Source organism: Anas platyrhynchos, chromosome 2 (genome assembly GCF_047663525.1).
Source record: "Anas platyrhynchos isolate ZD024472 breed Pekin duck chromosome 2, IASCAAS_PekinDuck_T2T, whole genome shotgun sequence".
Taxonomy (NCBI): domain Eukaryota; kingdom Metazoa; phylum Chordata; class Aves; order Anseriformes; family Anatidae; genus Anas; species Anas platyrhynchos.
Genome location: NC_092588.1, coordinates 29,039,886 through 29,105,562, shown reverse-complemented (window position 1 = coordinate 29,105,562; position 65,677 = coordinate 29,039,886). Strand labels below are relative to the sequence as shown.

General features: G+C 35.9%; 1 long non-coding RNA gene across 1 annotated transcript; it reads left to right on the top strand.

Moving 5' to 3' along the window:
• The first annotated feature begins 10,419 nt into the window (after window positions 1-10,419).
• Window positions 10,420-48,021, top strand: LOC140001697 (uncharacterized). Its single transcript, XR_011807188.1, has 3 exons — window positions 10,420-10,678; window positions 47,064-47,252; window positions 47,723-48,021. It is a non-coding gene; the product is annotated as an uncharacterized lncRNA (long non-coding RNA).
• The last annotated feature ends 17,656 nt before the right edge of the window (window positions 48,022-65,677 follow it).

Sequence of the window (65,677 nt, the reverse complement as noted above, 5' to 3'; positions counted from 1 at the left end):
CTCAGTATTATTGTGCAAGTAAGGATTCCTCTCTAGAGCTCATTTAACCCACAGATTATTATTTTTTTTCTCTTAATTTCATCAACAACAGAAATTCCTGTTTGGCATACTAGATTCATCTGTTATTACTGTGCTATTACTGCATAATTGTAGTTTGTGCATGGCAACTCATAATTAGCCTAATTTTTGCCAGTGATTTGTTTGTAAATATCACAGATATTTTATTATTATTATTATTATTATTAAGTTCTCACTGCAATAATAATTAATAGTTTATATGCTGTATAAAACCTAAGACAATCCTGTGCATATGTTAATAGGCTTATATTTGCTATCCTCAGGTAAACATACCTTCAAGATATTCATTATCATATTTTGCGTATTTCAATGTCTTTTCTTTAAAGCAGTATATAAGTCTAGATTTTACCAGAAAAATGCAGCAACCCCCCCTATATGTTAATAATAAGAGTAGTAATAGTAATAGTAATAGTAATAGTAATAGTAATAGTAATAGTAATAGTAATAGTAACGAAGAAATACCAGCAAATATGTTTTCTAGACTTCTGAATGGTTTCTCACTGCTGATTTTGAGAGAATTCTTATGGAGCCCAGGGTCCCTCAAAGGCCTGTTTTCCAGCTACTGTAAACATGATTGCCTTACATAAAGCTACTAATTTTCATCATAAAACATTTCCATACTCCGAGCAATCATAAAGTTACTGTACCTCTTCTGTTTCAGTTTAATTTTTCTTGAACATATGTATCTGATATTAAACACCCAGATACAAATGAAGTCTAACGTCTTTCTTGTACAATGACACTAATTCTTATCTTTGCAAGAAAGCTTTATTTGGTTACATTACTTGTCTTTTTAGAGGTATAAAGTATATTACCACTGCAGTGTGCTGTTGCACAAGATGACTCTCTATTCCATACTAATCAGGACCAGTTTATAGAGAAATGTTTTGTTGTGAATTCCCAAAAGTTTATCTTTCTTTTGAGCATGTTTCATAAAATCATGATAGCAAATCTCATGAGCACACTCCTAACCTTTTGAAAACAGTTCAACAGTTTTTTAACTAGCATTCCACGTTTCCAAGCCTATTCTTTAAGATGTCCACAAAAATAGTGTCCCCATCCTGATGCACGTACCTTTAAAGCTCTGTATCTCCAAATTTCCTCTCATGTGACCTTGTAGTTTCATTTATCTATCTTCTCCAGATTAATGTATATGATTCTCTCACCTGTATATCAAATCTGTGGACTGAAGTCCACAGAGATGAGATACATGCATTTTGTGTGCTTAGAAAATGGTTTATGGAAAAAAAAAACAAAAAAAAAAACAATATAAGCCAATATATAAGTTTGGCATGGTTTATGTTTGCTATAATATTATATTACATGTCATTTTCCTTTAAGGACAACTACAGACATGGAAGGTTTCTTCGAACTAAAACCTCAATTAAGGTCTGTTTTTTAAGATCTGTGACTAATTGTTGCTTATTCCATCCCCTTCTAATATATGAACTTTGCTATTCTTCAGTCTGATTGCATCCTTCATCTCAAAAAATAAAATAAAATAAATAAAATAAAAAAATAAAATATTTAGTTGTGATTATTTCCATTTTTATATCCTTCTTGCTGTTAATCAGTCTTGCCTTTGTCTCACGGTATTGAATCTGAATGGACAAATTAAAGGGCAGTGTTAAGACTATAATTAATCTTATTCTTTCTTCCTAGCAACTGGTTTACTTCTCCCTTGTTTATTTTTTTGTTTGTTTGTTTGTTTGTTTGCTTGTGTTTTTTTTTTCTTTTATATATATATAATATATATATAAATAATATATATATATATATTTATAATAATATATAAATATATATATATATAAATATATATATAAATATATATTATATATATATATACATATTTAAACGAAAAATTTCCAATGATGTTTTTAAATGTTTTTAAATGCTAGGCTAACTCAACTGAACTTCAAGAACTATTGCTCTGTCTCAATGATAATCAACTTTTAAGGCATAATTTTCTTAGTCATTGAAATCAGCAGCTATCAACACTTTCCCATTTCTTAAGCTGGAAAAATGAATACATACATAGATTCTTCTTTAAATGTTACTTTTAAAATACTATACACATAAGACAAAAAAAAAAATTTCAAATATTTAAAACACTACAAAGGCTGGCCTTCAGTCTTCCTTTACACCACATATGGAGATTACTTCTAAGATTTGTTTTGGAGAAGAATAAACAGGTGGAATTTCTTTTGCAGCTGAATAAAATAGTTCTGTTCAGAGCTAGATGTGTCTGTCTGTTTTTCTCATGGGATGCAGTGGTTAGGAAATCAACATCATAGATTCAAGCTAGCTGATAAAATACTGATCGTATGTTGTAAGCAATTTCTAACTAAACAAATCGGAAAGTAATGAAAGATAGTATGATCAAGTCTTTTTTGATGGGCACACAGTTTAGTTTTCTTTCTTCAGCCCAGTAGTAACACTGCTGAGTAACAGTTTAAATTATTGACTTTTTTTTTTATTTAGTTTAAATTAGTGATTAATTTAATTTAAATTAAAAGAAATTAGTTACAAGCCTCCCAGAAAACTGGGACATTATTTAGTGTCTGAAAACAGGCTCTGGTTTCCTAAATATTTGTCCTGTCATGTTTACTGCAAGGCTTTGCTTGTTTTTAAATTTACTACGTATTTTTTTTTGTGCGTGTGGTGTGTTGACATCTGTTAGCTCCTGTTTCCAATTTCACATTTAATTTTTCTCAATATAAATGTTAATTTTAAAATAATTGTTCTGTTCATTTACCTCATGTTACTAATGTATAGTTATGGATTATAAAAACAAACAACAACAACAAAAGCAATAAGAAGTGAAGAAACTGAGAGCCAGTAAGCCACCTGAAACATAGGTATCATGTTCTATTAAAGAAATGTCTAATTAAAGCTGATGGCTCATCGAAGGTGATTTTTTGCTTTTCTTTTTCTATCTTTCTTTCAAGCATCAGAAACTGCTGTCTGGCATAAAAAAAAAAAAAAAACATAAGAAAACTGCTGTATGGCATATGTTGAATATGCCATAGGTCATTTGCCATAGTCCTTAAAAGTGAAAGACTTTTCAGAGTCAGAATCAGAGATTAACCTGAAATGAAAAACAAGGAATGGACAAAAAAGAATAGAAATTATGAACTGCTTTCATGAAAACCTGACTACTGTATGTGCTAAATCATGAGATATGAGGTTAAATATATTAACTGTAATTACACATGTAACACCCTTTCCATCTGCTTTATTATAAAGTGAAAGAGATAAAGGAAGTCCAATGTCTGTTTTAGTGTCTGTTGGGTTTAGTCCAGAAGCTGTCTTGCTCACCCTCCGTTGCTCACTACTTCTTACCTCATGGACATCATTATTAACCTTGGATATTCAATGCTGGAAACCAGTCTGGTCTTATTCATTGCCTCCCATTAATAATATATTTTTGGGGGGGTGTGGTGGGTAGTTCTGATTAAGTTAATTTCTTGCTTGTTTATCCTGTACCATACTGTAATATAACAAACTTATAAACCTATAACAAAATTATCCTGTAATATAACAAACTTCCTAGCCTGGAACTCTGCAATCTGTTCCAGAGCACCTGTGCTCAGATAATGGGTAGTTAGGAATAGAAAGCCAATTTTGTGGCTCTATTTCAATGGATCCTGAGGGAATTAAGAAAGTTTACCCAGTATAGCTCTTGTTCACCCCCAACAGTATCAGTCACAAGAGGAAGCTTGGAAAGATTTGGCTCTAAATGTCATGTATTTTACAGTTTTCCCTGAATATTAATGTGATTCTAAGTTAAGAAAACTGTGGAATAAATTCCACAGTAACCCCACCATTTCAAACTATAGCTTCTGGAATGATCTGGAATTTGTATTTTCCATATTGTGAATTCCTTTCTTTAAATGATGGGTTAATATTATGGATAAGAATGATATGATTCTTATTCCTAATTAAGTCTGGAGTCTTGTGTCCAGCCTTGGCCAAGATAAGATGTTTCTAAGGAAAGTAATCTAGTCATCACTGTGAGTAAGCCTGGGATAATCTGCTCTTGTGAAGAACTTTGACTGTGAAGTTAGGAGGGGACCAGTAAAACTGCTACCTTGGACAGACTTTGAATTGTTCAGGGTACTGCTGGAGGGTTCCTTGGGAGTCAGTTCTGAAGGACAGAGTGGTCCAGGAAGGCTGAATGCTCCTCAAAAAGGAAGAATTAAAGGTGCAGAAGCAGGCAGTCGCTGTGTGCCATAAGATGAGCTGGCAGGGAAGATGACTGGCATGGCTGAACAGGGAACTTTTGCTGAGTCTCCAGGAGAAAAAGGGAGTTTATGTCCAGTGGAAGAAAGGAAAGGCAACCTGTAAAATGTAAAAGGAATTTGTTAGCATATGCAGAGAAAAAATCAGGAAGATCAAAGCCCAGTACGAGCTCAACCTGGCCCCTATGGTTAAGGATAACAAAAAGCGTTTTTATAAATATATTAGCGGCAAGAGAAGGGCCAAGGAGAGTCTCCATTCTTTACTGGACACAGGGAAAACAGGACTACTTAGTATAAGGAAAAGGCTGAGGTTCGTAATGCCTTCTTTACATTTGCATTTACTAACCAGGCCACTTATCCTTGGGGTATTCAACCTCCCAGCCTGGAAGTCTGGGACAGGGAGGAGAAGAACTCCCTGGTAGTTCATGTAGAAACAGTTAGAGACCTGCTGGTCCACCTGGACTGTCACAAGTGCATAGGGCCAGATGGGATCTACCCGAGGGTGCTGAGGGAGCTGGTGGATGTGATTCCTGGGCCACTTTCCATCATGTATCAGTGGTCTTGGTCATCTGGCTAGATCCTGGATGACTGGAGACTTGCTGATGTGATGCCCATCTATAAGAAGGGTCGTAAGGAGGACTTAGGGTATCACAGGCCTGTCAGCCTGACCTCTGTGCCAGGAAAGGTGATGAAACAGGTCATCTTGAATGCTATCATGCAGCATATGTGGGACCACCAGGAGATCAGGCACAGTCAGCATGGGTTCATGAAAGGCAAATCCTGCCTGACACACCTCATCTCCTTCTATGACTGGGTGACCCACCTGCTGGAAGAGGGAAAGGCTGTTGGCATAGTCTGCCTAGACTTCAGCAAGGCTTTTGACACTGTCACCCATAGTATTCTCCTGGAGAAGCTGGCAGCCAATGGCTTGGACAGGTAAACTCTTTGCTAAGTTAAAAACTGGTTGGATAGTTGGGCCTGGACAGAGGTGGTGAACAGAGTGAAATCCGGCTGGTGACTGAGTGCGCACTCAATAAGTTTGCATATGACACCAAGTTGTGGGGAAGTGTCAATCTGCTGGAGGGTATGAAGGCCATGCAGAGGGACCTGGACAGGATGGATTGATGGGTAGAGGCCAATGGGATGAGGTTCAACATGGCTAAATGCTGGATCCTGCACTTTGGCTCCAACAACCCCATGCAGCACTACAGGCTTGGGGTACAGTGGCTGAAAAACTGTGCAGAGGAAAAGGATCTGGGAATGTTGATGGACAGCTGGGAGTTGGCATCTTCTCACAGATAAATAGAGATAGGACTAGAGGGAATGGCCTCAAGGTGCACCAGGGGAGGTTTAGTTTAGAAATTAGGAGACATTTCTTCTCAGAAAGAGTAGTCAGACATTAGCATCCTGTAGTGGGTTTACGTGGCAAGGTTTTGGTAGCAGGGGGCCACAGAGGTGGCTTCTGTGAGAAGAGTCTAGAAGCTGCCCCATATTAGGTAAGGGCCCTACTGCTTACCAGAGCTGAGCCAATAAGTGACATTGTTTGCGCCTCTGTGAGAGCATATTTAAGACAGGGGAAAAAAATGCTGCACCACACAGCAGCTGGGAGGGTGAGAGGAGTGAGGAACAGCCTTGCAGGCACCAAGGTCAGTGAAAAAGGAGGGGGAGCAGTGCTCCAGGCACTGGAGCAGAAGTCCCCTGCAGGCTGTCCCCCTGCAGCCCATGGAGTACCACGGTAGAGCAGGGTTCCATGCTGCAGCCTGTGTAGGAGACCATGGTGGAGAAGGTGGATCTGCACTGACAGAGGCTGTGGCCTGTGGAAAACCCCTGCTGGAGCAGATTCTGGGCCAGACCTATAGCCTGTGGAGAGGAGCCCACGCAGAAGCAGGTGACCTGGCAGGAGCTGCTGCCCGTGGGGGACCCAGGCTGGGTCCCCCACGGGCTGAAGGAAGGACCCCGTGGTATGGACCCATATCTGGAGCAGTTCTTGAAGAGCTGCTGCCTGTGGGAAGCCCACATTGTAAACCCACTACACATCCCCAGGGCAGTGGTGGAATTACTGTCCCTAGGGGCGCTTAAGGAAAGGTTGGACATGGTGCTTAGGGACATGGCTTAGTGGGTGACATTGGTGGTAGGGGAATGATTGGACCAGATGATCTGGGAGGTCTTTTCCAACCTTAATGATTCTATGGTTCTATGAGTCTGTGATTTTCTTTTCCATCTGATCTCTAATCATTCCTGGTCTCCCTTATTTTCTGTTACACTCTCATTGAATCTAATTGAATAATATATGTTAATATATATTTCCTATAATACGTTTTTCTTCATGCCATAATTGATTTTTATTTATTTATTTATTTATTTATTTATTTATTTATTTATTAGGTCCTTTACTAAGTAAGAGGACTGAGAAAAATGGGTTGATAAATGCACCAAGATTTCTATATTCTAGACGGTTCTCTGCTGTCTTCCTTATGTTGTCTTGTGCAAATACAAGCTGGCTGGTATTTGCTGGGGAAATAGGAATGTTTTTGCATGAATATTAATATAAAGGACTTTATACTTGCCCTACATTCTACATGCTCTGTATACAGAAACAAAGTGGAAAAATCCAATGGAATCAGAAATTTTCTCTAGCTACTGTAAAGGACCTTTTGTTTGCTGAGAACACCCTGGCGAAGTAAGAGCTCTTAGGAAAAAGATTGTTGTTGTGGAAGACAACAAGATGATCCTGGAATAGGCATGAATAGCTTGACATGCTGAACTCATGAAAGCTTAAACAGTTTTCTTTGAAGACATATAGTAATTACATGAAAGGACAGGAAGCAAATTACAGTTTCCATAAAGTCTTTGTTGAGCCAAGTTAGTCCAGCTATGTTGAGATCTGCTCATCGTGGACAACAACTCTGTTCATCCTTTTGTGCACAGGAGCACAATGGACACCAAATGTATTACAAATGATCTGTGTGCACAGGAGAGTCTTGATAAGCATCAGCCTTGTTCTGACAATACAAGAAAATAGCTCTCCCTCCTGACAGAGAAGTCAGGAGGTACTAAGTTACTGGGCCTGCTAATGGTCTTTTGCAGGGCTGTAGAACAAAAGTAGGTACTGTGAAGTTGTGCCAGGGCTATAAGAACAGCAGGCAAAGAAAGAATTTATTTATTTATTTATAGACTTTGGGCAGTATTGTTTTTTAGATTTGTTTTTGTCCGGGCTTTAGAAGAAACAAGGAAAGTAGGAAAATTTGTGAACACATATTCAGACTTGTTTCAGGTGTACTTAGGCAGAAGATTCGCTTTGAACTGGAAAAAAATGGGAAATTATGCTTGAAACTATGAAAATAAGAAAAAAAATGCTATGGTGATTGGATCAAAAGATATTATATAAATTTCATTATCAAATTTATTTTGTTTTTGTTAAATATAATATTCATAGACATTGGTGGTGGTGGTTTTTAAGTTATTTAGGAAATATACTTGTCCTTGATCCCTGGAACACATAGTTTTCCACAAACCAAAGGAAAATCATTTAATCAAAAATTTTCTCTAGCAAACCTAGTTGTATGAACAAGGGGATTTCTCTTAGGCTTTACTGTGTCAGTTTGTATTTTTTGGCTAATATCATGTTATCTTTTTCTTATTTCTGCTAATAGTTAAAGAGTCTCAGTTTGCTCAACAATTTTTGTTTGAACTTCTCCATGACCCAATATTTTTCTAAGTTCATTCTTCCACAAGATAGTCCATAGCAAGTTCTTGCCTAGATACATATATCTATTATGAAGATATAAATCTACAACAGTTACTATTTTCTTTTTTTTTTTTTCAATTTATTACAGTATTTTAAAAATATGGGTGAATGAAGCAATCAGTGAAAAGCATTCCTTTGAAATAAATAAATAATATCTTTATTTTAGAAATACTAAGACAGAGAACATTAGATTATATTTTTTTTTAATAAACTTTCCAGATTCACACAAAAATTATAGTTAAAAAAGCAGTAACAATATTTCCATGAGATATCCATGGCTTACCCATACCTAAAACATCTCAGTGTCAACTGATGTCTATCATCCATAAAGAAACTAGGTTTAGGATAGAGTCTACATTTATATTTGAAACCTGTAAGACTCACAGCAGTCATGCTTGTTTTCTGAACTTCTAGATATCCAAAAGAGTGCGGAAAAATATGTCTGTAGAGTCCACAGAAGAATAAATTATTGCCCTATTCAGTGTAGATCCTCTCCTCAGAAATAAATATTTTAATTAGGTGATAGTTAATATTCAGTATTGTTTATATTGTTTCTGGTCTTCATGGGAGTTTCTGCAGCTTCTAAACCTCACTCCACCACTTCAGCTCTCACAAAGTTTCTACCATAGTGATAATACCATTTAGGACTGACTATTTTCTCTGAATTGAATTGGTAGTTTTTTATTTTATTTATTTTTTTCCTACTCTTTAATCCTTTAAAAGAACATATTTTGAGTGGCTAATCTCAGTACTTAATCTCAAAAGCAATTGGAATGAGCAGCTAACCACTGTCTCTTTGGTTACCCCCAGGCTAAATTCAGTATCTTAGAGCACTGCACTAGAAAAGAGTATTTCATACGTTAGCTAATACGGGTAATGCAGCTCCAGGTCATTTTTGCAGTAAGGTTATAATATAAAATATTTGAAAGTTTAAAAATGGAAGTATTGGAAATATCCTCCAAACAACAAATCATTGTTTGTTACTCTATTAAATCTTGACCTGCAGTTTTGACTGCAACAGGAAAACACCCTGTCAGAATAGCACCTGAGGCAGTAAAGGACAACATATCAGATGTCTGTTTATTATGTGCTCCAGTGACTCCTAGAAAAACAGAGCCAGTCTGTAAAGTATGTTGGAAGAAAACAGAAACAAACAAACAAACAACAAGCATAAAAAACGGTGCTTGTCTTGACCTCTTTTCATTAACAAATGACAGTTCTGTTCCTTCATCTGTCTTCTTCTAAAGACCTTCAGAGAAATGTTCTTGCTGGATACTTTGCCTTTCATGGCATAAACAATTCATGCTAAACTATTATATATAAACATATATACAATACTATATTAGATTAATACACGATGGCAAAGGAATGCATATTATGGAGTGTATGAAGGAATACATATTACAAAAGAATACACATTATGGAGTGACGGAGCACTGGAACAGGCTGCCCAGGCTGGTTGTGGAGTCTTCTTCTCTGGAGATATTCAAGGCCCGTCTGGATGCCTAGATTACCTGGATTACCTGGATTACCTGGGCAACCTGCTCTAGGGAACCTGCTTTGGCAGTGGGGCTGGACCTGATGATCTCTCAAGGTCCCTACCAACCCCTACCATTCTGTGATTCTGTGATATTAATAATAACCCTAATCACTGTAGACATGGATTAACTGTACCATATCACAACCTCATAAATCATATTAATTGACGTACATCTGTATAGGCCATAACACACTCCCTTTACTATCCGAAAATGAATACGGGGCCTTTTCTTTTTAGGAGAATAAGGCCTTTCCTGTTAGGAGAGTAAGAGAAATTTGAGTCACTGCTACACATTCCCAATGTGTAGTTTAGGTGAAGGTACCTAGACTATGTCTATATTGGTGAATAAAACAGTGCTAGTTATAGAGACAATTAATTGAGCTACTGATTATCCATGCTGCTTTATATGATACAACTAAATAAAACAAGAACAATCTGTTCCTGGGGCTGAGAAATAGACTGCCTATGATCAATTTGTACTGCACTTCTGCTGGCCTTCTGAGTTACGTATGATGCTTCTGGAACAGTAGGATATAATTTTGTGTGTGTGTGTGTGTGTGTGTTTGCTGTTGTCATTTCAGGATCTGCAGGATGAAGAGATTAAGGGTAAGTGATATTTGTTCATTTTGTGCCCTGGGAATCATTCAAAGTACTTGATATTCTCCTCTGGTGCCTGGACATTTTCTCAAGAATGTTATTTTTGCAAAAGTCATGGAAAGAAACATGCTAATAGTTATATGATGGACTGCAGTTGTCAGCATCCTAGTTCTATTTATCTTAGCGGTATAAATAGAGTCTATCAGTGCAAGTCAGTGTGATGGAGGTTAAACAAATCTAGTCTGCTTTAAATGTGAAGGATAGCATGTGCTCTGTTTTATTGTGTGAGATTTTCCAGGAGAAAACATGAGACCCATATGTACATGTTTCCACTGTACATTTTTTCTCTTCAGCCTCCCAACATGGCAGCCTCCTTTTTCTTTTGGAATCAGGGCAGCATCCAGCCTTCTCTTGGAAGTCTGCAACCTTTTCTCCCTAAAGAAGAGCCTTTTCATCTTCAATGAATTCACTAAGGTAAATATACAGGTATCCGTTAACTCCTGACTTGATGATGATTAAAAACTAGATTTGCTGAGACCTGCGTCAGATTTGAAGTATTTCAGCTGAGGTTTTGTGTTTCCTAAGAATCCTGGGACTTAAAATTCACTGGCTTTCTTCAGAGTGAGATGAAACCAACCATATTATCTATTTAAATATCATTAAAAATACTTAGTATTTGTGGGGTAAAAATAATTATTAAAACAAAACAAAACAAAAACACACTAGGATTTGCCTAAAATAAAGCTCTGCTTAGCACGGCATATTATTTTCAAGTACATACATATATGCAGTAATTTCAGGTAATATGCACCCTGTAATTATGCTCAAACTATTATTGAAACTATGGGGAAGCTAGAGTTAATCTGAAAAAATCCAAACATTTTAAGATATGTAAATGGATGTAAGACTATGTAAACAACATCAACTCCTACACAATGTTAAAATAGATTAAGTACAAGGAAGGGGAGTTAACTGTTCATTCAAAACCCTTTTATTTTTTCTTGATGTGAACCTACAAATGCAAAAAGTCTTGATCACAATATTAGGGTAATCTTCAGTATGCATTCAGACCTTTACTCATCTCTCTGATGCCTAAGTATGTATTTGTGTAGTGCAACTTACTTGGATGTCTTCTAAATTTAACTTTTTTTTTTTTTTTTCTTATTTATTTATTTATTAATACTATATCCAGGGATATAGTATGATGGCAGCATTACCATCATCTGTTTTATATTAAATGGAGTATCCACAATAATTCCATCCTGATATAGGTTTATTTCATAATTTGAAAATGCTTTATTCAGTTTTAAACTCTACCGAATAAATAAATAAATAAATAAATAACGATACTTTTCAAGACCTGATTTATGATGTATTTACAAGTCAAAGAACTGGCACCAGAAGCAAAGCCTAAAAATGCCACTGGTAATAAAAAGGATATGCCTGCATATATGGCAGAACGAGGTATTGCTTGATCTGGATAATACAGAGATTGAAATGGCTGGGAAATAGAAATGGATAGAAAATTTTGAGCAACCTGGTCTAGAGGAAAGCGTCCCTGTCCATGGCACCGGGGATGGAATTAAATGATCTTTAAGGTTCCTTCAAAACCAAACCATCTATGATTCTACAAAACTATGCCTTTAAGGTAAGTCTTATTCTCATATATAAACTAAAGGTTTCTGCTTGAAAATTTCTAGCACAGAGTAGCTCAGAAATCTCATTACAGTTTAACAATTTAAGCTTTACCTATAATAAGAAAGTATAAAAAGTAATAAAAAAACCAAACTTTCCCAACAAAAAGAACAGGGGATAAAGTAGAAATTATCGTCTATACCAATATGAAACACTATTTAAAGTAAAGTGAAATTGTAACTGTTTTCTTGGCTAGGAATTTAATCTGGTTTTAAGAAGTGATTTTTGCAGTGGCCAAAAGAAGTCTGACAATTTGGAAGCAAAAACTGTATTTGATAATGGTTTGGCTAATGAGATCTCTGTTTGGAGAAAAATAGATTAAACATGTTTGGACTATCCAGAGGAAGTTTTACCAATCTTCAACAAAAATGTACTGCTAGTGCACAGTCACAGTTCATGGTTGTGGAAATAACCATTTTTAGACTGTACCTACTAAGCAAAAGTTGGAGTAGAAAAAGAAAATAAATGAAGATGACTAAGTGAAAAGGATGAATAAACGGCTGTGAAGGAGCTCCATTAGCTTCTGGTTCATAGACTGAAGTAAAATAAATAGCAACACTAGATGACTGGTGATCCATCTCATCCCATTCTGTTTACTTCTGTATACTTCAAAATAAAGGAAAGAATTAAAGGGTCGTAAAGATTTTAATATGAGACACAGTGAGCTACAAAGTAGCTCTTAAATGTACTGCACAGTAGAAGAGATATAAACTCCTCTCTTTAATTAAAACAAAATGATAACACCAGGACATTAAAGTATATCTATATATGTATATGTTCAATACATATAACTGTTCTATTAGACTCTTGAGCCAAATACATGTCTGGCATAAATAGACTTGAATTCATTAAAGTCAATAGAGTTGTTCCTGTTAACATTCATGTGAATTTGTCCCTTGGTCTTCTAAATTGTCCATTTCCTCTAATGAGCATCTCTGAACTGAAGACTCAGATCCAATCTGCTTTACCTCTGAACTCAAGAGAGGTTTTAAGGGCTAGGGAAACTGGCTCTAAACTTAAAGACTTATGAGGGGATTTTTCTCTTAAATCTGAACCCTGAGACTGAACAGATTTGGTTTGATGAGAGGAGCAAATATCAGAACAGAAGAAAAATTTTACTTTGTAATTTATGTTGTGCCTCTTTTAAATTTGTATATACAGGCTTCGGATGATGTCTCTAATACTGTATTTATTATCTAGTCTAGTTAACAGCTTTTATGACAGTACATGGACTCATAATTTGCCATTACATATCTTGCAGTTCACATGGGTTGCAGTTCAGTAAAAAAAAATAGACTACCCTTAAATTTATGTTTTCCTTCTTAATCTTGAGTGAAAATATGTAGGTGTTTAAGATTTTCAAGGGCAATGAGTAGAGATTCTACAAGCACTGACAAAAAGAAGACTAGAGAAAGTGTGGGTCCTCATCAGGAGTCTTGGTTACCTGGGACAGTGAAAAGGCTGAGGTACTGAATTCCTTTTTTGTCTCAGTCTTTACCAGCAAGACTGGCCTACAATCTCAGTGTCAGAAGATCCCTATTTATTAGGGCATCATTCACAAGTCTATGAAGGTAAATATACCATTCCCTGTTGTGTAATCAATGGTGAAATCAAATCTTGAATGAACATAAGTTCCTATTTCTGTTGAAAAAACATAACAAAAGACAGTGCTTGACATCAACTGAAACATCAACTGAACATCAACTTTTTTTTTTTTTTTTTTTTTAAGGTGGTTCTCTCTTAACATGATTTTGTGTGTTCATCACCCTTCTAAAATCTGAAAAGCAGAGATGATCTGAAATAATTAGCCACGTTCATATAAGATATTACAGAATTTCAAATCAATCACAAACAAGAAAACTGACTTCTGGTTACTTCATGAATGAAAGGGAAGAGCATTGGGACAGGCTTTAAAAAGGTGATGTGGAATCTGTCTTTCTATGCATGTGTACTATAGATAGAATTATTTCTATTTACAACATGTGTGGTAGGCTAACTTTGGCTAGCTGCCAGGTGCCCCCAAGCCACTCTCTCACTCCCCTTCCCAGCAGGACAAGGGGACAAAATACAGTGAAAAAAGATTGTGGATTAGGATAAGGACAGGGAAGTCGCTCACCAATTGCTATCATGGGCAAAATAGTCTCAGCTTGGGGAAGACTAATTTGGCTTTATTGTCAATGGAAAATACAGTAGGATAGTGAGAAATAAAAACAAAATTGAAAACACCTGCCCCCAGTACTGCTCTTATACCTGGGCTCAACTTTGGTCTTGATTCTTCTACCTCTTTGCTCCCCACGCAGCACAGGGGAATGGGAAATGAGGTTACAGTCAATATATAATCCTTTGTCACTGCTGCTTCTTCTTCCTGACTCTCTTCCCCTGCTACAGCATAGAGTCCCTCCCACAGGACACAGTCCTTCAGGAACTGATCCAACATAGGCTTCAGGAACTGATCCAACATAAGCTTCTCACAGACTGCAGTTTGTCAAGGACTGCTCCAGTGTGGCTCCATAACAGAGGGAACAGTGCTTTGGGAATGAACTGCTGCAGCCTGGGCCCCCCACAGAACACACTTTCTGCCAGACCTCCTGGAGCGTCCTCTTGCATTGACTCTTCATGGGCTGCAGCTTCCTTTAGGTCATATCCACCTGCTTTGGTCTTCATGGGCTGCAGTGTGGATCTCAGGTCCAATATGTTTCTCCATAGCCAACCTGCTCCACCACAGTTGTCTCCGTGGGCCACAGCAAAACTTCTTCAGCACTAGGAGCACCTCCTCCCCCTCTTTCTTCATTGACCTTGTGTCTTCAGGGTTGTTTCTCCCATATTTTCTCACTCTTCTCTTTCATTTGCTGTTGCACAGCATTTTGTTGTAGCAAGAGTACTGTGCCCCATTAAATGGAATGTGACTTCCTAATTTCTTTCTAACGTATTTATAGTTTTTTTTCTTTCTTTTCCATCAAAGTGCTTATTCTGATTGAAACAATAAATGCTTATGCTGGAAGTAGCATGCTAGAAAGTAGCATTTAATACTAATTTTCACATTCATAAATGAATACAAAATATTCAGAACTAGGGAACAAAAAGTTTATGGGAAAATAAGCATATATTTTTAATGTCCATTTAGGAAAAAAAATACATCCAGACAAACTGAAAACTGAAATTTTTCTCTCTGGTATGTTTTTGCTTCAATATTAATGAAAGGTTTCCAAAAGTATTGTTATGATTTCACATCACTGCTTGATAGGTCTGAAAAGCAAATGTTCTCTGCAATTTTTGTATATTTTTTATACTGTTGAGCTGTTTTCCATAAAATATACCTTACATTCACATTTGGAAAATAATCAGATTGAGAACATTAATGATGAAATAATGTATGAAAATATTTTCTTGACCACAGACATTCTTTTGATGAACTTGGAAAATAGGTACTGTAAATGTAGTTTTCTAGCAAAAATGCAGAAAAGAAAACTCTATGTCTGGGTGTTATTTAATGTTGTCCAAATATCTACGTATGTAACTATGGATTTTGAAAATCTGAAATTATTCTAGTGATGTAGAACACATCAGGGTCAAATTGTATTACGTGATCATTATACAAAAGTATATTACAGTGCTGCTTCAATCATATTTTTTTCCTTTTAATTTCATTTTTGGAAATCAAATGACATGATTTCCTTTTTTTTTGTGACAGGGAGTCCTAAAAAAACGTTTTTACAAAATGAGTCACAATAATCGATTTTTTAGTTGAATGAGGGACAGAGTTGTGCTTGTTTCCTATGAAGCTACTTCTCAGAAAGCCCTAGCTGGTGAAGGAAAGGAATACATGTTATTAGATTGTGTGATAGCACACCTATCACTCTTTTTGACCGAAAGTCATTTTCATTTGCAATGAGCAATTTCAGTTACATGGTACTGTTACAGTTGAGTTCCTTTGCTAGTCCAGTGTGCAGCAGCAGTCAATGCTCTCTAGAGATATATGTTATACTGAAAGAGGCGGATTCAGTAAGACATCTTTCCTCTGTAGGATTTGTGATACATAAAAGTCTTGTCACTTTGACATTTGCTACTTTTGCTTTATGATTTTTCCCTATTTTCCTCTTCTGTACGTACGCTATCATTATCATCCAAGTTGAATGGTTCTTACTGCACAGTAAGGTCAGAAGGGAGAGCTATGTGTTGTGATAGTACTCTGCTTTTCACCAGATGACAGCAAAAAATCAGCAGGAGGGGGAGTATTTTTATTGTGTTTTGGTTATTACAATACAGTTAAGACACACTAGTCATCTTCTGGGTACATATAATCTTACATCTAGTCAATGCACGTTTTGAATGTTCATTTCTAAATGTCAATCACCATCATTTATTACCTTGTTATAAACCCTCTTACAATTTAAACAAAGCAAAAACATTTGTTACATCGAATGTTCATTTACTGGTAGCTGGAGTGACCATTAGCAATCTCAAACACTCTATAGCTGAAGGAAAACTATGCAACCTGTCAAAGCAATTGAGCAAAATGCCCATCCCTATCACTAAGGTTCTGATATTAGCCCACAGAATTTGAGCTGTTTGCCTGATACTTAGTATTACTCGATAAATACTTGTTATTTATCACATTGAATGCATTCATAAAATAAATTTTTAAGCAAATTCAGTGTAATTAGAGAATATTTCTAAACCCATCAACATTTTCCAGTGTTGTAGTAAATTCAGTTTTGCAAGAAACGTTGTTTGCTTAATTAAAGAAATTTGCAGGGGAAAAAAAAAAAAAGTTAATATTTGCACTCATTAGAATTAGTCATTTATACAGGCATTTTTACTGAAACGTTTAAGAATATTATTTGTATTACTTAGTCAAAAAGAGCAGAGAAAGCCGTCGTGGGTAAAATTATAGACAAAGGCAGCCAATAAGGTGCCTATTCACCCTCATATACGAAAGTTGTTTTGATTTTGTCTTTGAACTATTTAATCAACACACTTTACATCTGTGTAATGCTTATTTCAAGTAAGTCACACATAAAATATGTCCTAGAGTGCAATCTGAAATAGAAAACTGTACATATATCAAACTGCATTCCATTTAAAGACTTTGACATGGACAAATTTAAACTCAGTCTCCAGTGAGTTCTTGGGACATGTCATTTTAAAACTTTGCAGCCTGTTAAGCTCACAGGATTGGAAATAAACACAGGGGCAAAATGTCAAAAGGATGACAGAACATCAAGTGTAAATAAAAACACTCTCAGCTCTCCCAAAGGCACTAGGAGATGTGAACTTACTAACCATCTGAGTTAATCAAATGTTAAATTTAAGGAGCAGAACAGAAGTGAATACATTTTTCACCTCCATTTAACTAAAATGGTTACACAATTTTAATGAGACAGCTATGTGAATAGACGACAAAAGCATGTGATCTTGTATAGTAATGTGCCAATATCTATAAAATGCCATAGCCTGTTGTAAACAGAATACATTTTAAAAGATTATAACACATAAAAACTTTAGATGTAGTCTAAAATCACTACCCATGGGTTGAAAAATTCTTACCTGATGCCTATAAAAAAGGCAATCTCTTCTGTTCTTTATTTCAATAGTGTTTTTTTTTTGTTTTTTTTTTTTTTCTTTGTACTTCAGCCCTATTCAAATAAATATTGGATATTCGAATCCACCTCAAGAGTTTTTTTGTTTTTTTTTTTTTTTTTTTTTTTTTTTTTTTCTCCGTATTTATTTCATACAGGATGCGTTTTTCATTGGGAACATTGTCAATACAAGGGTTGAGAGACACATTCTATTTTGTACAGGTTTAAATTGTATTTCACTGTGTTGTTCTTTTTCATTTAATCATATCTATGTAAATAATGAGAGAGAAAAGAATTTGTTTATGTTGCTAAGTATATCCTGAAAATACCTACACATCACAAATAACAATATCTTGTGTACTACTCAAGGGACAGTAGCTGTGTGTGATAGCATTTGTTTATCTCACAGGTCTGCACTTACAGATAGTGAAAGACTAAAAGACTTTCCCAAGGATGGTCAGAATTATAGACCATCAAAACAATTTTTCAGCATCTATTTGTGATTATCACAATTTATCTTCCTGCAAGACTCCAGAGTTGAAGGATTGTGTTCAAACTGTTTTTCTGTTATGCACTACCTTTCATAGCTTCAACAGAATAGATCCAAAAGTCCTGGTAATTGTTTGTTCAATTCCAGTGCCACAGCAAATCTTTTCTGTTACTGTTCAAAGCACTAAGATAAAATTGACCTATACTAGATTGACTTTTGTGCCAAACACCATGTGTTTGGGATGCTTGGGCTGAGAGATTTCTGATTCAGATTGCTAAACCACAGCCTGCTTCTTATTAGTGAAGAGTCCATATAGAACCAGAAACTGTGGTAAAATCAGTCGTAGTTAATGGTCTGATCTTACCTATGGGCACAGGTCATCCTCCCCAGAAAGGAGCAGAGGAACTGAAAAAAGCAATGATCTTAAAACTTGTCTCCTAAAGCGCCCAAAGTTTTTTTAATTTTAATGACAGAATTAAGTACTATAATTTTATGTATCTAACCCTGTAAGCTGCAACAACATTAATATTTTAATGGTAGTGTTGGATGATAGTTGTTATATTTGTGTTGACATTTGGTCTTTCCTTCCAACAATGTTGGGGAAAGGAAGTAAAATCTAAGAAATTTATTCATTAAGAGTTTTCATCTTTGGAAGCCACTGACTTCTTCAGTCCACCCTCTACTACCACGATGGCTTGGTATCATTCACTCCTGAGGCCTTCTAGAACATCTTTTATCTCATTTTTAAGTATGAATAGCATGAATTTTTAAGTTATGAAGACTGAATGCAGACCAGTATACGTCTGTAACTGCTCTGAACAGCTCTTATGTAATGGCATATCTGTGACATTGTTAGATTTCATAGTGAAAAGTAAAATTTAAAAATGCTCTAGGGTATATATTAAAAAATAAATCCATAAAAGCACGACTCAATAGCAGCTTTTGAGTTTTCAACATTTGTGCAATTCTTCACTGGAATAAAACATGCAAACTCCCTTGTTAACCTGCTATGTGGTAGGAACTTCTATGCTCATTACTACTGATCAAAGATATGTACCAAAAAGAATATCTTGATCAAAATTTGAAGGGAATGAATGTCCCACCAAAAATATCCACTTGTGAGGAAAATATATTTTAAAGAAAATTCTGAATAATCATATTCAAAACAGTGCATTTAATGCAGAAATATACTTCAATGTTTCATTGATTTTACAAGCTAAACTATTATTCTAAATTGATGTATGGTCTTGGCACATCCCATTGAAACATTAGGTGTTAATGCAATTAACAGACATTTCTGCAGCTCAAGAGAACTGCTCTCTTTTCAGAATTACTAATTTTTTGTTTTCTTATGGATTCCCTGAATCCATGAAATATGAAAAACACACACACAATTATGTAAATCTGTAAATTAAAGAGTCTAAAACTTAGTGAGCTTTTAAAAAAGAAGGATTTGAATTGAAACATTTTTTCTTCAGTCTTCCTGCCTGTATTGATAATGGATCAGTAACAAATTCAATATATGATTTCATTTCATCTGCAGACAAATGATACATGTCAGTTTTAGTATGTGAAGAAAGAAAAGTAAAAGCTTGCAAAATACAATTCAAAAATTACTTCTTAAGTTAAGTCTTATACTGAATTGATATTTGTGACAATAAGGGAAGTTTAGTTGAAAAATGAAGGGTAAACAATGGGTCTTTAAATTGATGGATTTTCTTTTAGTATTCTATCAACAAAATATGCATTGAGGATGCACGCCCATTGTGCCAAAAAAGTCATATACCAGCCGTTCAAGGCTATGGTGTAATTTGTTGCATGGTAAGTGAAAGGTACCGGTTCTTAAATAAAGAAATGAATCTCATAAATATTGCAGAATTGCAAGTGTTTTATAATCTATTATGAAGTAAAAATGTGTTATAAACAAAATCTACTTCCTATGTTCACCATTACACTATTTATTTATTTTTTTTTGCTTCTTACTCTAAACACTATGTCTCATTTCTAATTATATTTTCAGCAATTTATTTATTTTGTCTCTCTCTCTACCAAATTCATCCAATGTCAGTGTTTATTGTGCCACAGTAAACACTGTGATCTTAAATTATTGCATTTATTCACACTTATAGTCCCTGGAAAATGCTGAAGTAGTACATTTAAAACCGTAACTGTCTTTTTTTCAGCAGTTTGGGCTCTTTGTTCTTATGTTATAAATTGCAAGAAGAAAACACAGTGTTCCTTATTTAGCAAAGCCATGAAGAATAGAAACTGCACAAATTATTCATTGCATATTCTTTCATAGAAAGCTGTATCTAACAAGACAGATGGTGTTTCCCCTGATTCAGAAGGTCTAATAAATACTCGTTGTGTCATATTAGCATGTAATAAGCAGGTAAACTGAATCTGTCATAGAGGAAACTCAGAAGTGTCTTACATTTTCTACTCGTGCAAATATCATTTCACCAGTGAAGTTTCTGTACACTTGAGTAAGAAATAAATCTTCATTACTGTCCATAAAACCTATCTAATCACAAGGTGAGGTAGACTTATATTGAAGAAAGATCTGTCCAACAGTAAGTTTCAATTTTAGTCAAGTATTTAAAACCTGTGATTCATAAAAAAAAAAAACAAAAAAAAAAAACCACGCAACAGATATTGTATAAGAAAGTAATGTTAACACTGGTAGCCATGTGCATCATCCTGAAAAGGGAATTAAAATAGCTCTGAGTATTGCCAATAGTATTGCCATGTTTTCTGTTTTGATTGAAGTAGACATAACACTTATTAATTAATCAACTGGGAAATCTCAAAATTGAAACTTAGAAAAGTAACACTCATGGTGGACTTAGGTAGTTTGAAATGTTTTCTGATGAATTATCACCCAAAATGTCTTGTGAATGTAAAAGCCATGGTTTAGCTTTATTTTGAATGGTCTGCTAGATTGCTAGCCTCTGATCTACATAGGTCAGAAAACAGCTAAAACACCAAGAAGATTTGAGCAGGCCAGTTTTGAAAAAGGGATGGTTTGAGAGAGAAATGTTTCAGGTTTTACCTTTGGATGATTCTTCTGTTGGTCTACTACAGTCTAGTGAGCTGTAATCCAGGCACCCTTTTGGATGGAAATTGTCAGTGTATTTCCACTACTATCACCAAGGGTTAGTGTCACCAAATCCTTGGGTCTACACTATTTATTGATAACTTTTCTCCTGAGTTTGATAGTACCATAAAAATATTACTCACAAAATTTCAGGAGGAAGTAAATCATTAAAAGGACAGATCCCACTGACATTTGACTCAGTAAGCTGAAAGCAGGAAAATCATACATTTCTCTTTCCTTGAATAAAGATGAGTTTGTTGAATTAAACTACATCATATATCCAGACAAATATATTTTTAGCACATCAGAGTCCACTGTTATGACTTGTCTTGTTACTGTATTGCTGCCCCATGAGAAAGGATAAAGACACTTTCCAGGTTAAGCATGGTCTATTTTGGTAAGTAATGACTACAAACAAACCTCTGAGGACTGGGTTATGAAGAATAATCATATATGCTAACGAGCAGCACAAAAGTAAGGGTGAGATTTCCTGCAGTGCCTCAAATAGTCCATGCCACTCATCAGCACAGCCCTATCTTCCCCTGCCTAGACTGAACTTACATGCTTGGTAAGATCAAGCACCAAGTGGACACAAAAGAAATACGAAACTACAACTTTAATTTTTTTTTTCTTTCTCTCTTTCTTTCTCTCTCTTTTTCTTTCTTTCTTTCTTTCTTTCTTTCTTTCTTTCTTTCTTTCTTTCTTTCTTTCTTTCTTTCTTTCTTTCTTTCTTTCTTTCTTTCTTTCTTTCTTTCTTTCTTTCTTTCTTTCTTTTCTTTCTTTCTTTTCTTTCTTTCTTTCTTTCTTTCTTTCTTTCTTTCTTTCTTTCTTTCTTTCTTTCTTTCTTTCTTTCTTTCTTTCTTTCTTTCTTTCTTTCTTTCTTTCTTTCTTTCTTTCTTTCTTTCTTTCTTTCTTTCTTTCTTTTCTTTCTTTCTTTCTTTCTTTCTTTCTTTCTTTCTTTCTTTCTTGAAGGGCTAATGCAGCCATGGACAATTTAAACTAAATATTCTTAAATAGCAGAAGGACTATGACCAAGATATTATTTTGTCCAATTAAACTTGAGAAAGAAATATCAGTAACATTGGTGGCAAAGAAAAAATCGTTGGGAATTATTACAGAACAAGGAAACATGATGAATAACCAAGTGAGTTTGGTCTCTTTATTTTCAGTAAAAAGAAGATAAGGTATTACCTGATTGTAGTCTGTATGTATCATAAATCTATACAGATTTGACTTTCCTTGTTTTTGAGTATTTGACTTTGAATCTCAATATTGTCTCAAAGCACAGACTTTTCTGTGTGCATGTAGAATATTTTTAATGATATTAATTTTTATTTTTTTTTCCAACTAGATCACCAGATCCCATCTGTTTGTAATTATTTAACTATTATTTTTTTTTAATTTGTTATATATATGACTAAATTTACATGCAAAATATTTTGATATTGTGAACCCCAAACCAACTTAAACTCTTTTAATCATTTCAGGAGTTAACAGAATTCTAACTCATTAAATGGAATCATGACATGATAATTAAGTAAATAGTTTTCAGTCATATCCAAATAAATGTATCCAAATAAAGATGTTAGAGAAGTAAAAAATAAAAATAAATCACAAAACTGTTTTTTGTTAAATATTCTAAGAGTCTTTCAAATGTTTTCACTTTGAGAAGGAGCTCATTTGTTAGATTTGGTCACTTCAGCCTCCTAACTAACAATAGAGGGGAATTTATTTTCCCAATTAAATCCAAGGAATTTTCATAATGCAATATATGGCTTTTCTTAATCCTCCTGTAGTCCTTCATTCCTCACATATACATGACAAATTACAAAAATTCAGTAACACCCATGTCTTTCAGATTTTCCACAATATCAACCAAAATACAGAATGCTAAACAAGATGGTTTTATAGACTGAGGAAAAAATTCCTGACTATTCAATTACATCTGGGTTTGTAAAGTAAAGTCTAATTCTCTTCTTCAACATTTTCATTGTCTGTCGTTGCACAAAAGATTAAGTACAAGTTAATGAAATTGAACATTTCATTAGGGATGAATGTAACAAAAGATATTATTCCCAGCATCTTATTTAGATATATAATTGTAAGTATTCTTAAAATCCAATAAAGACAACTTTGCAATAACCTTAGGTTCTCTCTGTATATATTACGTTTTTATTTATTTTGCGTGTTGTTTTTTGTTTGTTTTGTTTTGTTTTGTTTTTACAGGAATATTAAGAGGAGAATTACATTATATTGTCCTTTTAAAATAAAATATTGCTGGGAAAGAGAATGAATATATCAGTAGCTGAAAGTAATGAATTGAAAAACTTTCTTTAAGTGTAGGTGGAAGAAATAAAATTGTAAATGAGACCATAAATTGGCGCAATAGCTAAAATGGAGAAAAAGAAAAATAAATTAATTCACCAAAATATAGTGGGAGACAAGTGGAAACAGGCTATTTGCTTATTTGTTTCATTGCCTTTAAAAAATAGAATAGAGACTGAATAACTCAAAATTTTTCTTTGTGGTCTTAAAATGCATTTTAATTCAATGAACTTAACTTCATTAAGAAACATTTTCTAATCAGGGTAACTAATCCAAAATTAGAAATTATGTTGTTTCTGTTCTCCCACGTGCCTGGTGACAGGACGAGGGGGAACGGGCTAAAGTTGTGCCAGGGGAGTTTTAGGTTAGATGTTAGGAAGAGCTTCTTTACTGAAAGGGTTGTGAGGCATTGGAACAGGCTGCCCAGGGAGGTGGTGGAGTCACCATCCCTGGAAGTCTTCAAAAGACGTTTAGATGTAGAGCTTAGGGATATGGTTTAGTGGGGACTGTTAGTGTTAGGTTAGAGGTTGGACTTGATGATCTTGAGGTCTCTTCCAACCTAGAAATTCTGTGATTCTGTGATTCTGTGATTCTGTGAAGATCTTTAACTAACAAAAGTTGTGGGAGCTGTGATTTCACCATCAGCCTAAGGGCTAGTATGGATGATAAGAGAGCTAAGTTTTAAATCCCCACTTGTTAACAACATCCAAGAGACAGAGATGACATGGAAAAAACAACAAAACACTGACAAACCAACCAAACCAACTCAGACCAACACAAGTTATAGTGTGAAAGCTAAAAAAAAAAAAAAAAAAAGAACAACTAGCCAACCAAATAAAAACATTCAGAACATTCAGAACATTCAGAACAGGATTAAATCAAGCAGTTTGGAGCTTCTTCCCTTCCCTTCCCTTCCCTTCCCTTCCCTTCCCTTCCCTTCCCTTCCCTTCCCTTCCCTTCCCTTCCCTTCCCTTCCCTTCCCTTCCCTTCCCTTCCCTTCCCTTCCCTTCCCTTCCCTTCCCTTCCCTTCCCTTCCCTTCCCTTCCCTTCCCTTCCCTTCCCTTCCCTTCCCTTCCCTTCCCTTCCCTTCCCTTCCCTTCCCTTCCCTTCCCTTCCCTTCCCTTCCCTTCCCTTCCCTTCCCTTCCCTTCCCTTCCCTTCCCTTCCCTTCCCTTCCCGACAACTAAATGCAATGATTCTTCTCATGTGTTGTGGGCATGACATTGAATCGGATAATATTTAGTATTAACTGTGTATGATAGGATAGACTTCATAGAACAGATCCTGTATAATACACGTGATATCCTTCCTTTTCTTAACAATGGCATGGGGCAGGGGAAAGAAAAGCAACAGATCTTTATTTCTTTGGATTACACTCTTCATCCTAAAATATCATATACTATGCTTTACACTTCTCCAAGATGTACTCTACTAAGAATAATGCATTTTCAAATATATTTAATAACAAAAACTTGGCTTTATTCTACCAAAAATGTCTCAGGATTGTCGGTTTGTAGATACTCTTAAAACACTGAGGGTACATGACAGAATTAGCTGTTCCCCAAAGTGCAGTTCTGGACAGTACTTTTAGTGTTAAAACATCTCCAGAAAGTGGTGATAGGAACTCCATTTTATTCCATCTAGGCTAGAGCACTCACTTAGGAATTGATTTATAGGATTTTACTTTCCTTTACTTCCTGAGGAAACTCAAACCTGCATCATCCAGCAGCCAACATAATGTTCCTACCATAGGGTCACCTTGGTGTTAAAGCACTCACCTTAAAGGCTCAAGAGACAGAAATCAGAATTTGTGAGCTGTAGTTCCTGTTAGGATGACTATTCCTGTATTAAATTTTCAGCAGTTGCAGATTAAACATGTATAAAAAAAATTAAATTAAACATTCAGAAGTTCACGGAAAGAGGCGATTAAAGATTCATTAGGCCGAGACAGATGGAGAGAACTTTTGCAAGACTAAGCATGACTGTCACCTGGTGTGGGGTCACATTTGTAAGGAGAAAACCCTAACTTCTTTTGTCTCCCAATCTGAGTGTCACAGTACCTAGTCTCTTTTTTAAATGTTGATGCTTTGGAACTGTAGTACTATTTAATGCAGAAAACAAACAGGAAATATTTTCTGAAATAAAATCTCTGTCAGGCAATGGCAGGGATGAGCTGCTTTGCAAAGAGGAAGGTGAGCCAGAAACTGAGGGAAGAGCTTGGCAGTCCAGACACCGTAGATTTGAAACACAGTCCAGTAAAAGGACCAAAGTGAAGGACTGGAACTGAAAGATGTGTTTTGTCTCACCATGTATCTGGATGATTCTAACCTTGTCTTCCTGGGTTCTCTTTCAGTCCTCACCTCAAATATGCTCCATCTCAATGGGACATCCCTGGCCACTTTCACCACCAACAACCCTGTGTGGGTCTCCCTGGTTGGCATGGTCAGACAGTGCCCCACCAGTGTGGTACTACCCTTCCAACCCTACTCTCTGTTCCTGGGTTTTCTGCTCCTCTCAGGAGTAGAATCCTCCTGCTGCTCCCCAGTACTCTGCTCTGGGCATGGATAATATGCAATCCTTACATGTAAAGCCAAATTAACTCCAAGGAAAGGATAATGACATTAAAATTATTTCAGTAATAAATTTTGCTTGTATGGTCATGTATATTAAATATTGAACTGAGCACAGCTGCTTGGATATATGCAGAAAAAATATTCTTGCATTCTCAAGATTGTTTATCAATTGATTTTTGATTGTTTATCAAAAAGATTGTTTTATCAATTTATATGACTTCTTTAATTCATAAAAAAAGTAAAACCTGTTCCTCCTCCCTCACCGCCTCCCCTCCCCAACTGGAAAAAAAAAAAAAATAAATAAAGCATACCATAAATTAAAGTGGAAAGTACAATTATTTATCTAATTAAAATAATGTCTTTAATTGGCAACAATATTACCCCTGCCTGTTACTGCGCTAGGCATACGTGTATAAAGAATATGAAAATACAGGAACAGAACTACTTTAAGGTCAGTTACAGGACAGAAATGGAGAACAATGGTGGACAAAGGCTTATCTCACACTCTCCTGACAAAAGATATGAAGTGGTGAGTGTCTGAATCACAGAATCATAGAATGGTTTGTGTTGGAAAGGACCTTAAAGACCATCTAGTTATAACCCCTCTGCCATGAGCACGCATGCCACCCACTAGAACAGGTTGCCCAGGGCCTCATCCAAAGTAACCCTGAATACCTCCAGAGATGGGGCATCCACAACTTCACTGTGAAACCTGTTCCAGTGCCTCACCACCCTCTGAGTGAAGAATTTCCTCCTAATCTCTAATCTAAATATCCTTCCTTTTAGTTTAAAACCATTTTCCCTTGTCCTATCATTATCTACCTATGTAAAAAGTTATCTGTCTACCCTTGCAATACTTGCCATCTAGGTTTTGCTCATGTTCTTGAAGTAAGTCACGTCATAACTAATAATGGACAAGTTTATAAATTGCAGACTTCTGATTGTTAAAATACAGGAATGTTAGCCAAGAATGAACATAAATGTGAGACCAGGACCTACCAGAGATCTTTGCCATAAATGAAGTTATTAGGCAATAACTAAACCCACCACTTTAGACAAAACAAACAAACAAACAAACAAACAAAAACATAAAAGGCAAGAGTTATCTCTAACTAGTCTCATAAGAGAGCTAAAACTGAACACTTGAAAAATACCCCTCTGCAGACATACATATTTTTAAAGACCATTTAGATTCAAAATTTGGGTAAGTGGACATTTTCTTGCACTGTAAATATGATAATAACATATTAGTAACTCAAAATAGAAAATATTACAACAGGACACAAGTGACTGAAAAAAAAGTTTAGTAATCAACAAAGAACTGAAGATGTATGCAATACTGTGAATTGTACATTAGTTCTACAATAAAATTATGTTTTGTGATGCTCCTTCCTCTTGATTAAAGGTCAAGCTTTCTGTAGCATTAGTGAACATGACAGCTAAGATTATGAAGTGATTATGAAGTTCTGCTGATAGCACTTTCAAAAGCGTTAGAGTAGAAATACATTGCAATAGCAGGACAACTGAGAATATGCCACTCAGAGATATGAATCAATGATCCTCTGTTGTTTTCTTATTCTTCATAATGACTACAGAGGTCAAAGTTTCTTAATTCTTGTGGAGCTCATCAAAATATTCTGAGCAGAAAATACAGTGAAAACTTATACGAAAAAATTGTTTTTTCATTTAATCCACATAGACATTCACACACACACCAGCACTGCTCCTACTTAATAAGATCTGGGTTAACAAAAGAGGGTAGATAAGAGGGTATAATTTGTATTTAGGGTATAATTTGTATTGTATCTCAGCTGGAGTCTTTATGACCTTTTGGAAGATAGCCTTTAGGATAAAAATTACACTTAAAAAGGATACATATAGGATACAAATTACACAGTCTCTCTACTACAGGAGCCATAGCAAGGGGAAGGGGAAGGGGAAGGGGAAGGGGAAGGGGAAGGGGAAGGGGAAGGGGAAGGGGAAGGGGAAGGGGAAGGGGAAGGGGAAGGGGAAGGGAAGGGAAGGGAAGGGAAGGGAAGGGAAGGGAAGGGAAGGGAAAAAGGAAAAGATCTTGGGAAAGATTCCTAGAGCTGAGCATGTATAAAAACTCATAGTTGTACTCAACCTCAGTAAAGCTAAGCACAATCTGCACTTTAGTTTAAAGAAAATTGTTTCTTAAAGAAACAAAATATATGGCAGGTCTACTCCTCATTCTAAGGAAGCCAAACAGAACTGTTCTCTTTTTATTATAGACATATTTCCTCCATAGCTAATCAGGTTCTTCAGTTAATTAGTTATTCTAGTTATCAGGTTTTAGTATCAAAAGTAACATACGTTGCTGATGTTCAGAAGGGCATTGGAGAATTCCCTGAGTCACAGATCTTTTTTCTTTACATAAATTGGACCTTAAATATCTGAACTTAGTTTCATATATTGCTAGTAGATCACTGATGAGCTAAAGCTATTACATTTCATGCTGAAAGACATCTCATTTTTCCTCCGTTATATATAGACATTTTCTGGGATAAGAGATCTTTTTTACTTTTAGTTTGTATGACATCCATCACCTGAGATTTTATCTTTGAACCATCAAATTATAAACATGTTATTTGGAAAGTACATTTGGAATTTCTGTAATCCAACCTCCCTTTTGAAATGAGTTTATTACCAATACTACCTCAGGTAAACCATGTCATTCTCTAGCTAAGTAAGAAAAACTTGGGGTTGTAGATTCCAAAGTTTCTAATCCAGCTTGTCATTAGCTAGCTCCAACCTTTTCTATGGATGTGATAGCCAAGTACCATAGTAACATAAATAGCTAAATACATAATTAAGTGATAGCAAAGTAATTTTAAAGGTGAAGATATGACTTTCCTTCACACATGAAGCAATCAAGGGAAGTAACTAGGATGTATAGCTGTCCTGGTTTCAGTTAGAACAGAGTTAATTTTCTTCCTAGTAGCTGGTAGAATGCTGTTTTGGCTTAGGATGAGAAGAGTGCTGATAACACCCCGATGTTTTAATTGTTGCAGAGCACTGCTTATACTAAGACAAGGACATCTCAGCTTCTTGCTCTGTCCTGCCAACGGGCAGGCTGGGGGTGCAGTAAGAGCTGGGAGGGGACAGACCCAGGACAGTTGACCCAAACTAGCCAAAGGGGTATTCCATACCATCTGACATCATGCTAAACAATATATAGGGGTGGCTAGCCGGGGGAGGGGGGCCAGACTGCTTGGGGTTAGGCTGGGCATCAGTCAGCGGGTGGTGAGCAATTGCATTGTGCATCACTTGTTTGTACACGTTATTATTAGTAGTACTATTATCATCATTTTATTATTATTATTATTGTTGTTGTTGTTGTTGTTGTTGTTGTTGTTGTTATTTTTCCTGTCTTATTAAACTGTCTTTATCTCAACTCACAGGCTTCACTTTCCATTTCTCTCCCCCGTCCCAGAGAGGGAGGGGGGAGGGTGAGCGAACGGCTGTGTGTTGTTTAGCTGCTGGCCGGGTTAAACCACGTCAATAGCACACATTGTGTGATCTCAAAAGATCAAGTCTTCTTACTTGGCATAGTTTCATTTAGGAGTCTTATGAGTTTGTCATTATCAACTGGTGGATAATAACCTCCCATGTGACTGGCATATGAGACATAAATATACACTTATCTATCAATCAGAAGACAGATAGATATCTGTATCTATATATCTGTCATATATCTATATATACACACAGTTGACTTATATGCAACAGTAAGTGCAAAAAGCAGCTTAAAGAGTAAAAAGTCAGCAGTCTATCATTAACTTGATTTTTCTGAGTATAACTTATGATACACATGGATTTGAGAGATTTCTGAATCTCCCATGACCAGTTATTTTGAAGTAGAAGAAGATAATATACAGTCAATTCTTATTCTACTTTGCCATTCTTTGCGTCCTGAATATAAGACTTAGTGGCTCTTCAATCTTTTGTGTTGTGGAAATTATATAGTGTCTAAAGAGTCACTTCAACAGCTTCGTAAGGTGTGTGTTGATTTGTATGAGATAGGTTTACTGATAGCCTTTCGGGATTTACTTTTTCATGACAATATATTTTAAAAGTTCTTATAAGACATTTTATATCTTACTGACTTTTTCATTTCTTACAACAAAAACTGTGTGATTCAGGATGTCCAAGAGGTCTTCCCACTATCTCCCTTCATAAAAGGTATCTTTGCTTAATGCTAGGGACCAGAACACACTATTTCATCCAAATATTATTTATATATTTTTTGAAAATTGCACCAGCTAGTTGAATCTGCATATATGCAGTGTAGTTACAAAGATGCTAAGGTCAGGTTTAGAGAAAAAGAAAAGGAAAACCACATTATATAACTGAGAGGTCACCTTTCTTAGATTTTCTTGTTATTCGATTGCCATGCACAACTGAAGTGTGAATGGATGCTGAACAATTAAAGTAACCATTAGACGGTTCACCTCCCATCTGGTTGTCCAGTGAAAGTGCTACAACCACAGTTTGCCTTCACAGAAAACAATGGAATTTTTGAGACATCTGCGGCCTCCATGACAAACCTTCTGGAGGTTCCATTCAGACAGATACTCTTCTGACAGGAAGGTCTTTTAAGATAGTGTAACAGGATGTTGATTTAACTCTTTTCCCAAAGACTACATTTTAACTTCGTTTAACTTGTAAAAATTTTGCCCATTAAGTATGATTAGAAAAAATCAACTTCTATTCTATTCAAGCATTAAATACAACTTTTAGACAGAATCTGGGGCTTTAGTAACTACAATCACATTAGTAACCTTCTGTAAGAATTCATAAGTCCTTCTTATGATTTCTTAAGCTTCAGCAAAAGATGGATTGAAAGCAGTCTAATGAGAAATACTTGGGGGTGTTGGTCAGAACACCTGTATTGATCAGAAGCTTGACATGAGCCATCAATGAGCACTTGCAGCCCAGAAAGCCAACCACATCCTGGGCTGCATCAAAAGAAGTGTGGTCAGCAGGCTGAGAGAGGTGATTCTCCTCCTCTACTCTGCTTTCATGAGGCCCCACCTGGAGCGCTGTGTTCAGCTCTGGGATCCCCAGCACAAGAACATAGACATATTAGACTGAATCCAGAGGAAGGCCAAAAGGGGCTGTAGTCCTATATAGACAGGCTGAGGGAGTTGGGATTGTTCAGCCTGATGAAGAGAAGGCTCTGGGTAGACCTTACAGCAGCCTTCCAGTAGCTAAAGGGAACCTACGGGAAAGGTGGAGAGGGACTCTTTGTCAGGGGGTGTAGTGATAGGACAAGGGGGAATGGCTTTAAACTGAAAGAGGGTGGGCTTAGATTAGATACAAGGAGGAATTTCTTCACTCAAAGGGTGGTGAGGCACTGGAACAGGTTTCCCGGAGAAGCTGTGGATGCCCCATTTCTGGAAATGTTCAAGGTCACTATGGATGGGGCCCTGGGTAACCTGATCAGGTGTCCCTGCCTACAGTAGGGGTATCGAAATTATATGATCTTTAAGGTCTCTTCAAACTCAAACCATTCTATGATTCTGTGATTCTTCCTTGATTACTATTTTTTCATATGCAAAAGAATTTTATATGCAAAAGAATATATTAATAATCGTGCACAGAAATCACTTATGCAATTCCTTACTGAGATCATGCTTGATAGTGTAGTGAAAATAAAAACCTATAATAATAAGACTTGGGGCAATTGATTTCTCCATCTATCTATCCATCCCTTCTGTCTTTAGGGAACACAGACACATTCTAACTAGAAAAATACTGTCAAGTATTTGTTGTTTGTTTTCTATTTCATTTTCTTTCAACTTTATTAAAAAGTCAAATTGGCCAAAACAGCCAAAAATTATTCACTGGGGAAAAACACAGAGCTGAAATATCTTTGTGTTTAAATACCCTGTAGGCTTTCCTAGAGTTAAAGGTTATTTAACTATTTGGCCTTGCTTTGGAACATTCTTTTAAAAGAGTAGACAGAGTGTTGGTTGGATATATTTGCTTTTGTGGAACAACCATAACTGTGACAGACTAGCACACCATGTTTTGACACTAAACTGTTTTTGGAGATGTGGTAATATGCTTGGAAAAAAGTATGATTCCTCAGTATGGGTGACAAATGAGACTTAATAGATTTCATGACTCAAAACTACTGATACAGGAAGATAACAATTGCCACTGTAAGAAAATATGTAAACATTGAGAAATTTACAGAATAGGAAAAAAGTTAAGTTAATGAGGAAATTGCAATCAGTCTTGTCATCATCAGACAGAAATAATTATCTCAGCATGCTGCCATTCAGCTGTTGATTAAAGGTATTTGCTTAATATATTTGAAATAATTATGCTCACTCATAAGACTCTGTCAGCACTTCTATTAGGAAATATGTCCCTCTGGGATTTGTACCTTTAAGATTTGTTCAGGGATGCATACAAAATTTCATTAACTTGAATTATAATAGCTTTAGTCTGATTTGATCTAAGTCATGTATGAATGCACTATAGTTTGCTTAAAACCCAAAGCTCTTTTCTTGCATCTTTTGCACATTTTTAGTCCCCAGTGGAGCAAAAAAAAAGTATGGAAACACAAGAGAATGCAAGAGTTCTCAGAAAAGACACCTGGGACTGATATATATACAGTATACAAAATACCTAAGTACCTCTGTATACCACTACTAATTATGATTTTTTTTTTTTTTTTTTTCTGCTTGAATGGTTTGGGTTAGAAGGGACCTTAAAGAACATCTAGTTCCAGCCCCACTGGCAGACATGCCACCCACTAGACCAGGTTGCTCAGGGCCACATCCAAAGATTTTTTCTCTTCATGTACTTGCAAATTCCTTGTACTCTTCCTGAGTTTTCTGTCCTTTCTTCCACTAGACATAAACTTTCTTTTTCTCCCAGACACTCAGCAAAAGTTCCCTGTTCAGCCACAATGATGTTTTTCCCCACTGGCTCATTTTACAGCACATGGAGACAGCCTGCTTCTACACCTGCAGATGTCTAGCATCTTTCAATTACTTGACTAATTTTTGGTTACTACATTATTTAAAAAATAAAAGACAGATAGTTGCATTACACCATACTGACAGAAGTGGCTAGCTTGTCTAATCCCTCCTATCTAAAGAGATGATTTAGAAACATTTGAATTCCACCCATGATAAAGAACCAGTTTTAGTCATACTTTGTTTCTGATATTTCCAATAGGTTGGCTCAGACTCACCACAGCTCAGCTCACTGACTGGGGTGAATCTTAGTCATAAATACCTCAGATTCCCTATGAGCTGTATTGCAAATTTAGGAATAATTTACATTGACAGAGGAACCATATACAATTTGTTCTGCTATGACATAGTGTGGTGGTTTTACTTGGGTGGACATCTGAGCTCCACCACAGATATTCTCTCCCTCCCCCTCCTCAAAGAGAAAGGGAGAGAAAATATGATGCAAAGGTCTCAGAGTTTGAAATAAGGATTGAGACATTGCTCAACCATTATTGTGGGCAAAACAGACTCGGAGTAGGGAGACAGTAAAAATCATTGCCTATTGCTACTAAGCTAGAGAAGTGAGAAACAAAGGAAAGAAACCAAAAACACCTTCCACCCATCCACCTCATCCTCCCCCCAGTTGGCACAGGGGAACAGGGTAATGGGTGTTGCGATCAGTCTATAGCACTTTGTCTCTGCCACTCCTTCTTGGTCACTCTGCTCCAACATGGGGATGTCATCCTTCCCGAACAGATCTTAGGTGGACTGTTCCAAATATGGGTCCATACCACAGGGTCCATCTATCAGGAGCAAACTGTTCCAACCTGGGTCCCCAACAGACTGCAGCTCCTGCCAGGTCACCTGTTCATGCGTGGACTCCTCTCCACAGGTCTGGCCCAGAATCTGCTCCAGCGGGGGTTCTCCACAGCCTCCATCAGTGCAGGTCCACCTGCTTTACTGTGGTCTCCTCCATGGGCTGCAGCACAGAAATCTGTTCCACCGTGGTACACCATGGACTGCAGGGAGAAAACCTACTTCACCGTAGTCCTCTCCACAGGCCACAGGGGAACTTCTGTTCTGGCATCTGGAGCACTTCCTTCCCCTCCTTTTTCACTGACCTTGGTGTCTGCAAGGTCTCACTCTTTTCTCTCCCATCTGCTGTTGAGCGACATATTTTTCCTTTTATTAAATATGCTTTCACAGAAGTGCAAAAATCACAAATATCATGGCTCTGGCCAGCAGCAGGGCCCTTATCTAACATGGGGCATCTTCTGGATTCTTCTCACAGAAGCTACCTCTACGGCCTCCCTCAACCAAAACCTTATAACATAAACCCACTACACATAGTAAATATAACTTTTTTGAGCAAGCTGAATAACTCATTTTAATTTTTTGATTTTGTCAAACTTATAAACAATCTCCCATAAATGTTCTTGAATTACCTATGTACCTGAATGCTTCTATTTTTAATAACAATCAAAAGTCAAAAAGTTCTTAGCATAGTGGTAAGTGACAGGACCCGTGGGAACAGGGTTAAGCTGAGGCAGGGGAAATTTAGGCTTGACATCAGGAGGGGGTTCTTCACAGAGAGGGTGGTTGCACACTGGAACAGGCTCCCCAGGGAAGTGGTCACTGCACTGAGCCTGCCTGAATTTAAGAAGAGATTGGACTGTGCACTTAGTCACATGGTCTGAACTTTTGGGTAGACCTGTGCGGTGTCAAGAGTTGGACTTGATGATCCTTAAGGGTCCCTTCCAACTCAGGATATTCTATGATTCTATGATTCTATGATAGTATTAATATTTTATATTGTACAGAAGGATAGTATTTTTATATTTTTATATTGTTTCCATAACAACCTGAGCATAAGGTAATCTTAAATCATTTGTATTTTGCTTCACTCTATATTATGGACACTAACATTACATTAAAGAATAGACTTGAGAAAAGTACTTGCACATTTTATTATTTTGCTTACTAAATGAACTGCATAATCACAAAGATAAGTTATTTTTGTTAAATGGCATGCTTGAGAAATCAATAATTGTCTATTTACTCAAATAGACATCTACATGTTTTTCAGAAGATGTAAGCATCTAAATATCTGTCATCAGGTACACTCATACTGTCACTGTGTTGGCTGAGCAGAGTATTGTGGCCATAAAACAAACAAATTTTAAGTTTGTAACTTTTTTTCGCCTAATGTTCAGGAATTTTCTTTTGTAGAAATTCTTAGTCATTTTGTGTCTGTATATTTTTGAGCAACTCTTTTTGAAAAACTGTGTCATAGTATTGTGTTTATTAGATAGACAGTATTATGCCAGACTGGAATACATATTACTTCTATTTATTTGACAGAAAAATGTTTATGCCTTGACTTCAGGTGAAATCAATTATCTGCAGCCACCTATTCACTAGCAGGCAACCTTTAATTAAAATTAAAAAAAATTTCTAAGACTAAAAAAATATTCTTTGTGTGTGTTTGTGGTGTTGTTTTGTTGGTTGTTTTCATTTGTTTGTTTATGAAATGCAGTAGCTCTTAAATCTGTGTTTGTTTGTTTCTCTTAAATACATATTATTTTATTCTTTCCATTCTATTCTTATAGCTCATTTGGTGTTGGAGTCTGTATAAATATCTTTCACTGAATTGAAGACAAGTCTTCCCCTCTGAGCTGTAATCAAAAAATAAAAATAAAATTGAATTTAAAAAAAAAAAGGTAATTTTTCTACCTTCAGTCTGACATTTCCTCTCACACTGTGTATAATGGGCTTTCAGCAATAAGATTTACTAGGAGGCCAGCTGTGGAGCTATTGTTAACTGTACCTGTACCAGTTTGACTTTACTATCCTGACTCTAACTGACATATGGCATAACAGAAGACTTTTATAACAGTCAAAATTGTCAATCCCACATTTTTAGGCTGATGTCAATGAAGACATTACAGTTGTGCATAGCTGTCATTATAATAGAGATTATATAGTTATAGTTCTTGCTAATGATCAATATTATAATTTTTTCTTTTCTTTTCTTTTTTATTTTATTTATTTATTTATTTAATTATTTCTACGTGGAAGCTTTGAGCTACAAAAATTAGTAACAAAAGCAAATTGAGTGATAGTCCTCACCATGTTAGTGTGTAAGAAAGCTTCTTCGCGTGTTGGCACCAGACTTTCCTGGGTGCACGATATTGTTTATAGAAAAGGCAAATGAATTACCACCTGTGAGCAAGGGTGAAGCAGGAGAGAAATCTTTTCTTGTTTCGCTGTATCTCAAAGCAATTGTTCCAGTAGGGACAAGAACGAGAGACAGTTCCAAAGTAGCTACTCATCATAGCTCTCTCTCTCTCTCTCTCTCTCTCTCTTTTATTATTATTATTATTATTATTATTATTATTATTATTATTATTATTATTATTATTATTATTATTATTATTATTATTATTATTATTATTATTATTATTTTTTGTACGCAACAAAACTGACTAAAAAAAATAATCTTCCTTTTTTCCTTTTACCAAAATACATTTACCAAAATACATTTTCATTTGGAGAGGGACAAATGTAAAGACAATAGACATGCTTAAGACAGCATACGAGTTTTTGAAGTAATAGTTCTATAATTGCGCTGCAATGACCATGAGGAGTTACAAACAGAAACGTAGGCCAGGAACATTTTTTTGTAAATGGAGTATAAGTGGATGTTTTCTCTCTCCACATCACAGGCAGCTGCCATGACATTAAAGAAATGAATAAGTTAATAAAAATGTTCTATTTATTTAGCATTTCCATCTTTGGCTCTCAGAGCACTTTAGGAAACCAAGCTGATTCTCCAACTTGCAACCTTTGTGTTTGATATTGTTTTTTGCATACACTAACAACAAACCCTCCGTGACAGACAATCTCCACTTTGATACGTGTATGAGACAGAAACTGTATTTGTTTACTTAGGTATTTATGGTGAAAGAGTAATTTCAACAGGAGATTGTCAAGTAAACAAATAAAAGATGAAAGGGTTGGAAATAGTGGCATTAATAGTTTGTTGACAAGTGCACTGTAGTGCACATTTTCCAGCTACTCAGCAGACTAATACTAGAGAAACCTAGTTGCTAGACTAGAGAGATGGTATATGGGAAAGTTATGACAAACACTGTCAGTTGCCCAGAATTCATTTTTCTGGAGCTATGCCAGCCATCTCCGTGGCTGACTGACACTCTATTCGAGCATCTGAATGTGAAGTGAGTTTAAGAATTAACAAATAGGACTTTGAAGGTCTTTTCCAACCTTAATGATTCTGTGATTCTATGATCCAGCCTGTGACTGCATTGTTGTTATTCATTTCTTACATTCCTGAAGCATACAGGATTCTCAGTCAGGATCACAGTTGTGTTATTGCAAATGCAGTTGGAAAGTATATATCAACAGACTCTCTTCTGACCTAAAAACCCAAGACAAAGACCATTAAAGTCACCTGAAGTCACTCACTTACTTGATTATCAGTTTGACCTTAGAAATAATTTGTTGGAACAAACTCCCTGTATTAGAGGGTTTGTTTTTTTGTTTATAAAGATGAAGAAGGAAGTAAACGGTGATAATCCCCAGATCAGTAAAGAATTAGGGAATCTGACATATGGGCAGTACATGTTTAAATCTTTCAGATTCGTCCCTAGGGGTATCATTTTTGAAAATGAGCTTTAGGTTATTTTTAGATAACCCTTTTTAAAATTTTGTCATGGATCACTGGTACTTTCACTAAATTTCATTTTTGCATTGGAATAACATATATCAAAAATCGGTATCTCAAAAATCAGTATTTTTCAACAATGATTATGTGATCCAGAAAGGAAGAAGGTTGTTGATAGTCACTAAAATTTTCATGTTTGTTTGTCTGTTCTACTCATTTGACTTTCATGGTGTATGTTATGTCTACAAAGTAAAGATGTATGACTAAGCCCTGAAAACATGCCTTTTTAGCAGTGAAACTAGGGGCAAGAACATGCTGCACTGACTGTATTTGTATGTACATACTACATACTGCTTGTATTTGTATGTAAATACTACATAGTGCTTTGTATGGCTAAGAACTTTAAATACATGTAAGTATAAAACAATGAATTGACCTAACTCTTGTGATTGAATTAAATTATCTTGTTGAGTAAATTTGTCTTAATGGCTAGGAAAACATATGGTTGCTCCACAGGACTGAATCCTTTATAAAGTTTTTGAAGAGAGAAGTCTTTTCTAGAATACCCAAAAAGATATTTCTCCAGGGTGGCTGTATATATTACTGAATGACTCACTGAAACGGAAAAGATTCATCAGCAATTTGTTAGAGTATTGCAAAGGGATTTACAACAAACAACACAGAACCTGTTTGTGCCTGGCCTGCATCAGAAATATTGTGGGCCTCAGAACTGAGGATTCCAGCGATGAAGCACTTCTTGGAAGAAACTTTCATAAGACTATATTTTTTTCTTTAACCTCCAACCACTGCTAGACACCAGGTATTTGATCTCACATTTTATTTTATTTTATTTTATTTTATTTTATTTTATTTTATTTTATTTTATTTTATTTTATTTTAACCAGGTTCTTTTCAGTAATGCCCAGTGTCAGGACTGGAACACAAGATATTTCATTTAAACATCAGAAAGAAATTCTTTACTGTGTGGGTGACTGAGCACTATCAAAATTTGTGGAGCCTCCCTCCTTGAAGATCTTCAAAAGCCACCTGGACATGGTCCTGGTGAAACCTGTTTTAGGTGTTCCTGCTTGAGCAAGGGGGTTGGACCAGAAGACCTGCAGAGATCCCTTCCAACTTCAAACTTTCTCTGATTCTGTGATTCTCTGTGTTATTTGATGGTTGGACTTGATGATCTTACAGGTCTTTTTAAACCTAAATGATTCTTTGTCTTAAATATTACAAGTGTACATGAAACTGGTATTCAGGTGATAGTTCTTTATGCAAAAATTTTCACTAGTTTTACATCAGCAGACAAATTATATAATATTGTGCGGAAACACTATTTCTGAGATACTACAAAGGGCAATACAAATGTAATACAAATGAATGAAAGTGCCAGAGAGAAAACTTAAGATTAGTGTTCAAAGGCAATCATTAAATTAACGGAGAGAAAAGGACAGCAGATGAATCTTAGAAAAGAAAGAAAGATATCCCTTGTGTTTACTTATGAAATATATAGGGATTCAGATATGATGATGCTTTTCATATCAATATCATCAAACCCCAGAAAGAAAGATAAATGCAACATCAATTTAGTCAATCTTGTTTTTAATGAACTATCTTCTGACAAAATTTGTAGTGGAATTAATTGTTTCAAGCTGGGGTTTTGATTAAGATTTATTCTTATGCAACATGAAAAATAGGAAATTCACCTTAGACAGCATGTTTTATGGGCAAGAAATTCATGAATTCTAGATAGTAAGAAATGTAAAGGGCTGATTGCCCTACTAAGCACCAAATTTTATTCAATGCACCTGAAATAGATTTTGATTTAGTTAAGGTGAATGATGAATGGATTTTTCTTTGCCAAAGTCTAGGTCTGCCACAAAGATTTCCAATTTAACAGCTTCCCTCTACAGTTCTATGCTGGTCTTGCACAAGTCGTTACACAGCCTGCTGACTATGATTCATGTACATGTAACAGTGGCAATTAAAAATATGATTTCCACTGTCACCCCAGGGAATAGTATAATAGTATCTGAATTCATGGTGATATTCCCAATGTCAAAGAAATTCTCCTGTTAAAGGTGGTTTAAATTGTTTTCACTATCTGTCAAACATTGGCAAACCCCCAGTCAACTCAAAAGCCAATTCAATTAGATTCCTATGACTTACCATCTTCCAAAAATCATAATGTAGATAAAAGCCCTATTCGTCAGACAGATCAGTTGCAGTTGAGCTACCAAATATCTATGGACCATAAAATCATCTTTCTGAGCAGAACTACTGTGTAATAAGTGTATAAGTTGTTTTAAACAAAAATGGTGCTGAATAGCTTCTTGAAATGATGATAGATGAGTAAAAACTCCTAGGTCTCAGAAATCTCTAATAATTTTCCTCAGGGAAATATATATACATATATACACATATATATATATACATGTGTAAGGAAATTATTCAATGACAAAATAAAAGCTGTATTATTTCCTTTTTCTATTTTGGGAGGATTTTTATTATTATTTATATATATGTATATATATATATATAAAATTTTGTTTTTTTTTTTCATAGACCACCTACTTTTGAGCAATACAGTGATATATACATAGAAAAATTGCTTATGGCTTGTAAGTAATATGAGAACATGACAAGCATGTGCTCAGAACATCTGTGCCTAGCCAACTGTCTCATATATAGTTAGATATATGGACATATTTGACAAAGATGTATTATGAATGGGAAAACGATTAGTTTGAGGGTTATTTTTCCTTCAAAGCTTGATCTCTGCAGTGCTGTTGAGGCTGACTCTTCAAATAGAGAAACAATCTAAAAGGTGTAAATATAATAAAGCATGATGAGCCATGTAATGTGCCACTCATTTTTATTCCCCAAGGGAGATCATGCACAAAATACTCATGTCCATGCCTGATCTGTTGCTCATAATTTATATGATTGGATCTAATTTGTTCTACCATGTCTTGTAGTTTTTTATTGCACCTTTCTTCTGTTTCTTGCCCTAAACCTCCTGTGTTCCAAATGCTGATGGAATTAACAGCCAACTATTATTTGATAAAGTGATGTGGCTGATATTCATTACAATCATTAATTTCTTTATGTTGGATATTAAAACTATGACCAGGCAAGAAAGTGAAGGTATAAATCCCTTAAAAATTGACTTAAATGACTAGAGAATAACAATTTTGAACTGGTTCACTATAACTTCCTGGAAATTATGGTTATGCAAATTCACAGTTTTTGGAAGGAAAAGGGACAAAAAAAAAACAAAAACAAACAAAAACAAACAACAACAACAACAAAAAAAAACATTGCATTGCTAGGAAAGAAAAAGGCAAAGAGACCAAAAGAATGTTACTCACTTTATAAGCTGTTTTTCCTAAGAATAAGACCAAACTTTGAATACACTTAAAATAGTCAGACTTGAAAAGTTTATACTTGTTAAGCCATATGAAACATTTCAGTTTTTATGTGCAAGTAATGAAATGCAGCTCAGCATAAAATCAAAATGGAACTACACTGATAATAAAAGTCTTCATGTACTAAAAAAAATCAATTAGTTATAAATATTCACAAGAAGCTCATATTAATACAAGACATGGCAGACTAGATAAAAAACTCTCAGAGGAGAAAAATTACAATAAACTCAGTATAAACTATCAATATTTTCAGTCCAAAACAATGGCTAATATAGATCAGAGAATGGTGGACAAGTTGAAATGAAGTTCTATGCTCTAATACAAGAAGTAAACAAGTAATACCTAACAATGGTTATAGTCTGGTACATGCACAGTGAAGTAAATCCTAGTAGCAATAGTAAAGATCTTCTCATCTACCAAATCAACTAAGAATTCCAGAATCTATAGATTTGAATAAAATGATAGCGTGACAAATATTTTCTACCTTAGAATCCAAAATAGTTAGTTATCACTAACTAAAGCAGAAAATACCAAATTATTATTCTTACACATTATTATTCTTACACTGAAGTATACAAATAGAGTAGTTTTAGAGAAGAAACATTTTGAAAAAAATATATATTTTTATTCAGGTTTGCAAATGATAAAAAATAAAGTAGAAATCAGTCAAAGCTGTTAAATGTTTATTCACTTATAAATCATTATTTTCACATATAGGATAATGAATATGCTTGAACAAGCTAGACATTAATAAAATCTGTGAACAAGAAAGATATTTATATTTTCAAGGAGTGACATGATTTAATTTTGCTATAATATTTAAACTGTGACAAAAATGTTGTGCTTTCATTAAGAAAGCTTCTTATCATAGATTTTTATTAATATTACATATACAGATAAAAAATAACACATCTCTATAAAGTACATGTCTTCTTATATAGATAAAAATATCCATTTTAATAGTTTTATTTTTATGATCTAACAATGGCAAGTTAGTACATGGGAAATGACAATATCTCTTACCAGGGATCAGAATAAGAATAGTCACATTTGACATCATTTTCTGATCTGATATACCAAGTTGTGGTTCTGATTGGGAAGAATGAGCCATTTTTGTGAAATATCTCTTCATCTCAGTCAATCATTCACATTGTCTGCCTGTATAATGTTTCATAATTTACAGACTGTATAAAGAAAAAGGTTCTTATTTCATTTCTTTAGGTGCATAATGGATGAGAACTAAAATGATTCAGGTGGATGGACACTAGAAAGATGTTATTCTGCTGTAATATATTACAGCTACCCTGCAAGTAATGGAACAGGAACAATGTGCCATTGTCCAAAGTTGGAATTCAAGCTTTAGTAAAATTAATCAAGTATATCAAGTGCTTCCTATAAAAGCAGACAAGAGGTAGTTATCTTCTATCGACCAACATAAATCAGACTGGAAGTGGAGCTTCATGCTGTTTGAATGATATTTTGATTCACAGCATCCGAACATACCTTGATTCTTAAAAGACACTACCTACTTAATCTGTCATTAAAAATATAAAACCCAACAACAAAAACCACTGAAATTTTCTGCAGCATCTAACTCATGATCTTCTTGGCTGCTAAAGAGAACTTTTTCAGAATGTATCTGAACTGTTTCTAATTTATCTTGCCTCTTGTAACTTTCTAGGATGAGATTGATGAAAATTATGAAAACCTTTTACTGTATTCATAGAAGCAGAATCATAGAGGTTGGAAGAAACCTTCAAGATCATCTGGTCCAACCAATGTCACCCACTAAACCATGTCCCTAAGCACCAGGTCCAACTTTTCCTTGAACACCCCCAGGAATGGTGAAGCCACCACTTCCCTGGGCAACCTGGGAATTTTGAATTTATTAAGTTTTGAATATTATTTTCTATTTTTTTTTATTGTTGCAAAGCTCAGTTTCATCCTTCAATTGCTCCATGTTAAAAAAAAGCAAGCCAGTGAGAGAGAAGGCATGAAGACAGATTTGGATATGCTCACTCACACTGAATAGTGTATATTTTCAGCAGGCTCTGTGTTTTCACTGCAATTACTGGATTAAGATTTTACTACACAAGATTACTGCTGCCAAATTCTGCCCTGCAGACACAAAGTGCAAAGCTTTTACTCAGAATATCTAAATTTTAAAAGAAGTAAAGCAGAACAGTGTCTTTTCTTTAAAAGTACTTCACACTTCTAATGTGCTTATGAGTTTCAGATCCCTTATCTATCAGTCTGTCCACCAGAGAACCCTCTGTTTTGCTTGTCAGCTATGCTAGTTTTAACTATCAGTTTTCCTGCCTTACTAACACTTCCCCTCCTTTTCTTTTCCCCCCAATATGCTGTTCCATATATGTGTATTTGTGTTCAAATGAATTCCTCCTCAGAAGCTAGCGTCTCACAATTTGAACTTCCAGCTCCGTGCAGTGTTTACACTTCTGGCAGTAATGAGCCCAACTGCACTGTCAATAATGCATTAAAACTACTCATTTATGCTACATGGTTTTCATGACTTGTCTGTACAGTATCAATTCTGAACTAGATTTTACAGGTGCTCCTGTAATACAGGTAATAGGTTCTCCTAGAGCTACGCAAAGGCAATAGGAACACAGGTCTCAGACAGAAGACTTCATGAAAATAGGCTGAGCCCTAAAGTTTTATATGATTTATACTCTGGAACTGTTGTATTTCCTCTCTTCATAAATGTTAACATAGAAACTCAGTTGTTAACATAGAAAGTCATTTTTCTGTCAGTTCAGGGCAAATTAAAGTGGAGTATAATCATGGAAGGCAAGAAGTCCAAGTGGCAGAAGGAACTAGGAGGGGTCAGAATACTGAGCAATGCTCAACTGCATCATAACTGATTAAAAGGATTTGGGGAGATAATAACAGAAAACTGGATAAAGAGAAATATTATGGTGATGATCTATTTTTGGACCTTAACATGTAGTAAAGAAGCTGCATTGAATACATTAGCAAAATTATTTTTAAAATATATATTTATAATTTTTAGAATTAAGGAAAATCATAGTCTTTTTACATGATCTTAGTAAAGCACTACTTAGAGGGCCAAATTTGCATTTGAACTCAGTAATGAATAGAGGACACTAACTAAAGAAAATCTAAAGACAAAAATTCTCAAAAGGCTACAGAATGTGTTCCACTGGGAAAGAGGGAGAATGACAATGAAGCATTTTGTAGGTAAGCCAGGAAATATGTAATATGGTGTAAAAATAAAAAGCCAAACCAAACCAAACCAAACCAAAACATGTGAGGCAAGTAAAAAAAGGGGATGGGGGGGGGGGAGGGGCATGAATTGGGTAAGTAGCCTAGAGGGAAAAGAAAATAAGAGTAGAGGCAGTAATTAGATACTAAAGAAAGTGAACAATGATCTGAATCAGAAAAGAAAATTTAAAGGGAAAAAAAAAAAAAAAAAAAGGAAATTGTTGAGTCCCTACCTTTAGCTGAATCCAATGGTAATGTACTGAATATGAGGAGAGAATATACCTAAACAAAGATTTAGACAAACTGACCAAATCGTAACAATGAGAGGACTGGAGTCTACCAGAGGTCTGTAGCTTAATTACGGCATGACTTTAATAACCCAGTTTTTGTGGGAACTCTCCGGTAATAAATTGCACAGTGTATATCAAGACAGTTTCCTTAATTGTTTACACATATTAGCAGGTATATTACCAGTTGCCCTTTCTTCTTTATTCCTTGTTCTTATTTATACCATACCTGTCATCTCTTTTACTCATACCCAACATCCTGCTCTTTCTACAGAAATGTTAAAGGAGATGTTACTCCACTCCTGCTACTCCAGACAGCATAATTAAAACTGTTCTGGGGTATCTCTTCATCTCCATCTATTAATCACACATTTAGAGCATGTGTAGAACTGACAAATGCATGGACTTGTGCTTCAAATAAGACCTTCAGATAACATCCAGTACCTGGTACCTCTTTCCATTTCAAATTAACTTTTCAGATACCTTAACAATTTCCTTCCAAATTCAGTCATCCTCATCACTAAATAACCAATATATTGAACATGATATTTTTGGTGAATATCCATTAATCCTCTTGCTCCTAATACATTATCTGGAACTGTCAATTCTAGAGATAACTCACCACAACCTTTGTGAAAAATGTAGCCTCTGGGAACAACTGGCACTAAGAAATATGACCCTGTCCTGTCCTATCTTTTTGTTTGGTTGGTTGTGTTTACCAATCCCTTTAAAAATCTTAATAGCCTTTTAAGCAGCCACCATTTGAGAAATCTGACTTAGTAAATGGAACAGGGTCAACTGCAGGTCTGTCTTGTAGAATCCAAGGACAGATGGAAGCACTGGCTAACTGCACTGTGTAGGGCAGAGCACTGCCCCTTCGCATTCAGCCACCAGCAGGCATAGCTTGTTTTCTTCCTTTGTCCATCACCCCTTCGGTTCAGCCCTTAAAGGGTAAGAATGTAAGTGTAAGTGTGTCATCTCTGATCCACATGAACACTGTTATGCATGCCCATACAGACATCATAGTATGCTCACGGGACTGTGAAAAAAAGCAACAAAAGCAACAAACCAAGCAACCAAGAAATAATTGAAGTATTTAACTTCCATACACGAAAGACTTAATTTCAGTGTCAAAAAATATTATATATTAGGGCACCATTCACACAGCTATAAAGGTAAAGATACTAATTAGAATTTCCTGTTGTGTAATTGTGGTGTAATTGCCTGAAGTAACTAGGAAAATAAAACTAACATTCACATTTTTTAAGGAAAATGTACAGCACTGAAGAGGCTTTCAGGGTAGGGCATAGCTGCATTACCTGAGCATTCCCTAGGGTCCCAACCTTAGATGCTATCGCGCTGGGGAAACTTCGTGTGCTAGCCCTAAGAAACAGTATGGAGCGTAGAGTGGAGTGGAGACACCACGGCTAGGCTCTGTAACCAGGTGGGGATTTGATTGTTCTTTTGCACACCAAGACCAATAAGCTGCACTTTTGCCACCCTGAGCCAAGGACCTGTCATGTTTTGACAAATGGTGTACCCTAGTGTACTTTTTGCTCACTATAATATCATTATAATACTAAAACACACCTCCATCCCAAAAGCTACCTGCCTCCAAGGTGCGACCACCCCTCACTGAGCATGCGCTCTGAATTTCTCGGAGCCTATTACTTTAAACGGAGACGGGAGAACTTTTCACCAATCATAACTAAGATACATTTGACTAGAGTCACTCAAGCTCCACCTAAAAGATAGAAAATAGTACAAATTGGCCCAAGAGAGAGGGGACGTCAGGGAAGATACCACCGTCAGGGGAGATACCATCCCGAGGAAATACAACATCCTTAGGACCTCCTGACTCCTGGGATCAGTCGGTAGGCTGAGCTTCTCTTTCCCCCCCCCCCCCCCCCCATTGGGACGCCTTTGGGTGAGATCTGAATACTTGCTTATATCCTTTTGACACGTTTATTTCTAGGCTGCGTACCTGTAACACCTGTAACACCTGTAACACCTGTGTGTTTCATGCATGCTAGCTTGCTTTTGCGGACAGTCACTATCGCCAGCAATCCAAAAGAACCTGATTATCTGTTGCTGTAATAAACCATACTTGGTTGCATTGTGATAGCTCTCATTAAGTGCAACTAGGGTAAGGGTGGTTATCCATGATAGTTCAGTGTTCTGAATCCAACCAGACCCCCAGACGGTTAATGCGTTGTTGGTGAATGTCTGACTGGACCCCCAGATGGTTAACGCATTGTTGGTGAATGTCCAACTGGTTCAGTACCCTGAATCTGACTGGGCCCATAACAGTTAATCAGCTACACCCCTTAACGCGACAGTAATCAATGGTGAAATCAAATCTTGAATGAACATAATCTCCTATTTCTGTTGAAAAAACATAACAAAAGACCGTGCTTGACATCAACTGAAATCTCTTTTTTTTTTTTTTTTTTTTTTTAAGGTGGTTCCCTCTTAACATGATTTTGTGTGTTCATCACCCCTCTAAAATCTGAAAAGCAGAGACGATCTGAAATAATTAGCCACGTTCATGTAAGATATTACAGAATTTCAAATCAATCACAAACAAGAAAACTGACTTCTGGTTACTTCATGAATGAAAGGGAAGAGCATTGGGACAGGCTTTAAAAAGGTGATGTGGAATCTGTCTTTCTATGCATGTGTACTATAGATAGAATTATTTCTATTTACAACATGTGTGGTACGCTAACTTTGGCTAGCTGCCAGGTGCCCCCAAGCCACTCTCTCACTCCCCTTCCCCAGCGGGACAAGGGGAAAAATACAGTGAAAAAAGATTGTGGATTAGGATAAGGACAGGGAGGTCGCTCACCGATTGCTATCATGGGCAAAATAGTCTCAGCTTGGGGAAGACTAATTTGGCTTTATTGTCAATGGAAAATACAGTAGGATAGTGAGAAATAAAAACAAAATTGAAAACACCTGCCCCCAGTACTGCTCTTATACCTGGGCTCAACTTTGGTCTTGATTCTTCTACCTCTTTGCTCCCCACGCAGCACAGGGGAATGGGAAATGAGGTTACAGTCAATATATAATCCTTTGTCACTGCTGCTTCTTCTTCCTGACTCTCTTCCCCTGCTACAGCATAGAGTCCCTCCCACAGGATACAGTCAGGAACTGATCCAACATAGGCTTCAGGAACTGATCCAACATAAGCTTCTCACAGACTGCAGTTTGTCAAGGACTGCTCCAGTGTGGCTCCATAACAGAGGGAACAGTGCTTTGGGAATGAACTGCTCCAGCCTGGGCCCCCCACAGAACACACTTTCTGCCAGACCTCCTGGAGCGTCCTCTTGCATTGACTCTTCATGGGCTGCAGCTTCCTTTAGGTCATATCCACCTGCTTTGGTCTTCATGGGCTGCAGTGTGGATCTCAGGTCCAATATGTTTCTCCATAGCCAACCTGATCCACCATAGCTGTCTCCATGGGACTCAGCAAAATTTCTGCTCCAGCATCTGGAGCACCTCCTCTCCTTTCTTGTTCACTGACCTTGTGTCTTCAGGGTTGTTTCTCCCATATTTTCTCACTCTTCTCTTTCGGTTGCTGTTGCACAATGTTTCATTGCACCAAGAGTTTTGTGTCCAGTTCTGTTCCCCTCCTCTCTTCTCCCCCAAGTAAAGGAGAGACATGGACATACTGGAAAGAGTCCAGTGGAGAGCTACTAAGAAGATGAAGAGATGAAACATCTCTCCTATGATGAGAGGCTGAGAGAGCTGGGACTGCTCAGTCTGGAGACAAGGAGGCTCAGGGGAAACCTTATCCTTGTGTACAAATACCTAAAGGGATGGTGCTAAGAGGACAGAGACATGTTATCTCCAGTGGTGCCCAGTGCCAAGACAAGGGGCAATGAGCACAAACTAGAACACAAGAGGTTCTCTCTGAATATCAGGAAGTACTTTACTATGACAGAGCACACTGATGGAGCACTGGAACAGTCTATCCAGAGAGGTTGTGGAATCTCACTCTTTGGAAAACTTCAGAAACTGCCTGGACATAGTTCTGGGCATCCTACTGTAGGAGGTGTCCATGCTTCAGAAGGGGGGTTGGACCAGTTGACCTTCAGATGCCCCTTCCAACCTTAACTCTTCTATGATTCTGTGGTGTGTATTATTATTATTATTATTATTATTATTATTATTATTATTATTATTATTATTATTTATGTATTTATTTATTTATTTTTACCTTTTCTTAAATATGCTATTTCAAAGGCATCAGCAATGTTGCTGATAGGCTCAGTCTTGGTCAGAGGAGGTGGTCTTTTTGAACTGGCTGGAACTGGCACTGTCCAACACAGTCCTGCTCTCTTCTCACAAAGGCCATCTCTACAGCCTCCCTGCTACCAAAACCTTGTCACATAAACCTAATATGGTGCATTATTAGATGACCAACATTTCATTTTTAAGTGACTTGACACCTTATTTAATTTATTTAGAGGAGGCAGATGGTTAAATATTTTACTTTTAGATGTGTACTGTGTTAGGGCTTTATAATTTGTTTTTATATTTTCAATAAATTGCAGTTAAATAAGATTTGATTTGTTCTTATAAGATTTTTCAATTTTTTTTCCTCTTTTTCTCTTTCTCTTTCTCTTTCTCTCCCTTTCCCTTCTTTCCCCCTTTCCATTTCTCCATTTCCCTTTCCCTTTTTTTTTTTTTTTTTTTTTTTTTTGTCCAGAATGTCCAGTTATTATCAGCTCAGTATTCATACCAAAAATGTCGTTCAAAGAATGGAATCACAGAATCACAGAATGGCTGAGTTGGAAGAGACCTCTGAAGATCATCTAGTCCGACCCCCGTGCCAAGGAGGATCACCTAGATCACCGGGATGGCAACCAGGCGGGTATTGAATACCTCCAGAGAAGGAGACTCCACAACCTATCTGGGCAACCTCTTCCGGTGCTCTGTCACCCTCACAGTAAAGAAGTGCCCTCTCATATTCAGCCTGAATTTCCTGTGTTTCAGTTTGTACCTCTTGTCCTCTCACCAGGCACAACTGAAAAGAGACCAGCTCCATCCTCTTGATATCCTCCCCTCACATATTTATACACATTAATTAAGTCTCCCCTCAATCTTCTCTTTTCCAAGCTGAACAGGCTCATCTCTTTCTGCCTATCCTTGCAAGATAGGTGCTCCAATATTCTAATCATCTTAATAGCCCTCCTCTTGACTTGCTCCATTATCTCCATATCCCTCTTGTACCTGTAGCCCAGAACTGGACTACTGGTGTGACCTCCCCAGGCCTGAGTAGAGGGGGATGATCACCTCTCTTAACCTGCTGGCAGCACTCTTCCAAATGTAGCCCAGGACACTTCTGGCTTTCTTGGCCACAAGGACACATTGCTGACTCCCATGTCTCTGCAGAGCTGTTCTTTACTTTTCTAGAAAATCTCAAAGAAAAACATATGTCACTAAGAACAAGATTTTGTTGTCTGGAAACTAACAACTTTGATGAAAATAACTATCAAGCCCATGTCATACAATCACTACTTCAAATCAAACATCTTTCTGTTGAGATGTTGAGATCTCTCCTCTAGATCCATCTTCTGCAGGTAAAGACTGATGAACACTCCACAAATTCCAATTTTGGTAATGACTTTTTTTTTTCTCACTATTTATCAGAACCCCTTGTAATATTATTGTTATTATAATATTTGTTTATTTATTTATTTTTAACTGATAAAGATGAATAAATATTTGCTCTTAGAATTCCAACTTGGTATTACAGAACAGAATCATTTTTCAAACACCAATGGCTGAATTAACTCCCAGTGCTTCAGTGTTCCTATCCATAAGAAACTGTGTAATTCTACTTGGCAGCAGATAGTATTTCTTCAATAGATAATGCAAGTCCAGTTGGAGGCCAGTCACTAGTGGCGTCCCCCAGGGCTCAGTTCTGGGGCCGGTCCTCTTCAACATCTTCATCAATGATCTGGACGAGGGCATTGAGTGCACCCTCAGTAAGTTTGCAGATGACACCAAGTTAGGTGCATGTGTCAATCTGCTCGAGGGTAGGAAGGCTCTGCAGGAGGATCTGGATAGACTACACCAATGGGCTGAGGTCAACTGCATGAAGTTCAACAAGGCCAAGTGCCGGGTCCTGCACCTGGGGCGCAATAACCCCAAGCAGAGCTACAGGCTGGGAGATGAGTGGTTAGAGAGCTGCCAGGCAGAGAAGGACCTGGGAGTGATGGTGGACAGTCGGCTGAATATGAGCCAGCAGTGTGCTCAGGTGGCCAAGAAGGCCAACGGCATCCTGGCTTGTATCAGAAACAGCGTGACCAGCAGGGCTAGGGAGGTGATCATCCCCCTGTACTCGGCTCTGGTGAGGCCGCACCTCGAGTACTGTGTTCAGTTTTGGGCCCCTCACTACAAGAAGGACATCGAGGTGCTTGAGCGGGTCCAAAGAAGGGCGACGAAGCTGGTGAGGGGCCTGGAGAACAAGTCCTACGAGGAGCGGCTGAGGGAGCTGGGCTTGTTCAGCCTGGAGAAGAGGAGGCTCAGGGGTGACCTTATCGCTCTCTACAGATACCTTAAAGGAGGCTGTAGAGAGGTGGGGGTTGGCCTGTTCTCCCACGTGCCTGGTGACAGGACGAGGGGGAACGGGCTAAAGTTGTGCCAGGGGAGTTTTAGGTTAGATGTTAGGAAGAGCTTCTTTACTGAAAGGGTTGTGAGGCATTGGAACAGGCTGCCCAGGGAGGTGGTGGAGTCACCATCCCTGGAAGTCTTCAAAAGACGTTTAGATGTAGAGCTTAGGGATATGGTTTAGTGGGGACTGTTAGTGTTAGGTTAGAGGTTGGACTCGATGATCTTGAGGTCTCTTCCAACCTAGAAATTCTGTGATTCTGTGATTCTTTTATTTTTTTATTTTTATTTTTTTCAATAATGGTTGAAGGTTCTACCATTAGCACCAGTCTGCTATTTTCAAAAGCTTTCTTTTTCTTTTAGATAATGTTTTGGTTTGTTTTCCTGTTCTAACAGGTCTGTGCAAAACTATTGTCCTTTTCTGTCCTTACTTAAATAGCTCGCCTCCTCCATGAAGGGAGAAGTTACTTTTTGTAGGTGTTGACTTTTTCTGTTGTATTGTTTGTTTGTTTGTTTGTTTTTCCCACAGTGATCTGTACAAAGGCATTTCTTTTGCTTTTTGCTCTTTTTTTTTTTTTTTGCTTTTTTTTTTTTTTTTGCTTTTCTTTGGCGTATGCTGACTTGATGTTCTCATTATTTTTTCTCAAGCACTGTCATTTCTTCTCTGCTTAAAGTGTCCATAACTTTGCTCAGATGGATTTTTATTTTTATTAACTTTTCAAATACAGTTTAATTAAGTTCAAAAGTAGTTCTTCAAGTTGTCTGAATATCTGCCTGACATAGATATGTTCTATAGACAGTAAAGTGGCTTAGATCTCCTGTGGCCTCTGAATAAACTTCTATAATCTGACCTTTGTTCTTGCCTTGAGTGCTTGAAAAGTATTTACCTTAAGGCAGAAATATGGCCCTGTGCCTAGTGTGTGACCTTTCATCTATAGCCAGTGAAAGAGTGGGAAAAGTATTCTTCAAAGAAAAGACAGATTGTGCAGATTTTTTTTTCCTTAATGTGCTTAGGCAACAGCAGAAAGGAGCCCTCTCATTCAAGACAGATTGAGACCAGAGAATTGATCCATAGATTTCTCATGGGGACTGCAAAGAATTTCGAACAGCTATTGGGTAGGACTGTTATGAGTGTTTATGTCTCATGGCAAACAATTCAACTAGTGTACAGAGCACATCAAGTAGATTTTAGAAAGTCAATGAGATTTAGGGTATAGGGAATCTCCTTTAAAACTCTGCTCTTAGACTGGCATACGACACTTTGACACATCATATCTGTAAAGTTGAAGGTGTTGCTACAGAAACACAGTAGAAACTGAAGTCTCATTTATCCTCATTTTTAATTTTTTTTTTCTTTTGGTGAAGGCATTGGAATATTTATGTATATTTTCCCCCTTGATTTAACAGTCAATATTTCATTTAAATAAATAAAAATAAAAATTGAGAGATTATTTGTTGTGGAAAAGATGTTAAAACTGTTCAGGTGTTGTTTTTTGATTCACTGCCTGTGTGTGTTCTTGTGAAGTTACCTTATCACAGAAATGGTAATACTGTTGATATTTAATTTCATGATATGTACATAGCAGTGTTTCACAGCACTAATGAATCTGGCATGCTTGAAACTACATGGTAGCAAGTATTGTAACATGTCTTCTACAGCCATCTTACACAATCTGACACATTTTATGAGTTGTATGGCATGTGGCAGACTCTTTGCTAAGTGCAGATACAGAGTCATCCTTTGGAGTTTTTAGAAGCTTTAGAGTTTGAGGGGAACTTTGATGTATAACTGTCCCTATCAAACATCCATCAATCAAAGTGATGTATTATCTCTAAATGACCGTTCTACAGTTTTCAGATGCACACACATTGTTAACATTTGAAAACAGTAAGACTTTTTTGACTCTTTTTATTGTTGTTGTTGTTTGTTTGTTTGTTTGTTTGTTTGTTTGTTTTTGTTTTTCTTCAGCCCTTTATAATTGTGTTAATAATGAATAGCCTAGGACAAGCAATAGACTGCAGTTAGTGCAGAAAGCCATTTGGGGTGTGAACTCATGAACTACAGCTATTAGCAGAGCTGACAGTTCTTGTTAGTCCCTAAAGGATTTAAAACCTTTAGTCCACAGAATGTAAGTCTGTGAAAGTTTTAAGTAAACTTGAAAATTATGCTTCTTGGTAATAGTTTCAGTATGTTGAGATTTCACTGAAGTGAGAACTGCCTTGTTCAGATACATTCTCAACAAAGGGTTTTGATGGGTTTTGCGTGCCTTCTAGTCCAAAAACTGATACTGAAATAAATTTTCTTGTTCCATAAACAGGGCTTTTAGTGTGAACGGGGTTTCTGACCATATCACAGATTCTACAATTAAAATAATTTTGCCTAAGTTTTTCTTTTCTGAAAACAAACAAAAAAAATAGTTCATAAAGAAAGTAGGGACTACTAGATGTGTAAAAATAATATTATATTCACATCAGAAAATAAACTTTTTTTTCTTTTTCAGTTGATGTACACCTAGTAAAAAATGCATGTAATCAAGAAATAAGTATAAATGGAGTAAAGAAAAGTTAAGATGTGCTTAAAGAAATTGAGAATGCTTTTGCTCAATTAATTGATGTAGGAAGCATGTCTCTGATCCAGAAGGGAAGGCTGAACTTAAGAATAGTAAACAATGTGATGAGAGAAATGTATGTAGTAAATATACAAAAATACATCAGAGCTCAGGTAAATAATATTATTTTTTCCAATTACAATATTGCAGTAGACTTTAATAAATAAGCAATATCTTTAAAATATTGAGAAAACAACAACAACAACAACAAACAATAGCCTACAGGGTACTGCAAAATAAATATAAAAAATATAATATAATATAATATAATATAATATAATATAATATAATATAATATAATATAATAAAAAATAAAAAAAAAGTTTTGTTTTGTTTTGTTTTGTTTTGTTTTTCATTAATTTTGGGATTCAAAAAGCAATGCAAAAGAAGACCTGGAAGCAATGTTGGAATCATAGAATCATAAAATCATAGAATGGTTTGGGTTGGAAGAAACCTTAAAGATCAGCTGGTTCCATTTCCTCTACTATGGGCAGGAACACCTTCAACTAGATCAGGTTGCCTAAAGATGTACCTTTAATGAAACAGAAAGAATATAAAGGAAAACAAAGAAAATAAATCATATAATAAAATATAAATAAAATATAAAGGAAAAACTGCATCAGAGAGTCGTTAATAAATTGCAATTAATTCAAATTAGTGAAAACTACTATGTCAGATTGTTGTTTTTTTTTGCCACTGCTGATGCGTGTTAATGGATTAAACAAGTGGTGTAAATACATCCCATTTCAAAAGCTGATGGCTCTCATTTAGAGCCCATCCTGATGAAGACAGAATTACAATAAAAGTTTTATGTATATTTTTCAGACAATTCCTGGTCAGGGAAACATGGCAACTGCCTCATATTTCAGGAATAGATTGAGTTATAGGAATAAGATCTTTCTTAGCAGCTAAAAATATATATTAAAAAAAAAAAAGTGCAAAATTTCAGCCTTGTCAAACATATGCGGGACTCCAGGACTCCTTAGTTTATGGAGAATACTTACTCCATATCCTTATTCCCCTTCACATTACAAAGCCAAAGCCTGATTCCCTTAAATAAATAAATAAATAAATAAATAAATAAACAAATAAATAAAATAAATAAATAAAATAAATAAATAAATAAATAAGTAATCTTACATGGAATGATATTTTTTGAATAAAAGGGACCAGCAATTTATTTTATCATTTATAATATTTTAAATCCCATTTTTAGACTGGATTAATTTAATTGCCTGGTAAAATTCAAATGTTTTACTACCTAGAATTTCAGAGGTTTTGAATTTCTGTCACTGGTAGCTCTCATCTTACAGTTATCGGCAGACATTCCACTTTCTATCAGGCCTGGATAAATATGCTGAAAGATGATAAAATGAGTTTAAGCATTTTGTGAGGGCTGCGATTGTGTTGTGAGGTGACCCGAGCAAAACCAAGAACTGATGGGAATGACTGCCTCTACTTGAAAGTCATACTTGGAGTTAAAGTGAAAATAAGAATGTATACTTGAAAAAAATCATGATATCTCACTTCAACTGTACAGGGTATCTTGGGTCAAAAATGTTATATAGGTATCTGCTTGTCACAGGAATGCTCAAAAGTTAGAAGATATAAAAGTGGAACTGTGAGGTTAAAGGAGGAAAATGTGTTTATACTACAGTGAATAAAGTGGTGGGGTGTAAAACTTAGGTTTGCAGATTTTTGTATGAAGTAGGCAAAGCATTATGTCTGTATAGGCTGGTCTGGTCCATACACAGAGTTTATGGACAAAACAAATGACAGGTAGATTGTGAGTATGCTCTGTCAAAAAAGTTAATATATTTTGGACTAAACCTTCAAAATGTACTACTTTTTTTTTTTTTTTTTTTTTTTTTTTTTTTTGTGAATGTGACAGTAGTAAAGGAAAGAAAATATTACCATCATAATTCTTTGAAAGGAACTTATTTATTCTTAATATTTCAACACTACAGTTTTGTTTTACATTTTTATTTTATTTTATTTTATTTTATTTATTTTATTTCATTTTTTATTTAAAAAAAATATTTTATTTTAATTTTCTTTTTTTTTTTTGAATAATTTCTAACAGTCAATGTTAATTTCATCAGACCTTTTTGGGCAGTGGAAAATGAGTTTTACAGAACAAAATAGAATATTCTGGGTTGGAAGGGACAAAAAAGGATCATTGAGTTTAGCTCCTGACTCTATCTATACAAGGCAACTTAAAAATCAAACCGTATGTCTGAGAACATTGTCCAAACGCTTCCTGAACTCCCACATGCTTGATGTTGTGACCACTTCCCTGGGGCGCCCGTTCCAGTGCCTGACCACCCTCTGGGTGAAGAATCTTTTCCTAACATCCATCCCGTCCCAGCTCCATGCTGGACCCGATCCCTCGGGTCCTATCACTGTCCCTAGAGAGCAGAGCTCAGAGCCTGTCCCTTCCCTCCCCTTGTGAGGAAGCTGCAGGCTGCTATGAGGTCTCCCCCTAGTCTTCTCTGCTCTGGGCTGAACGAACCAAGGGACCTCAGTCACTCCTCATGTGTCTTTCCCTCTTCCTATGTCTTACCCCTTACCATCTTTGTAGGTCTCCTTTGGATACACTCTCACAGTTTTATGTCCTTATGGCCATTTTGACTGACAGGGCACACTGTTGATTCATATTCAACTTGCCATCAGTCAGACCTCTGACATCTCTTTCCATGGGTGTGCTCTCTGGCCTCTCATCCCTCAGTCTGTACAATCCAGGATTGCCCAATCCCAGGTGCATAATCTGACATTTACTGCTCTTGCTTCTAAACTTTCATATGGTTAATGATTGCCCAGCCCTTTCATTTGTCATGATCTCTCTGCAAGGCCTCTCTACCCTTAAGGGAGCTAATAGATTCTCCTGATCTAGTATCATCTGCAAACTTAGTGCACATTCAGGTCTTCAATTCAGATCATTTATAAAAATACAGAACAGAACTGGCCCTAAAATTAGCCCTGCAGAACCCTGCTAGTGACTGACCACCAGCCTGGTGTAACCCCATTCATTGTTACCCTTTGAGCCTGACCTATCTGTCAATTGTTTACACATTTATGTACTCACTTAGCTATATGCTGGATGTTTTATCCAGAAGGGTGCTGTGAGACACACTACTGATTTTTTTTCGTAAAATTCATAAAATTAAAAATAAATCACATCTACTTTCTTTCTTTGGTCATCTAGATGTAAAGTAATGTAATGTGCTGGTATTCCTTCTGTGGACTTTGTCACGGTCACTTTTATTACCATTTCAGAATGGTTAGAATTTATAGTAATCTGGCTAGTGAGAGAAGTCATATCATCAGCTATGTCCTAGTCTTAAGTGTTTTATAATATAGACATCTGTGTAAACATAAACATGTGAGGGGAGACAAGTTGTTAATTTCTTTCACCACTCATACCTCTTTTCAATATTTCTAGGTCAGTGGTTAAGGTATTCAAAAATGTTAACATACATTACTGCAGAAGACTATTTTTCCTTTTTGTATGTTATTTTCTGACATTTATCCAAAGTACAGACACCATTTTCATGATAGCTATTTGCCCAGAGAGACAGTAACTTTAAAAATGTTTTGGACAGGGTCCTGGGAAGTGTTTTCTAGATACATCTGCTTGACTAGGGTGGCTGGACCAGATGATCTGAAGAGGTCTCTTCCAAACTCAACCATTAAGTTATTCTTTGACTCTGTCAACTGTCTGTTTTTTCCTTCTCACTAATCTTAGGCATACATGTATTAGTAAACTTTTTTTCTGAGTGCGAGAAACTCTGATTCACTCAGACATGGAAGGATATAGGTTGTGAGTGTTATGTCAAGGTCTTGGACTACATGATGAAGTGGCAAAACACACCAAATTAAAAGGCAAAACAACACAGCTTTGTGTGGGTCTTGTGGAGCTGGGTCACTAGGAAGTAATCAGAGAGAGTACAGCTTTTGGGTGGAAGACACTATGAAAGGCAAAGTTTTGTCTTCAGTGAACTACCTTTAGAAAAGACTGTCAACTTCAAGGAGAGTTATTGTGCATGGTCAAGACTATCATTGTTCAAACATCCTTGTAGCCTGTACATCTTTTTTTTTTTTCCATAAGGAACACTAAATTAAAGAGCATGCTTCGTAAGTAAGAGCAAAGTCAACCTACCAAGAGAAAAGGGCACTCAGAAAAATTCAGTAAAGGTATTGCTCTATTGTATTAGACCATCAGCAAAGATTAAAAGAAACTAAAGATGACCATGAAAATAATGGATATTTATCATGTTATGGATCATTGTCCCAAAAGAATGACAGAGTCTTAACCTCTTGGGAAACCTTAAGTCAGAGAGAACAAAACATTTGAAAATCTATTAGCTGAAGCTTAGTTCAAGCATCTGTCAGATGAATGAAATGAAAGAGTCGACAACATTGAATCTTTTATCTCATTTGCTTCCAATAATTTTAGTAGAGAAAATGTGCTGGAAAAAAATTTGTCCAGCAGATATCAGGATATTACAAAAGTCTATCCTCAAATGTGAGAATTCATTATTTCTGGTGAAGAGTTTGAGGAAGCTGGGTAATGATTAGATAGTGCTTGTCAAACCTAGGATTTCTGTTGGATTCATATAGAATCATACAGAGTAATCTAGGTTGGAAAATATCCTTAAGATCATCAAGTTATGTGTGCTCCTTTCTCATGATTTTCTGCAGGTTGGTGTCACATTAATCTTTAGGAAATGAAATAGCTGAATAAATGGAGTTTGTCTATATAGTCCAACATTCAGTAGGTTTGGACTAATCAGTCTTGCATTACAGTTTTTAGTAGATTTCTGAAAGCAATAGATTTCATCGAAATGTAGAGATTTCAAGAAATCTGCTATTCTTCTACAAGCCAGATCGAATGTATCTAAATAATCTCTGACAGATATTTATTAAAATATATTACTTGAATCCAAGAGCAGAGGTATCATAACTTACCTAAGTACCTAGAACTTCCTCCTTGTACCTAACTAAAAGCTGAAAATGGCAAAGAAGGCTATATACTGCTTCAGTTTGGAGTAGGAAAGATATGTTCTTCACACACACACAGCCTTATAATTTTTTCCCCACTTCTTTCTATCAGAATTTAAAAACAAAGTGTAAGTGAAAAAGGAAAAGAAAGGGAAAAAATGTCAAAACAAAATATGTCATGGTATGATATGAGTGTGATGGAAGTACTATGGTTCCAGAGAAAAATCAACAGTAATTCATGCTTTTCATATTAAGTAAACAGAAAACACTTCCAAATTGCAGTACTTGTGAATGTCAGGAAAGCCTATGAAGACTATTAGGAAAACATTTTAGATTTACTCAGCAATGCCATGAGGTTTATTACATGCCAGTTAAGAAGAATACAAGTTATCTTATTTCAATATTTTTTTTTGAAAATCATTTAAATTTTATCATCTTGAAAATCCTGTAATAATTGTATAGCAAAGAACATGTTGCTTTGTTAAAAACAGAATACCATTTTATCAGCAGATTAGAAAATGTTTGACATTAAAGTAATCCACAAAATTCAGTCTTTCTTTACTTTTTCTGGAATTTAAAATTCTTATTAAAAAAAAATGCATTTTTTTCCTGCATGTCTATGTAAATGCAAAATATAAATTTTCAATAAGCCCAGGCTGTTCACAATATAAAGAACTATTTTCTCTTTTGATTAGACCATTGCTCCCATTGGCAAATATTGGACCACATCTATAATGCAGTATTTATTTATTTTTTTTTAATAAAAAAGAAGAAGCTATCTCTGTATTTTGTCTTTTTTATCACCTAAAGAAATTACACTAATGTTATTCAGAGAAAGTCAGTCTTTTTTTTTGAGTTCTAAGGCTTCACCTTCATTGTTCCAACTGATTATAAGCTTTAAGAAGAGCTGTAACTTTTAAGTAATTAGGACCAAGACCCTTGAAAACTTTGTCAATTAATTTTTGAGGTGTACTTACTGAAGAGTTTTGAGCTGAAATTCAGTGAGGAATCTCAACAATTTATTTATAGAAATCTGACTCATTCAGAACAAAATAGAGGAATAAACAGATTATAAATCAACTGTGTTGGGTTTTCTCATGGGATTTGCATGCAGGCACATTCACTCATTCGCATTCACTTACTGGTGATACTACAACTGACAGAATAATAATGATGATGCAATTTGGTCCACAAAATAAGTATAAACTTCTTTCCCTATCTGTTTACTTTCCATCATACGCAGGACTCGTAGAGGAAATAATGCTTTGTAGTACTTTAAACAACACTTTTATGCACTGTAATTATTGTTTTGGATATTTTGCAGTCTTAAAATGTCATGTAAGTAAAAAAGAAAAGATGCTTGCAGATAATTTATTCAGTTTCCCCTTTTTAAAGTCATAACAGCTCAAATCTTAAGGGGAAATGTCAAACATGACAGGTAGTATGTAAAAAATAAGATAAAATTGTTGATAAAAATTTAGTAAATGTCATTAGCTTAATCCAGATTCCAATTTCAAAATAAATATTCATTGAGGTGTTAGGCTGAATTAAAATAATTTTGAGATCAGTATTTTTAGAAGCTCACTTTGTTCAAGTGAGAATGAAACTGCTAACATGTATCTCTCTATTTTCTACTTTTTGAATTCTTATGGACTCTTGCAGGAAGAATTTCAGGGCTGCTAATGTCCTCTGTGTAAAGCTGCACCTCGAGTACTGTGTTCAGTTTTGGGCCCATCACTAGGGGCACATCAAGGACCTACAGCATGTCCAGAGAAGGGCTGCAAAGCTGGTGAAGGGCCTGGAACACAAGTCCTATGAGGAGCAACTGAGGGAACTAGGGTTATTTAGTCTGGAGAAGAGAAGGTTCAGGGGAGACCTTATTGATCTCTACTACTACCTGAAAGAAAGTTCTGGGGAGCAGGAGATAAGTCTCTTCTCACAGATAACTAGTGACAGGAGTAGAGGGAATGACCTCAAGTTGCACCAGGTGAGGTTTAGATTAGAAATTAGGAGACATTTCTTCTCAGAAAGAGGAGTCAGAAAGAGGAATGGGTTGCCCAGGGAAGTGGTGAAGTTATCATTCCTGAGGGTGTATAAGAAAAGTTTGGATGTGGTGCATAGGGACATGGTTTATTTTTTTGTTTTGTTTTGTTTTGTTTTTTGTCCTTTCCTTTTCTTTATACTGTCTTTAATATAACTGGTCTCCAGGTTTCACTGTTAACTGTGCTATTCCCTTTTCTAAGCATAAGTTGTATACCATAGGCTGAAATTCCTTGTTGAAAATTCTATTTTTTTAACAGATTATAAGTATGTTTGCACCTTATTATGCTGCTAAGAATTTTAGATTAGAATTTCTGTCCCTTAACCTCTATTTCTTTTCCATTCCTTGACAATTTTTTTGATTTATATAATATTTTTTTTTACTCACTTAGGCCTTGGAGAACATATGAAGAACATATGAAATTATACTTTTTTTTTTAGAGGGGGGGGAGATTTACTTCATCATGTATCATGTTATAGCTGGCTAAATCTTTTGAGTTCCCTACTAAATCAGGATCAAGCTAAAATAGCTGATATCTAAAGACTGGAAAGTCTGATATAATTTGGCTGATTTCAACTATGGTGCTCTTTATCTACACAGATAATGAAAGCAGAATCAAATTCCGTGTACGTCCACTTTCATGCACTTTCAAATATACTCATTTTCACTGTTTTTCTTGCCCCTTATCTTAGTAAGATAAAATGCATTTTTAATCTTTGTCCTGGTTTTGGCTGAGATAGGGTTAATTTTCTTCAAAGTGCCTGGTGTGGTACATTATTTTGGATTTAAGAGAGAAATAAAAAATAAATCTAGGGGTATTGGCTGGCAGGTGCTGCTGCTGCTTGGGAACAGGCTGGGCATTGGTCAGTGGGTGGTAAGCAATTGCATTGTGCATAACTTGTTTTGTATGTTCTTTATCATCATCATCATCATCATCATCATCATCATCATCATCATCATCATCATCATCATCATCATCATCATCATCATCATTATTACTACTTCCCCTTCCTTTTCTGTCCTAGTAAACTGCCTTTATCTCAACCCATGAGTTTTACCTTTTTTTTTTTTTTTTTTTTTTTCTGATTCTCTCCCCCTGTCCTGCCATGGGAGAATGGGAAAATGGCTACATGGTGCTGCCTGCCATGTTGAAACACAGCAATCTTAAATAGTAGTTTCACATTGTTTCCTAGGGTTAGAATTTATCTTATATTGGTAATGTATGATTTACTTCAATAAAAATATTGCTCTGAAGCAGTGTTGTGACTGCACCATTATTAGAAATTCTGAAAACTATTAATGTCAAATCTACAAAACAACCCACTTGAACCTTGAATGACAGGCTTCATGAAAAATGCAAATAATTTTCAACTGAAAAGTAAGTAAAAGTTTTTAAAACAGTTGTGAACAAAGACCTTACTCAAGCGACACTTCAACTTTAATATAATTATTTGATAAAGGTGAAAGAGGCACTGGAGATGTATACTAAAAACAGCTTTCTCTACATGTCAGTGGTAATCAGCATCATATCCAAGATGCAGATGTAAGATCCAAGATACTAACAATGTTATTTGAAGTCAGACGCAGACCCAAGTCAATGCTGTTTCTGATCTGTTTTTTGAAATTATGCTTGTAATTCACAGCAAAACTGTTATTTTTATTTATTTATTTATTTATTTTAAGAAAAATTATTAATTAGAAAGTGATACAGTGGTACACTGATGAGAAATTTATCTTCTGTTGACTTGAAGATGTAAAAAAGTACACTTAAAAATTGCAGTCATAACACAGAAGTCTTAATTCTACATCTCTCTCTCTCAAGTAATGAAACAGTACAGCTTGAAGAGACAGTAAAAAAAGAGGAAGAACAAGGGAATATGACATAGATGAGATGAACAGGTATCTATTTGAACTGGGTAAGTGAGTAAGTTGGGTGAAATTTTGAACAATATCTGAATGTTTGATCTCCGTCACACACACATATAATCTGTTTTCCTCAATTTGTGGTCTGTGAGAGCCCCCAAAATGTGATATAAAGATACTTTGAGGACATACAAAGGCTCATTATTATCACCCAAAATTAGGTCTATGCTAAAGTGCTCACTCAAGTAATAGTTGTGTTGACTGAATTTGTACTACTATGGCTCTTTATGCAACTATGTAACAATGCAAGTAATTTTACAGTATTATTATTATTATTATACCATTAAGTCACATAGCATAAGTCTATGACTTAATATCAGTAGAGAATTCATGGTCTTTGCTTCTTCATCGACAGTTCAATTTCAGCTTTCTGTCCTTTATTAAAAATAGGTACGTGCACTGTTCACTGAGCACTATTCCAGCTCCCCAGAATGTTCCCTGTAGAAATGGTTGCTGAGGAATTTTAACTGACATACTTTATGAATGTGAATGTGTGAATGTTCAACATTAGAAGTTGTAAAAGGTTCAAGAGGTATTTTGGTAGTATATGATTATAGTACCCAATAAATTATTATAAACATTAATTTTAGGAAAAAAATATAACTAGAACAGTTGATCCTATTTGACTGTTTCCCATAGAATTCTTCTAACAAAAGTCTTGTATATTAAAAGTAAGCCTAATCAGGATGGCACTTAAAATAAAATAAATTAAAAAAAAAAAAAAAAAGTGGTAGATATATTTTCTAGAAACGTTAAAACATCTTTATTTTAATGATTACAAATGAATGAGTTCAAGTCAGCATGTAGTTTAAGCCCTAATATGTTATAGACTATTCTATAGAAATATAAATATGGGTGAATACAATACTCCTAACTAGTAATGTCGTGTTAATGAAGTTGACTAAGGGTAACAGCACTGGAACAGGTTGCACAGAGAGGCTGTGGTCTCCTTCCCTGGAGATATTCAAGAGCTGCCTTTACATATCTTGGGTAATGTGTTCTAGGGTACTCTGCTTGATCAGAGAGGTTGGACTAGATGATTTCCAGAGGTCCCTTCCAGCCTCAACCATTCTGAGATTCTATGAATCATTATTACCTTCTGAAGAATATCTTTCTGTCCATGATTTTGTTAATACTGAAACAGTCAAGTTCTTTTACAAAGAATACCACACTTGAGAAAAACATAAAAGGTCATGAAACATGCACTGCAGTGGGAAATTAACATTCTACTTGAAAACATATATTATATGCTGTTTGCTTGCAGAAGTAGATTATTGTTTTGCTTTAATTTCTTTTCATTACATATAAACTATTTTAACAGAAAATATATTTACTTTAAATAAACAAATGTTTCAATGAAAACATCTTCAGATATGTTTTGGGTTCAGCAAAGTCTTCTAGTAGAGAGACAAATAGGAAGGACACACAATTAAAACTGGAAATTACAATACTTACCTAAAACTGAATCCTTTATTGCCATAAGAAAAATCTACTTGTGATCTTTTTCCTTTTCCTTTTCCTTTTCCTTTTCCTTTTCCTTTTCCTTTTCCTTTTCCTTTTCCTTTTCCTTTTCCTTTTCCTTTCCCTTTCCCTTTCCCTTTCCCTTTCCCTTTCCCTTTCCCTTTTCCTTAAGTGGTATACAGAGTGGTATACAGAGGGTGTATGGGGGGAAGGTGTTTTTAGTTTGTTTTCTTTGTTTCTCACTTCTCTAGCTTGTTAGTAATAGGCAGTCTCTCTGTGCTGAGTCTTTTTTGGCCATCACAATAATTGTTGGGCAGTCTCCCAGCAGTCTTTATCTCAACCCTTGAGCCCTTTTCATCATATGGTTCTGGTGGAGCTCAGCTGCCCAGATAGATAAAGCCACAATGGATGTGTCTCCGAACAGGACACAAAGAACAAAATCCCCTGCCCTCCTGTCATGTTTGTAGCATAGAAGATAAAGCTGCTTTTTCAGTATAAACTTAGAGATGTAAAATCAATCTCTTCTCAGGGACCACAGTGTTTTTCTTTTACAGAAGAGTACATTGTTTGGTAAACTTTGGAAATCAATGAATTCAGGTTACCCATCAGTTCATGTCCTCTATCCCTTACCTCCCATGAAATTAACACCAGCTGATCTTGTGTCTTCTTTGGTGGACCTATGAACCAGGGAAGAGCACTTTCTACTTGCTCTCACTGGCTGGCTCATTCCAGACTCTATTAATGATGATTTATACATATATTTGCTTTTCCTCAGCCCACTAATCTGAGTCACTCTCACTATCTGCTAGCCTTCACATTACCTGTAGTAGCTTGATTATCTTTTCCACTTTTATCCATTATTTAAATCTGGTTGAATGTGTCTCAAGGACTGAAGAATTGCCAGTGGGGTCAGAGAGCCTAAATCGTTTCTGTATATCACTTAAATTGATGGCATGCTTTGAATAATGTAGCTCATTTAAATGTGACAAATTTTGGCCATTGCATGTGTATTCAACATTCTTTTTATTCACTTTTTGTATTTTATGTTATCATTATTGTAATTTATATTCATTGTATTTAACTGAAAATAAAATTTGGTACACTGCATTAACTCTGTGTAGATGTCTTTGTTCAGGTATTCATGATATGTAAAACATAGGCTTCCCCTTACAAGGAGGGTAAAAAACTACTCTGCCTAAGTCTTTTCCACCTGGCATTAAACCTCATTTCCAAGCAGAGACACCTTCTGTTGAATGAAGAGATGTTTGATTTCTAACTTTTTTTTTTTTTTTTATCATCACTGATAATTATATTAAGACCCATTTTATGATATAAAGACATTAGTAGGTTTGGATCTTCTACTATTTTGAAGCTTCTTATCATACACAATTTATTTTTAATTGAGACTCATAAGCCCAT